The following is a 72089-nucleotide window of genomic DNA, read 5'->3' as shown; positions in this document are numbered from 1 at the left end:
GCGCGCGCGCGGCAAAATGACGTCATTGTGACAGCGCGCGCGCCTCCGCATCCGAAGATGCACGACTTTGAGCCGAATCTGCCCGAGCAGACGGATATTAGTACATCTCATCATCACACCGGCACCCAGTTTGCGCGTCTAAATCAGTTGTATGGTCTGGTGTTCAGTCTAAAACAAAACAGTTGCGTCAAGTATAAATGCCTCGTCTGTTTGGGGAGGTGCGCGCGCAGTCAGCGGAGGCTCGCGCTCCGGTGCCAGGCGAAAGTATAAACAAGGTTTAAGTCAGCGGTTGTTTTACAGACATTAATATAAGGCGCCAGATCCATATATAAGGCGCTCCGGATTATAAGGCGCACTGTCGTTTTTTGCAAAAATTAAAGGCTTTTAAGTGCGGCTTTTAAGTGCGCCTTATAGTGCGGAAAATACGGTAAATCTTGGTGTCCCCAGAATGTGTCTATGAAATTTCAGCTCAAAATACCCCCCAGATCATTTATTATAGCTTGTCAAAGTCGCCCCTTTTTGGTGGTGAGTAAAAACGCACTGTTTTGTGTGTCCCTTTAAATGCAAATGAGTTGCGGCTCCCCGTCCCCATTCAGAAGACGGCCGATCCTTTACACGAGCTTCGGATACAATATATATATATACTTTAACAACTGTGTCATGTGTCAATAGTTTAATAAAAATGGATGTTAATTAGGAAGAGAAGCTTCTTGAATGTGTCATAATGCAATTTTAAAGGTTCCTAATGTTGTTTTGAAGGTCTCCTACAACAGGTTTACATGCATCAAAGGTAAAAAAAACACTTCAATTTTCTCATAATATACATTACACATCCGCACATATTTTAATGATTCTCTAACGATTTGTCTGAAGATTCAGTCTCAGATACTCTGCTCTGATTGGCCAGACGGCCCAGTCTGTTGTGATTGGTCTACCGCTTACAGTGCGTGTCGGAATCTAAATGTCCATTACCATAACTTCATTTCAGCTCCAGAGGCTTCCTAAAGATCAGCGATTGTAAAGGCAGTAACAACTTTGCAGACCGTTTACATTCAGACAACTATATTACACACTGCATGAAAGGTAATACTCGAAAAAGCAGAATAGGAACACTCTAAGAGAGTTTGTCATTTGACCACCTTTTTGTTTTATTATTTTATTATTTAATTAACTCCCTCCCGCCAGCCCCTCTCTTTAGATGGGAAAACATAAAAGATAGACAATCAGCATAGAAGAACAGGCTATCGATCTTTTTCAGTGGCGAAAAATTATGGTAATATATCATTCATTTAAAATGGGATTATCCCGGTTTATGTAACATTTGGTTCTCAGGTCGGTGAAGATGTGCCAACATAGAGAATTTATCCAATTTAATGAATATCTGCTGCAAAAATGTATCAAAAATTCCAGTGCTGTGGCAAACAGTCAGTTAATTATAAATCAAAACCAGCAGATGCTGACAGAAGGTGTCGAAAAGCTCCCACTAGTGCAAGTCTGCCTCAGTTACCTTCAGTTGAAAATGTTGCTCAAACCACAGAACAACTCTCTCAACATTTACCCTGTACACTACAGACCCCAGAAAATGACTACTGCCATACTGACCAATGGGGAAAGATCTTCTCTTGTTGAGTCTAAAACTTGTAGTACAAATTAACACTAACAATGGAAGAAGTGAGAAATAAACCAGTTCATCTAAATACTCAGATACTCTTATCTTGACTCTATTATAAAAAGGGCCAAGGTCAATTCCAAATACAACGACGAAGGTGAATGCTACATTTCTTTTGCATTTGACTCCATAGATTCTCTACAATACAGTCTAGCTTTTGTAGAGAAATACGTGAATAAGCTGAAAAAGCAATGGTCATTGAAGTGCACAGCAACATTCTTCCTTACAAAAATAGAAATAAGTCCACATTCTGTCATTTTTTGGGGGGAAATACAATTTCTAATGAAGAGAAGTTTTATAGTTATTTTTAAAGAATAAATTTCATTTAAAGGGATAGTTCACTTTGAAATAAATTTTTGGTATGTTTTAGCTTACCTCAAGGGCATCCAAGATGTAGGTGTCTTTTTTTCCGCAGTAGTTTCAATTTTTATATTTTTAGGTCAAACCGTTCTTGTCTGTCAGTCATATAATGCAGGTCTATGGTCACTGTCTCAAAGAGCATGCACAGAGTCCAAATTAAAACAATTCCCCGTCGTCCAAATTAAACAATTCATGTCGAAGTGATCTGATCTGACGTGTATGCAGACTGGTGCATAGATATACACACTAGATGTCGCCTTGTCTACGGCAGTTCATTGGAACGAATGTCTTTAAGGCGACATCTAGTGTATATATCTATGCACCAGTCTGCGCACACGTCAGATCAGATCAGATCACTTGGACATGGCTGTGTATAAGTGGTAAAAACGATATAAATACTGTTCGTTTTCTCACACAAACCGCTCGTTTCGTGTCTTAGGCCATCAATGTGTACTTACGATGGGGAATTGTTTAATTTGGACGATGGGGAATTGTTTTAATTTGGACTCTGTGCATGCTCTTTGAGGCGGTGACCATCGACCTGCATTATATGACTGACAGACAAGAACGGTTTGACCTAAAAATATCAAAATTGAAACTACTGCGGAAAAAAAGACACCTACATCTTGGATGCCCTTGAGGTAAGCTAAAACATACCAAAAATTTATTTCAAAGTGAACTATCCCTTTAAGTTACTATTTTACGCACATTTAAAAATAAATAAATAATCATTTATGTATTATTTAATAATTATTTTCAAAATATTATTTTGAAGAATTCATCAAATTTGAGAAAATATAAAATCTCCAATATAGGTTAGTTAGTATAAAATCTAACAATGTACTATTAATATAATACAGAAAAAAAACACATAGTAAAATAATGGCATAGCCTACATACAGTAGCAAAATGTTAGTACTGATTGGTTTGTAATGTTTAACCTGTTTTTACTTATGCTACCAAGACTAAAAACCTCACATGTAAGCCAGTCAGATCATAGATCATGAACCCTGCCCTGCTCCTGAAGACCCACTAAGTTCACTTCCAACCTGCTTCAACACATCTGCCAGCAAGTTTTCGAGACATCTTTCTGAACACCTTGATTAGCTGGTTTGGGCCTGTTTGATTTTGGTGCTAAACCCAGGAGCAGATTGAAGACCTCGGAGTCAGATCATTTTATCTACTGACAAGATAAAACATTTTACAAGCAGAATTTACAACTAAAAGACAGGCATGAAATTGGCATGATCACGGCATGATCACAAATATGTAAGATATAGCCTAGCACTGGCTCAATACAGCAAGAGACCGTTCCATCAGCTGGCCCAAAACACTCTCACTAATGGTCTCCTGGGTATCCTCATTCACGCCCACTAAAATGTATTTAAAATAACTATCCATTTGCATTGCAGTTTTTCTTTATACCCTGTTATGGTTCTCTTGCTATTGCTTAAACAAAACCACAAAATTATCCTTTGTCCTTCTCTTTCACCTCTTCTACGGGAGACAAAAGGCGACATGGCTTGTGACTGAGGATGTTTGCCTCTTAATCACAGAGGAGAGAGGCCATTAGGGAGGCGCAGCAGTGAGCAGAATTCCACAATGGAAGTCATTTGGTCATTATCAGGGATGAGGTTAAATGAGAGAGTTGGGTTTACTAATGAGGTGGTCTTATTACAGGAGAGACACGAGGCATTAGCATCCCATGGATGGAACTAGGTTTGCCAATCTCCCTCTTTCTTTCTCATCCTCAATCTAAAATGGATCCTGCCAAGACAGCCCATGCAGCCCCAAAGCAATCTCAGAGGTGTGCTGTCATATTTGCTGTCTGATGGAAAAATCTGTTTAACGCCATAAAACATTACATTTATGATATTCACAACCTTGCACAGAAGGCAAACAATTATTGCATGCATGGTAACAGAATGGTAGATTCAGCTCCAGTGCTGTCTGTTTAGGTTATTTCACCGTAAGTGCCTCTGAGTGGCATAAATGAGAGATGACAGCAAATTGACTATCAAACGAGTTAATTATATACCTTAGTGATGAAAAATGAAGTGCGGGGATCAAACAAATTTGTGCAAAAAGTTTGTCAATGCTTCTGCAAATCTCAGGGCATTTGTCAGGATTCTCACATATATGCACGTCACGTGTTGTGAGCAGTACAACAAATTACTCAAAATGAGCAGGAGCAGAGTGCCATGTCTAATCTAGCAAAAGTGTGTACAATTAGTCAGAGCTGACTGATCACCTCACACAAATTAAACAATTGTTAACACATAGTTAACAAAATCCCCAGTCATTCTGTTTTTAAGCAGTGACATAATATGATCAAATCATTCAAGTCTTATGATGATGCATAAAAAGGGATATCCAAAAGACAAGATTATCTGGACTAGGATTATCAATGGTTCATGACCCGTCCACCCCCTTTCTCGTCTTTTACCACCGTTTTAATGGCCTTACTAACTTGCAATTCATGTCAGTGCAGTTTTGACTCTACATTTATCTGAGGTCCCAACTGTAACTGATTTTTCAAAGGTAGGCTACAGTCATTATGTTTTTGTTTATGATTAGTGGTTTTGGACGAATTATTGTTATTATTATATATATATATATATATATATATATATATATATATTTTTTTTTTATTTTTTTTTTACTTTTATGTTTGTATATAGCCTCGAAAGCACTGTACTAATCCAACCATATACCACCATATACAACCATACCACGACTGTATAATTTGTCAATTTAAAATTAAATACACACTGTGAACGTAGAACGTAAAAAATATAGCCTAAATGATTATGCTTACAAATTATAAATGGCAAGTGTTTACTTTGACGCCATTATAAAGAGTTATTTCTAACCCTAACCTTTAGGTCAGACAAAACATTGCATCTTTCACGAAAAACAGACATTATGCTAGGTAAACCGGAAAATATCGTAAAAATGTACCTTTACTAACATTTTGATCAATTTAAGTATCAACGTCACTAAATTTCTAATCAAAATAAAATAGGTAGCCTACCTTACTTTCTTTTAAGTGAAGGCGTCTTTTTCTGAACTTCAGGCTTCAGCATCATCCGATCCGCGCTCATTTTTGCACTGACGTAACGTAACCTTGCAGGTAGCGGAATAAGCTGATGTCAAACTAAAAGTCCCACCAAATGCTAAAAAACAAACTAAAAATATGAACAAGACAATTATGTACACTAAATCACATAATCAAAAAATAAAATATTAATTGAAGTAATTGTTTTCATGAGTTGTAGTTCATATCGGAACGCTTATAGCGACCAAACAAACTTGTAATGCGATCAGGGAAAACCCCTCGGATGGTACGTTTTCAGTAAGGTCTAAAAATAGGTCGAATGTCAGGTTTTTGTTTTTGTTTTGTTTAGTTTTTTTGTCAAAATTGGGTTTTCAATAAATTATTATTCTATAACATCTTGTCTATCTTCTCTGATTATATCTTTGCAAAATTCACTAGTTTAGAGCAGAAAATAGCGATTTATAGTGGCAAGCTGAAAAGACTGTAGGTGTTTCTCTGTCAAGGATACTTCATTGGCAGGACTGGTCCTTCCAAGTCACTTCCTTCAGAGGCTAGGCGAGGCTCCTCTTTAGCATTTGGAGAACACGTTTTTCAACGGCTCTGGAACAACAGGCTAGCAAGTGCACGTCATTATGTCAGTGAAAATAAAAAACAGAGCGTTGCTATGGACGCAGTTCTGTTCACTCAGGCAATATAATAGTTTTTAAATCAATAAACTCCTTTTTAATCATATTGATTCTTTGACTGTCAAGTGTGTTTAAACAGTGCGGGTCAATTTGACCCATAACATAATGGATGTAATTATTTTTTAAAACAAATGTTTTGTAACGTAAATATACTTATATTTGAAAGCATATTGCCCCGTTAACGCTCCGACTCCGTTAACGTCCGACATTTAGAATTTTTTGAAAAAGATAGCAAAGCTGCGCGCATAGGATTGTGGGTGATTTGAGAGCGTGAAGAGCGCGAAGGCTACACATATGCATCCTTCCTGTATATGGGATATTTTTCGAACGAAGGACTCAGTCCTTGGTTGAAATTCCGAGGATCCTCGACATTGGAACAGTCCTTCGACGGATGTCGATGACGTAGCATCCTCGAAATTCTGGCTTCCGAGGATCCTTCCTTGACATTAGCCGTTTCTCAAACGGCTTGTGTCTTTCTCTTTAAGAACACGCACGGCGGAAGTGTAAAAAAATAAATAATAATAATTCGCCCATAGGTAGCGTTCTTTCTCTTAACACTACAAAGACAGTTCACCTATCAAAATAAACCACATAACATCTAGAATAAAGGTAGCCTATATCAGAGCGCATTTCCCTCCAGTCCTGTGTAAACTACAACTACAAGTTTAAAAAACAAAAAAAAGTTTTTTATCCAACGTTATCGTGAGATGCGGACCGGAGCACAAGAGAATGGAGTCTGAAGTAGCTGCTCGCTTAAAATATATATATATATATATATATATATATATATATATATATATATATTCAAAACGGTTTTCGCAGGATGAATTTGGAGTTCGTAAGCTTTCGAATGATACCTAATCTATGATGATTACTAAAATATGTGATATGAAAAAATGCAGGCAAGGAAAAAAGACAGTTAAACCCGTTTTTCTCAAAATTCCGTTCCTGAAAATCATAGCGATCAGCCGCCTTCAGAAAACCATAACTTTTATTACCGACAAACGATCAAATAAATAAAAACAGATTTGGAAAGGGCTTGAAACCAGATTTAACATGGTATCAAACCCTGTAATAGGTAAAATTTCACCATGTGATGGGTTTTCCCAGATCGCATCACAATTAATAATTTAATGTAATAACTTAAGAATCTATTGGAGGGGAAAAACAAACATTTAGCCATGTAAACTGAATACTAACTCTGAATACAATTATCAAGACTTACCTTTACTGATTTCTTATCTAAAAACTGTAGGCCTATGTGGCATTAAAAATGTGCATTTTGATTTAGAAGTAATAATATTAATTTATAACAAGTAATATGGGGAATTCCAGTAAGAGGTTGCAGAAAGGAGAACTCTGTAGCTCTAACAAATTATAATAATGCTGCTCCTAAAAAAGCCCTCCACTGCCATCTAGTGCATCTGTAGTCTACATACGGGCCTTCTCTTCTTCTGGATTGTATGCATGACGTGCAAAAACTGAAAAGAGGTTCACTGATATAAGTAAAAATGAAACCAGAAACAGGAAGAAAAGGTTTTGCTCTAACTCTTATGAATTTCTATCGTTTTCAATCGTTTTGGGGATGCTTATGAAGATCTGTTGTTCTTTTGATCTATCCATTAAAAAGGTGCAAATTCAAAACTGACTCACAGAGACGTGTTTATTTCTGCAGATTTCTGGCATCCATAAAGAAAAACACTCCTTAATTCTGATGCTCGTCCCTGAATGCTTGGCCTGTCAATTAGTTTCATGCTGTGAGGTGAACACTTCTACAGTGTCGATATGGAAAAATCTGGCAGAGGAGTGCTCCAGAAACACAAGACAAGACAGATATCACAGAGTTGATGAATCACACATCACACCAGCAAGCTCTCTCACTCTCATTTGCCATTTTTTAAACCAATTACACATTGAGAAAAATGTCAAGCTGATCATTTAAACATGCAGGTGCAACTTTTACTGGGCCAATTTAAACAACAGTTTCTTCTCAAAGGCTGTTGGATTACAGTATCTGCCTAATCTGAAGTCAACATATTTATTTTCAGAATCAACCCCAGAGCATCTTTGTTCTCAACTCTAACAGAGATCTTTATTAACAAATTAACTCAACACTAGGTGGTAAAGTTTATAATACTTCATAAACATTCACCTACAGAGAGAACAGTGGGCATAAACCATATTTTATTGCACAGAGCAACTGGTCTCATACATGAGATGCTCAACATGATTAAATGAACAAAATTAGCATTGTGCTCATCCAATTCAGCAAAATGATCCAAGGAGCACATTGTGAACTTGTGTAATTTTTTAGTCAAGTTAACCCGAAAGTTATAGAACACCATAAACGTGAAGCTGAAAATAAAAAATAAAAAATCAGTTAGGTAGTTGAAGAACACAACTTCAGCAAACACTTCAATAATATCAAGTCAGATTGTCAAATATTTACACCTTTAGCAGCAAGAAAGAAAAAAAAAAATACATGTGTGAACTGAATCATGGTCAAAAACAACGTGCAAAACCGCAACAATTCAATTGTGAGAAATCCATTTTAAATTGGCCACAAAGTTTTCCCGAGCAGAGATCACATTCAATTGTCAGTATAAAAATATATATGTATAAAAGAAGAAATAAAGAACACTCCAATGTTAGAATTAAAATAATATACATTTTTGTTTAAGAAAATCCTCAACTGGAACTTTTTCAACTGGAAGATTATAGAATAAAACAAGTATAAAACAAAATAATAAAAATGAAAAAGACCCAAAAACAATTAAAAAGAAATAGACAAGAAAATAAAATGAACCTAATCAGACCTTAGAACTAATTTAAATTGTAAATATTTGGGGGTGGGGGTCAGAAGAGAGCCTGATAGTGTCTTTGAACTGCCTTTTGCCTGGGGGCCATCAGCACTTACCGTAGGTGGACACAAAGACTGTCTGATTTCACACACACGCAAATGTCCTTGAGCTAGAACCAAGTGGTCAAATAAAGGAAAAGGGCAAATAATTAAGATGCATGAACTGCAATTATGCGGGTGACTAAAAAAACAAACAGTCAGTCTCAAAGAAACATTGCATTGTGAACAAAAAAATTTAAAATAGCAGTGTCAGTTTTGGATGTAATTACTGGACTTTACAGTGGTGAAGAAAACAACAGCATTCAGCCATGAATTAATGGCACCCCGTGATGCAGAGCCCTTTTCCACATGTAGTAGGTGGAACGAGGAGTAAGAGGAAAGTAGGACCGGAACTCTTTGAATGTGGGAAAGGACTTCTCTTCAAAGCGTTGTTGCAAAAACAGCTTTGCTTGGGCCTTGAAATTAGCCAGTGCCACGACATCCATTACAAACATATGTTCATTATTGGACTGGTTAGGCAAAGTGTATTCAGGCAGTGTGAATTCAGAGGGACGAACTGTCTGTCCATTCAGGCAATCGATGTTCCCATCAAAAGTAAACATTCCTGGAGTTTTTATCTTTTCGAAGACCTCTGGTGAGATAGCCAAGCTCTGGGATTCCTCCGTCTCAGACATCATGACGGGCTTCTTTGTTTTCCCTTTCAAAGGATCTCTCCAGAGCCAGTAGAAAGAGGAGGAAACTGAAGGGAACTTGAGTTTGAATTTAATGAAGGACATCTTTGACCTCCAGATGTGCATTTTGGCTTCTTCCCTTAACATTTTCCTCTGGTGGTATGCCAGCCACAGGTTCCTTTGTTTGCGTCTGGAGATCTTCACTCTTGGTGACAGTTTTTGTCTGTCAAACTTAGCAATGGACACTTGACTTCTGGGACTCTGGGTTTTATCAGCATCTGAGCTTTCCTCGCTGCTACCTGAGAGCTCTTTGAAAGGTGTGAACAGCATTGCTTCCCTCCTCCAGTTGTAGTATGTGGATCTGGAGATGCCTGGAAACCTTCTTTTGAAAATTCTGTAGGGGAAGGAGGCGTTCGCAATGATACAGTTCTGCAAGCTCTTCTTCGCCTCCTGCATCAAGGCCACATTTTGGGCCCGTTCTCCTTCCAGTTTCTCGCACTTCAACGCCAACATGCTAGCAAAGCTCCCTTGGTTGGGCTTCTTCTTGACTTCTGGTGAGGACCAGTAGTCCTGTTCAGTGCTGTCTCCAGGACTCAGCTCCCCTGTAGAGCCGCCCGAGATGCTGCAAGTAGACACAAGCTCTTGCTTCCACGCGTAATACGTGGATCTTGGAATTTCTGGGAAAAGCCCTTTAAAGTGGCTGAGGGGAATCAGCTTCCCTTGCTTGTAGGATGTCAGGAAAAAGTGTTTGGCCTCATACCTGGCCACCGATTTCTTGTGGTACTCGATGCTTTGCCTCTTCCAGCGGTAAAAGGTGCTCTTGGTGATATTGAACTTGTCTTTGAGGTTGGAGTACGACAGCTGGGCATCCTGATTCAGAAGCTCCAGGGACTTTACCGAGGGCATTCGCTGCTCGCTGTTGGGACTCCCGATTTTGAGGTCGCCAGCATGAATCAAAGCTACAAAGTTGAGGGGTTTGAAAACAGAGCCTGCCTCCAGGTCGCCCGACCACATGATGTGAAGGGTCAAGGGCTCAGAGTCTTTCAACCATGTCCTTGGGCGAATGAGTCGATTAAAATAGGGCCGAATCTTTAAATTGAACATGGGATAAACCGAATAAATGTTGCACTGCAGGACAGACGCCAGCGCATACACGTGCCACATGTTTGCAAACGAGCCAGGGAAGCAGGAGGCCTTGACATCTGCGTCGAAGATGGCCTCCAGCACCTGAATCGGCAGATTGAGCATGTCCTGAGACTCCTCGGTGCAGAGGGAAAACCTTACAGCCTGCAGCATCACCTTAGAGTCGATCATACCACACAGGTAGTATCTCTTCCAGAGAAGCATCTCCACCACTGTCCTGACCTGCAGCTCCAGACTCAGGCACGTAGAGCCCACTAGAAGCATGCTAGCTGCCTCAAACAGCATGTTTCCTTCTCCTTTGCAGACCAGAGGGAGCAAACCCGCCGGGGCGTCTGCCGGATACAGTCTGTGAGCTAGTGCGTCGATGCCAAGCCATGAGGAGATCTCAGAGCAGAGTGCTGAAGGAAGACAGAAAGAGGCCAGGGCCTGTTCCACCTCCACAGCAACTTTAGTGAGGGCATCAAGACCCACGCACTCTGTGGCCTCCTGCAGCTCCCCTAAGACTGAGAGCACCACCTCCATCCTCTGAATCATGCCTACGCAGAAAACACATGAAGAAATAACAACAAGATTAACATTAGCAGATCTATATTTTGAGGGGTTGCAAAATGTGCATATATTTTTTTAATAGACAGATGTAAAATATCTATGAAGAGAGATATCTACTTCAGCACTGTGATGAGAAAAAAATCTAAAACATTTATGAAATGAAATTAGTTTTTTGCATAATGCAAATAGTAGTGATAATAACAGGAGGACCTATGAATCATAATAATATACGATTCAATTTGATCAAGTTACTAGTCATTGCATTGTCATTTTAAAATATGATAATGCTGCAGTAATATGTAAAATGACGATGCGATGACTTGCAATTTGACAAAATTTAATCGTTAACTAATTTCTGTGACCAAAATTTACTTTTCGGTTTGAACTGTCTAAAATAATTGATAATAATGATCATTTCACACAGCACTGACAACTAATACTGTCTAGATTTCATGTGCACATTTTACATCATTGTTTAGTTCCAGTTTTCCCCTCTTAAAATTGCTGAAGCTCAAGAAAAAGTAGAAGCCTATTGCATATAACACTTATAAGGTGTATCTGTCTCTCTCTATATATATTAATAATAATAATAATAATATATTATTATATTAACATTATATATTAATAATGATTACATGTACTCATGTCAGTAGTCACAGAGCCCCGTTTTGATTAAGAAACTGATTGATTCACATCATAAAATGGCATATTTATGTCTTATGTTAATTGAAAAAGTAAATATGCATTTATTCTCGGTTTATCAATCCATTTTTCCACAGCTGTGTGGAATTTTTATATATATATATATATATATATATATATATACACACACATACATATATATAGGCCATCAAAAGAGTAGGCTAGGTGAATATGTATTAAATGGAAACAAGAAACGGCAAGCCATTACACAGAGATCAGTAACAGATACACTTAACTAATAATACAGTGACGCCTAAACGCAACTGAGACGAGCCTACGTTGACAAGGCGAAAAAACACAGTTCAGACGAAAACTTAGCACTTTCGTTACTTTTTAGCATGCACGGTTACGCATTAACAGTTTGTCAATTTTCTTTGAAAACGACAATTAAGTTGGCCTAACTCAATTAAGTAAATGAGAAAATAAGATAAAATAGGCCTACACTTGAGAAAACAAAAGTGGATTAACTGAATTATTCCGAACAATTACAAACAATTTCATTCAGAGTAAACTATTCAAACGGACAAAATTATCGCGCAAATAGCCTACCTTACCTAGCTTTTTACTGTTTCCTCCCTTGAGGTTTAAATCCGTTCGTAAAGCAGTCAGGAATTGCAAAACTGCGACCGTCTCACAACTCCAAGTTTAATCCATTGTGTGAGGTGGACAACGTGCTCATCATAGGTGACAACGAGCGCAATCTGAACCCACGCAGTGGAAATTTCACATGATAAGGGAGGGACCTCCCTCCAGGAAATTGTCAATCACTGAGTTGCGTTGTATACACACACACACACACACACACACACACACACACACACACACACATATAATATAATGAGGACTTCTCTCTGACACAATGGTTTTTATACAAATTTTTATTATAGGCTACCCTATAAACTTCACAAAACGGTTAATAGTAGCAGATTTAAAGTGAAACACAATTTGACTCATTTAGTGGCCTTACAAATAGTGAATTCCACACATTTCGACATACTTCGCTATATCTGTGAGGATGTTTTCCAAATCATTTTGAACTTACTGATATAGACAAACCTGTCCACACACACAGGCCCTTGGAAGATCATTTTCAATGTGAAGTGTAAACAAAAGCCAACTTTTTTATATCAGTTCCACCAAATATATGCAAATGATGTAAAAGTGCTGCATTTTAAATTAGATAATTTATTGAGTTTAATGATATATATATATATATATATATATATATATATATATATATATATATATATATATATATATATATAAAAGTATGGATAATTTATGGTAAAGCTGCATTGTTTGCAAATGCTGTCACGTTTGAACTGTATTCATTGTTACTTTAATCTGTTAAGTAATGTTACTTTAGAAAAGGCCTATACTAAAAATGAACAGTCTCTCTACACAAAGTTTGAATGAGAAGTTTGTTGCAAAGTTCAGCCTTATATGTTTGCATTTTTATATTAGCAATAACACTTCAAAAATGAAAAGATTTTAAATGGACAACCAAGTTTGAATAGGGTATATTGCTTCCTTAGTAATTAAAGTTAAGCTTCACTGCGCTTTTGGAGTTAGCCAATTATCATTGAGGAATGCTGGAAATTTCCATTTCCATAGCTCAAAGTGAACTCCCTCAGACAATGGCTTTGAAGTGTTTTCTTTCCATGCCAAAAGCCTGGGGTTCAGTTTCAATCAGATAGATTTTTCTGTATACCCGGGGATGTGTTTAGTTTAGTGTTCTCTTTTAATGGATTAGAAAGACCTTGTTTTCCATTTGAACCCCCTGAACACATTCTCAGGATTCCATAAATTCAGCAGGTATGCAATTTTCTAAAACCATTTCCCTTTTAGTCATAGTGCTGCTCATGCTCCAGTTATCTCACTAAAAGACAAGTCAGACCAGCAGGACACACAAGGTCAAGCTCACAAATTTGTTGATTGGAGTTATAGAGCAGACAGTATGTGCAAATGGCAGAGAGAGAGGGAGATCTGGGAAGGTGTATATCTGCCTCATGTTTCTTCAGGGTATCACTTTTAACACTTCTGCCTGTCCACCTTTTGCACCCTTTCACAGAACCTTTTGTTTCTACTCCTTCAGCCACACCCCCCCTCCACATCAGCCTGACCTCATCTACCCCTACATCTCTCCCGCTGAATTGATCCTCTCCACTCCAGTTTTTTTAGGGGAGAGAGCTTGGTGCCAGGCTTAAAACAATGTGGAAGATCCCTCTAGCGTGTATTTATTTATTCTTATGCCAATTATTGGTTCAGTTGTCTTAAACGGCCAGTCCGAAAGTTGCAAGTCAAACAAACTTGAACTCTGAGTCAATGCTGTTATGGTATATATGGGTGAATCGTGCCTGTGAGGAGCTGTAATGTAAAAACTCACTGAAATGCTGAAATGTTGATGAGCCGTTGTGTGCTACAACACCTCAAGTGTTCTCTTTCCATCCTGTGCTTAAAATGCAAATGGAGCAACATTGGGTCGGCTCCGGTAGTCTGCCACATGCTGAGGTTGTATGTATGTGCTGGGGTATGGGCCGTGCTTGTGTATGTTGGGGGGTCGAGGGGGGTCGTCAAAGATCTGTGGGACACAGACAAGGAGAGTCTTGCAACCCTTTGTTCTTGAGCTTGGCCGTGTGGACTCAGGCACAGTCAAGAGCAGGCCCTTGACACCTATTGGGGCATCTCAACATGGGTTCTGCTTTCGTTAAAGCATATGCAGTCAGTTTGCTTCTAAACAGCGTTTCACCTCATTAACTGACAAATACAAACTAAAGGTGCGTAGAGATAAGGACACACATTTTTTGATGCCATTGTTCCTTATTTTCTAAAATTCTGGTTAAGAACTTAAGTTCACACTGGCAATATTAAAATGTATTTATTTAGTTATTTGTATTTCAATGTGATTTTTTTTCAAGGAAATAAACTATTAAGAATTTTTTTCTTTTATGAAAATAAATCTGCACTTTCTTTATTTAAAAAAAACGGCAAATAAAGGGATAGTTCACCCAAAAATGAAAATTCTTTCATCATTGACTCACCCTCAAGTTATTCCAAACCTGTATGAGGTTCTTTCTTCTATTGAACACAAAAGAAGATATTTTGAAGAATAATGGTAACCAAACAGATGATGGACCCCATTGGAAGAAAAAATACTATGGAAATAAATGATGACAGAATTTTCATTTTTGGGTGAACTATCCCTTTAAGTGACTTAATATCAATTAAGTTATTTGATAAAATAAGAGAAAACACACTAAAGAAAATAAATGTACCCTTGTGCTAATAATGAATATAGTGCAAAGTAAACTATTCAAACAAACAAACAAACAAGCTTAATTAAAATATCAACTGTTTTAAATTAATTTGCCGTTACTGTTTTATTTGTTGTCATCAAATTTACTCTTACTATGTATAGGATGTTGGTCTAATGTCTTTAACCCACACACAATGTCTTCACTGAGGTCATTATTTCCTGTAATGGGGGTTTGTTTTCACGCATATAGAGTACAAACAAAATAAAAACGTGTTTTAAGCCATAGAAATGAAGAACACCTTTTTGTGGAATTAAACCGTTTGGGAATGTTTTTAAGATTTTTTTTGCATGTGGTATCACAACTTCACCCTGACCAAGACAGAAAGGCACACTTGCTAAATAAGGAATACAACTCACCAAGGTGAGTTCATGCTCGAGGAATTGTAACTGCTTTAGTCCTTATTTAGCAACTTGCTAACAACTTACATTTAAAAAATAACAGCTTCAAAATCCCACCAAAAATTAGGAAGGAACCCAAATTTTTGCTCTTTTGGGTTAGCCTGCAATTTGACATCATGACTGAATGGCTCTAATGGGAAGTATGACACACTGCTGTTGTGAAAAGTTTAATGGTTGTGGTTACAAGGGTGTAGCTTCTAGCAAACTGAAAAATGGGTAATGTGACATATTTCTCCATCTTCAGATTTGATCCCACACATAGTGGCTTGCTACTAAGCATTTACATTTACTCAGCCGAGTCCACGTTACGGAGATTAAAGTCCTGAATACTTGTATAACACTAACTCCCCCCCAAAAAAGGCTGTTATTGTCCTGCATTGCTAAAAGTCAAGCCATCTAGTGGCAACACTTGTCCTCTGTGTTTTCTCTATTGTCTGGTTACTGGAGAAAAAAAAGAAAAGGAGAAAGAAAACCAGCTGTGTGAAAAACATGTTGAGAGGTGTCAAACGGACAGTAAGTAAAAATGACAAGCTTGCTTTGGGAGTACACAGAATGAGACATCAAATCTATCTTCTCTCCAAACCTCTTCAAATATCTCTCTTCAGACAATCAGATATATTGTATCATCACAATAACCAACAGCAATTATAGTGTACCTTGTTTGACCAATAAATTAAATATTGACTTGTAATATGCTAATAAAATAATAATAAAAAATCAGTAATAGTGCAGTGTAGCTGTTTGCCCAGCTGGTGGCATCAGTTCATTGATGAAAATCCATGAATAATGTGCCAAAACAAAGGCACTCAGCACAACAAAAGCAATATTTGACAAAAGTCATAAACCATTCTATATCTGAAATAGCCAAAAAGTGTATGTCCTTTAGACAGATCCGGTAAAACCTTTGACTAGTTTCTAGTTTCTAAAAACTACCCTCCAAATTAAACTATTCAATACATAATATATTTAATAACCTATATTTTTAAATATAGCCAATATGAAAACAACTGTCCTGCGCCAGGGTTTCTAAAACAGGATAGAAAACTATTAATCGAATCAATACCGGTGACAACTGCAATTTGTAAAAATGGCTATTTTGTACAGTTGTTTAATATATAGCCTATAAAGTTGCTAGAAATGTGTGGTTGACGTTAAGTTTCAAGCAGAGACAGTGTCCTGCAAAAAACAGAATTGCCCTACCTATTTTATAATTATTTATAAGCGAATTGATAAATGCAATACTGTTCAAATGTATTTGTGGTTAAATATGATACAGTTTCCCTTTAAATGTAACCATGTCCTATGTTATTTGTCAGCTACCCAAACACAGTCAGGGGGATTCTGACAGGATGACGTTTGCTGTGGGCAGCGACTTGTTAGTGCGCACTAGTAAGACCCACCTCCATTCATTTTAGCTGTAGCACAAGGTCCCTTCACTGCACAAACACAGAGGCTGTCTTGATGTCAGTTCTCATGTCATTTAGCAGATGAATCCCATCTCTGCTCTGTTTTAGACAGAGTTAGATTGGTTTAGCTTACCGGTCATCTCTGCATGGAATAACGACCACACGCTACTGTCATGCTGGAAACATCTCGCTATTGGATCGATATTGGATCGGATTTGCAAGATTGGAGGAATGATGAATGAATAAAAAACAGCGACGTGGATAATCGACAAGCGCTGTGTTTTAAACCGTCAGCAGTTCTCTTGAATTAGTCGTCAATAACAAGCGTTCAAGACGGACGGCGTACTGGAGCACAGAGGGAGAATCCGCACGAACATGAGGGAACGGGACTTTATGCCCAACATGGAACGGGGCAAACCGGCTACATACACGGGAGATAAAAAAGCTAAAATGGCTGCTAAAACCAATAAAAAGTGGGTGAGACTGGCTACTGTAATTGCATATGTTTTGTCAGTCTCTTTAGCTGCTATAATACTGGCAATTTATTACAGTTTGATATGGAAACCGACGTCTGCCTCTGTGTCTGGACGGTCAGATGTGTTGGTGACGGCCGCAATGATGCCCATAAACACAAGTAATATCACAACAAGTGATGTACCAACAATTACCAAGATGAATAATACACCACCGATGAGCTTGAGATCAACACAGACTCCCACCTCCACTTCTCCACAGGGACAACTGCACTTGGTTGACAACAAAGGTCATGAAGGCCTTCCGAATATCCCCACAACAAAAACTGAGAAAACTGACCAAATAGGAACATTTGACCCAATACACATTCACGAAAAACCATTTAGTTTCAGTACAGCAGAAGTTAGCGATGAGTCGAAAACTAGTATTCTAGTAGCAGGTGCACCAATTGAACCTCCTTCGGCGCATGGAGCCACATCTTCGACTAAACAAAACGTCTATGGTAGTTCTAGGTTCGGCACCCCTGAGAATCAGCCAAATATTTGGGATTCAGCCTCTCCCACAACTGACCAAACATCTTGGACAAGCTACAGTGACTCGTCTTTGACAGAACATGGTCTAGAATTAATGGAGGGTTCGTCACCGTTGCAAGAGGAGTTGGTTACCAAGGACACAGAGAATGCAGCTATTGGAGTGTGACACCAGATTATTTCTGTGGCATCACTGGCGTGTAATTATATGACATTATCGGCGATGACTGTGCAGTGAGAGAAATAACAACTGTGAATGTCATACAGTTTCTATTCATTTTGTTTCTTTTTCAAGGACAGAAACTGTGTTGACCTACCTGTTCTATAACCCGGAAAGCTCTTTTATAGAGTGCAACAGTCAGGTTCCAGAAGTAAAAATCGTATTTATTTTCTCCAAAGGGGAATTCATTTTGAATTGAAACTAATAAACACAGACTGACTGTGAGCTACGAGGTTGTTCATTAATGGTATGTGTTTTTATTTAAGCTACCAGCCCGCATTATTTCTGATCACACATTATATATATTTTTAAATAATAGTGTTTAACAGCGTTTTCATGTGTGTTTCATGAGATCGTATAGTTCTAAAAGCCATTAAGTACACAGTCATGTACCTTGATCTTTTTTTCCCAAGATTTTCACATCATATAGCTTCAAATCAAAGTTTGTAATGTGATTATCTCATACCTGGTTTGGTTCATGGCTTACAACTCTTTAATGGAGTATATATATTTTTCAGAACCATTCAGGCCGTTGAAAAAGTGGCCGGGCACTGCTGCACTCTATAATTCGTTTGTAATCACAGCCATGCTGATATTCAGAACAACAGAAGGATTATATTGCTTATATTGCTTTTATACAACAGTTCTATACACATGGAAATGAATATCCAGTAACTTACATGTTAGACAAAAATTTACCAGTTAGTTTGTATATTTCTTTCCAATGAAAATAGTTCCAAGAGAAGTCAAAGCATCAAATCTTTAGATGTGCAACAGACGTAGGCCAGTAAGAGTTGTGTGTGTAAACCTCACTCCTCTTGCCACAAGAGGCATGCCAGTGACTGCAGTTTTAGCGTCCTTGTTAGTGCACCCGCCTCCTACGCCGGAGACCCCGGTTCGAATCCCGCTCAGAGCGGGTTGAGTAAGACCGGTTACATTTGGTGCCGTGACCCGTATGGAAGTGAGGTTTAGGGGGATGAGTGTAATGGACGTAGGCCAGTAAGAGTTGTGCATGTAAACCTCAAGAGATTGCGGTCTTTAGCGTCCTTGTTAGCACGGCTCCCAAGCCTGAGACTCCGGTTCGGATTCCACTTGCAGCGGGTCGAGTACGACCGGTAACACATGTCATGAAGCAGCACAGAATAAACGCCGGTCTGGAGCAGCTTATGTGAGTGAACAACATGATGATGTCCTTTAGACAGGATGATGTCCGTTAGAACAACATGATGATGTCCTTTGGAACAACAGGAAAATTAGCCATTCACATCACCAACATCGGACACACATCCTTCAGTAGCATCTATTTCATTGTGTAGTAATTGTGAGCAACACTGTTTAAAGCAAGTTAAAACACTTTGCCAATAGAGTTCAGGAATGCAATATCTATCTGAATGCAAAATACCTGGCTAGTAGGAAGAATACACTGTGCAAACTCACCCATGTTGAAAGGGGTGTTTTATAAATCAGCGTGGGTTGAACAAGATATATAAGATGCAAAATATGATGTATGAATAAACAAATATTTTCCTTCAGTCCAGTGTTATTCAACTTGATTATAATGTATCCACCTTATGAATTAAGTGATGAATTATCTTATAAACAAAATGGTCCTGCTTAAACACCAGATAACATTTATATATCAGTTACACTGTTTAAATATAAAGCAGTTTTTTTTTTTTTTTTTTTTTTGAGGCCCTTGTTTTAAACTGGCACATATTTGGGAATTAAGCTTTTCCTGTAATTTTATTATTTTTTATTTAATAACATGATTAAATAAATAAAAAATGTGCAGTCATCCTTATTGAATAAAAAACATTAAACTTAAATCTAGTTATAGTACTAGTATTAAATGACTTTTTGGTCCATATTTTATACCAATATTTTTATATTTATATTTTATTTCAACAATAAGACCAACTTGTCAGGTTTTATTTCTCTTAATTAGACTCTTAGCGTAGAATTATTTTATAATTATTTAGTTTATATGTATTTAATAATTTTGGCTAGATTTAACCCAGATAACTCTAACTTTGAAATATGTCAGACTCATCAAAAAAAGTCAGATTTATGTTTCAAACCATTCTGTTTAAAGCACTTGAAGATAGCAGCAGGACACTCACAGTGACAGTAACCAGATGTCTGCACAAGTGTCCAATGCTCACAACTGAAGCTTATTGCCATCTCTGAATCATCAATCTCTCTGAGAATGCATGAAATGTAAACCAAACCCCACAGAGGAGTCTCAGATAATTATATATGCTTAGTCTGTATAAATACAAATAAGTTCATAGTAAGATGTCATATTGTATATGGGGAATTCAGTTAGTTTGTTACTGGAAATGAATGGATCAAGGGATAGTGCATTAGGGACACGACGCATTTAATCAGTGCAGTTCTGTCAAAAGGGAATTGTTTGCCTAATTAACACAGACTTTAACGTCATACTCTTTCAACTATTTGGCATCAAACCAAAGTAGTCCAATAAACAAAAATCTAGAAACAGTTCTAGAAACAAATTCTTGAACTCCTGTTAGACAAGCCATTTGTTGTTGCTGGTTTTAAAGTGACCTGAAGTATCTCTCGCCTCCAGCCATCAGTTCTCCATGGGGACTTCTTCATCACATTAAGCCTCCAGTCGACCAAACTGCCTCTGAGCAGATTCCCATTAGCTTTAGATGAGCAAAGAGTGTTTACGCCATAGCAATATCAACTTAAAATGGGACCTCACAATTTTTTTTCACCTTTTGGCCCATTTAAAACACAAGGAACTGGATATTCCCTGCATTTATAAAGATCCTGTGGGTAACACTTAATAAATGGAAACATACACTGAAACCATTAAAGGGATAGTTCACTTTGAAATTAATTTTTGGTATGTTTTAGCTTACCTCAAGGGCATCCAAGATGTAGGTGTCTTTTTTTCCGCAGTAGTTTCAATTTTTATATTTTTAGGTCAAACCATTCTTGTCTGTCAGTCATATAATGCAGGTCTATGGTCACTGTCTCAAAGAGCATGCACAGAGTCCAAATTAAAACAATTCCCCGTCGTCCAAATTAAACAATTCCCCATCGTAAGTACACATTGATGGCCTAAGACACGAAACGAGCGGTTTGTGTGAGAAAACGAACAGTATTTATATCGTTTTTACCTCTTATACACAGCCATGTCCAAGTGATCTGATCTGACGTGTACGCAGACTGGTGCATAGATATATACACACTAGATGTCGCCTTGTCTACGGCAGTTCATTAGAACGAATGTCTTTAAGGCGACATCTAGTGTATATATCTATGCACCAGTCTGCGTACACGTCAGATCAGATCACTTCGACATGGCTGTGTATAAGAGGTAAAAACGATATAAATACTGTTCGTTTTCTCACACAAACCGCTCGTTTCGTGTCTTAGGCCATCAATGTGTACTTACGATGGGGAATTGTTTAATTTGGACGACGGGGAATTGTTTTAATTTGGACTCTGTGCATGCTCTTTGAGACAGTGACCATAGACCTGCATTATATGACTGACAGACAAGAACGGTTTGACCTAAAAATATAAAAATTGAAACTACTGCGGAAAAAAAGACACCTACATCTTGGATGCCCTTGAGGTAAGCTAAAACATACCAAAAATGTATTTCAAAGTGAACTATCCCTTTAATGGAACACTTAAGAGAAAATGATTTCAAAAGATTTTGACAGTCTTTATCAAAAATATAAGTGGAGGAAATCTACCACTTTTAAAAAAGCTAAATAGCAAATGGTCTTTTAAAATAGATTTAACAACTGAACAAAGATCATCTAACTAACTGGCAGTGGTTAAAACTGACGCAGAAGTATAAATTGGGCTTCAGGCAGTTCCATAGACCACAATGCAACATGATTGTGATGTCACAGCAGATGGTGCTTAATTTACCCAGACCCCACACAATCTAGTGTATTATATTAGAGTTATTTTGACATTTAACCACATAATACTTGTAGCTACCGTAAGCTGACTGTTAAAGGCCTAGTCTATTGCAGGCCTATTTTTAACATTTTCGTTTGTGTAATTTTTTTTATTTTGTCCAACAGCCCAAGCATACATAGGCATAAAAAATAAATAAATATATATATATATATAAATAATAAATCAACTTCATTGCGGATTTCAAGTCATCAAGGGTTTGGGGCGTTCCATTTAAAAACATTGTAAGGGATCCGCTTGTAGTGGGCACTCGTGCAACGTAAGCAATGACGCACATCCAAGTAAGCGAGATGAAGGGAAGTTAGTCAGGGAAGGGCATAAAAAATTGGACTTAAACAAGGCCACTGATGAGCCAAAACATTCTGACCAGTCTAAGGGGAAGTGAATATCGTTGATAATCTCCTAACAAGGCCACATAAGGTCTGGGTATTTTAGATGCTAATCAAACAATCAGTTCTTGTAATCAAAGTGTTGAGTGCAGGAGAAATGGGCAGGAATAAAGATCTGATTGACTTTAACAAGGGCCAGATTGTTATGGCAAGGCACTGGTCCAAGCCAACAGAAGGTCACACACAATTTTAATGATGGTTATGGGAGGAATGTGTCACAACACAGTGCATTGCACTTTGTATGGGGCTGTGTAGCCGCAGACCAATCAGAGTGTCTATGATGACCCCTGTCCACTGCTGAAAGTGTCGGAAGAAGTGGAAGAAGTTCGCCTGGTCTGATGAGTCCAGTTTTCTTTTACATCACATGGACGGCTGTGTATGTGTACCCTGCTTACCTGCGGAAGTGATGGTACCAGGATGCACTGTGGGACGAAGGCAACCTGGTGGTAATGTGTGATGTTCTGGGCAATGATCTGCTGGAAAACCCTGGGTCCGGCAATTCATGTGGATGAAACGTTTTCCAAGTGCAACCTACCTAAACATTGTTGCAGACCAAGTACACCCCTTGATGACAATGGTGTGGAAGTGGCCTCTTTCAGCAGGATAATGCACACTGCACACATTGTTCAGGAATGATTTGAGGAAAATGATAAAGAGTTCAAGGTGTTGATCTGGCCTCCAAATTCCCCAGATCTTAATCCAATTGAGCATCTGTGGGATGTCCTGGACCTATACAAGTTCGATCCATGGCGGCTCATCCTCACACCCTACAGAACTTTAAGGATCTGCTGCTAACGTCTTGGTGCCAGATACCACAGGACACCTTCAGGGGTCTTGTAGAGTCATTGCCTCAGATGTGTCGCACGTAGCGGACCAACAACATATTAGGCAGGTGGTCATAATGTTTTGGCTCATCAGTGTATATTTAAAAGTGTAAAGTGTAACCACAAGGGGCAATAAACATGATACTGTACTTTAGATTACAATCTACACTGAAACATCAGTCTTAATAGGCAATCAGATTGTTTTTGCAAAGAAAAAATAACATGCCACACAATGTACAGAAGATGCACATTGTTGACCATTCAAATGTTTGGGGTCTGTAAAAAAAATTTTTTTTTTAAAGAAGTTTAAAAAGGATGCATTAAATTGATCAAACGTGACAGTAAAGACATTTATAATGCTACAAAAGATTTCTATTTCAAATAAATGCTATTCTTTTATTAAACTTTCTGGAGGATCACGTGATACTGAAGACTGGAGTAATGATGCTGAAAACTCAGCTTTGTCATTACAGGAATAAATTACATTTTAAAATATATAAAAATAGAAACTGTTATTTTAAATGGAAATAATATACATTTTACCGTTTTACTGGATTTACAATCAAATAAACGAAGCCTTGTGAGCATACGAGACTTATTTCAAAAACATTACAAAATAATACCAACTCCAAACTTTTGAACTGTCATGAAATTGAGGGTCCAATTTAATTTATACTCCTATAAGGCATGTATAGTGTATCAGGGTGACTTTGGATGGGGTGACATTGTATGAAATCTCTGTGGCATCAATCATGTTGATCAATGTCACTGTGAACAGTGTAATTTCACCTGCAGCAACATTCTGTCCATCCTCTTCAAAGATTAAAGTCTTTTTAATCTCAAAGATTAAAATGATTTGTTCTTTGAGTCATAATTCTATTATGGTATATGTTCCAAGAGTTTGTACAGTGAAAGTATTAGTTCACCTTGATGGCCTCTTTTACCTTTTGTGGATTAACTGAAGTTCCTGAGGATTCACTGTCTCTGATTTCTATCTGACATTTCACAGGGGTCCTCACAGGACAAACCACACAAACACCGTGGGATTTAGAAACAATAGGGGAGCAAGACAGGTGCCTTCAGACGAAAGCATTTGGGCCCAATAGGGCTAGAATAACTGACATATGTCACCTCAACATAATTAATATTAATTATTATTATTTGAATAACAGAAAAGGAAATGAGGGCGAAAGGTAGCAGAGAACCCATTTTGTGTTTGGCTTCATCTCTACATGTATATCTTTCAAAAAACAAATACATCCACCTTACCATTCAAAGGTTTTGTAACACTTGGAAACTAGTGTCCCAATCTGACCTTAAATCATACAGAGATTGAGAAATATAGAGACAGAACTGTGCACGTCACATAACCAGGATTTGCAGGATCCAACCTGCATTTGGTGATCAAAAGTAATTGTGTTAACAATTTTTAGTCAAGGTTATTCACAAAGGGGAGGAATTGATTTGGTGACGCACACATTTAATCTTATCAAATACCATCAAGAGCCAACCTTGATTAATATCTACACTCGTCAAGCAGGCCAAAATACAGTTTTAACACGTTTTCCTCTGCCAAAAACTGATACAGTGGATGACTGTGAAGATGTCATTAAATAAATACACAGCCAACATGTGCTGTCTCTTTCCCTACATCATTACGGAATAAATTTATAGCCCACGTTTTTTTCATCATGTATATTGTTTCCTCAGCAGCTGAGGTTCCTGGCAAATAATGTCAGCCACATTTTTAACCAGCATGCAGATTTAAGGGACTAAGACAGATGGGTCAGTTGTCAATTTGAAATATTTCAAGAATTGTTCATGTCCTTTTACGGCATGAGGCTCTAAAAGCTGTATCTCACATATACAGAAGCACAGAAGCTATCTGTAAACATTCACACCCAAAAAGTGGGTCAAAAAAAAAAAAAAAAGACAAGTTAACTCGACATACAGTAGGCTATATTTTTATTTTATTTTATCTAAAGGCCATTGAGTACATGACTCAGCTACATGAGTCCAGTCACAGCTTTTCACTCTAAGTATTTTCAACTGCCTCTTGTGTGAAAGGACAGACGGTGGGAGTAACAGATAAGGAGAAAGTGGAAAAAGCCAAATAAAAAGTGAACCTATTTGGGGGTTTTCTAGCATCACATGCAATTGGTGTAAATAAATAAATAAAAAGTTGTGTTTTCTTTAGGCATTTGACATGATGACCTGGGTGCCTGTCTTAAATATATCCACACATGACACATTAGAGCGTGGGTGGACTGGAATAAGGAATCAGCAAGAAAAGATTTTACAAGGTCAGCCCAGATCGAACGAACAAACCATAGTCGATGAACTCATCAAAGTTCAATCTGGACAGAGGCATCTGTTGAATGCCTAACAAATTGGCTAACTAGAAGTGTCCTGTGGTTTATCTGAGCCTATAATACTCATGAAAGATTAATTCGGTAAAGAGGAGTGACAGCTGATGTCTGTGCTAAATGACAAGTAATGAAGCAACTACAAAAGGACCAGGTGGCTGTGAAGTGCTGTGAAGTGCACCTTCAAGAGGACCATGCCTGTAAACATATGACTGGAGTGGGTGGATGATGTGTTATGGAAACTCTCCATTACTGAAGTCGGCGTGACCAGCTCCCATGAGGACCAGACACCCACAGTCGTGACAAACAGACCTGCCTTAAAAGGACATCATGAAAACCAGACTAAATCAGAGGGGCACGAAATGAGACGGGCTCTCTGGGTCCGTGATCCAAGGCAGAACTCTGCTGTTTTGGAACATATAATTAGGGATAATGGAGAAGAAATTCAATTAGCTGGGTGTAACGGAAACAGACTGCAGCGTCAAAGATAAGGCCATTTTTTGAGAAAAATCATTATGTGGTTTAAGTCATTTCTGGTTTTAAGAAAGTTCTAAAGAAAGTTTTCTGAAGAAAGTCTTCATGTTATAAGGGTTGAAATATACTTTACGCAAGAATAAAAAACAGTAATCATTTATTTGTCATTCTGTCATTAATCTGAATGTATTTTCTTAGTTAAGTTGCAATAAACATACTGTTCCTACTAACTTTCTCAGCAAGGTTCTCTTCAACCTGTTGCTCTGCCATGTTTACCTGATACTAGAGAAACTCAGAGGCGGCATCCGAAATCACATACTTCCCTATAAAATAGACGGAAACTTGACAAAAGAAGTATGTCCGAATTCACAGTACTCATAAAAAAGTAGGCAAAAAACTACCCGGATGACCTACTTCTTCCGGCGAGATTCTGAAGTGTGCATACGAAGGACACTTTACTATCCCATGAGGCCACGGGAGGGGATTTATTAATGGCAGTGAAGTAACGCAACTGACGCTGGGAGGCAGGGTTGGGGGTTACTCATTACAAGTAACTTGAGTTACGTAATCAGATTACTTTTTCAAGTAACTAAAGTAACGCATTACTTTTTCAATATACAAAAAAATATCTAAATTACTTTTTCAAATAAGTAATGCTAGTAACTTTTACACATTTATTGACTGACAGCTCTCCCGTCCCCATGTTGAGAGAAATAAAGTGAGGTGTTGTGTGCGCTGTGTAAACATGATGGTTATTTTAGTTCTAGACTAAATGTGAACATTCATTTACTCATCTCACTTGCACGAAAACATTCAGTATTCCTCAAAATGAATAAAAACAGTAACATGCAATCTCAGAATTGTACGCAAAACTTTTATAATTAACTATATTAAAGCTGCATTCCGTAACTTTTTTGGGTTAAACATTATCGCAAATAAATTTTTGAGCAAGTACTTAACCAGCTAGTGTTCAAAACGATCTGCTTGCCTTAGCTTAATTCAAAACGGTAAACTTGTAATAATGTTTTTAATTCCAGTGGTACTGGTGGATTTCCGTGGGAAATTCGAGCATGTCTTTGCGTCATTACGTCACATCTGTACACATAAGAAGGTGTCCCGGCTAGGCTATATTGTGTGTGAGGATGTTGGAGGTGGAGGTGGACATAGCCTTTTCTCACAGCATTTGATATAATTAAACTTATCAATTTGATGGCGGATCCAGAAAGGTTCAAACGACAATCACCAGTGACAACTGGAGATTCACCCGTTGTAAAATGCAAAAGACTTCGTTCAGACTTCGGAGTGGCTACAGAAAAAAAGAGATTGCAACCGGGCCCATGCGAAAACAAGGATAATATCGGCATTAGGGCATATAAGGGCATTAAATTTAGTCACGCAATGCTAATGTTGTTAACATTAACAGTTTGAGAACAAGTATAATTTGCACGGTTTGACGTGATATGATAAGCGATCGTTAGATTTAATCAGTGCGATTTACTGCAATGCTATTTTTTCCCTAAGTTGGTCAGAACAAAAGTGGATGTTACTTACTTGTTCAGATTACATTTTCCGGTGAAAATTCTTATGTTGGTCATACTTCCAAAAAGTAGAATCTGTGATTCCGAAAGACAGTATCCACACCGGCGCAGTGACTGACAGCCGCACATTCTCCTTAAAACATTGGATTCATCTGCGCTGTGCCGTGCCGAGGCACAACCGACATAAAGTTGATTATACCGCGAATAACTGTAATTGCAGATTTCGAACAGAGATGGCGACAAAGAGGAAAAACTACAGATTGCAGCTTTAAAGCAGCACTCAGTAGCTTCGGGACTTCTTCGCTGTATTCTCGCTTTTTGCTCGCAGGTTTCTCTCTAGAGCTCCCCCCACAGCTTCGGAATAGATATTTGACAACACTGTTGTAAAAACTCGTTGTTGATTCTCAGACACCAGAGGCTATAGATCAACGACATCAAAGCAGATGGGACGTTCTTTAAAACGTCTTCTTCATTCGGGTTCGGACAGCGTGAGGGAGCGCAATAATGACAGCATTTTAGCAGATTTCTTTTGGCCGTAAAGCAATTGTTTACATCGCGAGACCTGATATCACGCGAGACTTCCTGACGCAGCGGCCGGCGGTCCGCCGGCTCAAAGTTGCAAGTGCGTATTTTCCGCTCACGGGCACCAGGGGGGTGCGAAACGACCACCATTCAACCCGAAATAAGTAATATAACCATTCCAATGACTCCGAAGCTGTTCAGTTAAGGTAAAAAAAGTTACTTAGTTCACCTTTAAATTACACAAATATACTTTATGTATTTAATCTCACTTTATTAACCAATGTCTTTGCTGCTGACCTTCAATTATCTAATTCAACCATAGTAATAACCAAAAATTACTTTAGATTAGATTTAGAAACAAGAGTGTTGACCTTCCTTCTGTATCCTATTGTTCTTTAATCCAGAATGGCAGCACAGCTGAAATGTTTGTTTGAGTTGCGCCCTCTACTGTTCAGGCATAAATATGCATTTCCTTCAGCCTGAGGCTTATTCATTTCACTTTTGGTTGCAGCGGCACTCCGAAATAATAACGGGTTTCTTTGACAGAAAACAAAAATTACATTGAACGAGGTGAATCCATGTAGGAAACAAACATGTTTTGTCAACGATGAAGCAGCTCTTCATTGCGCATGCAGCTTGTGAACGACTCTGAATTGCAGCAGGTCTATGACAGTATAAAAAAAGAATGTCAAATATTGAAAAACTTTCTTTTTTTTTTTTTTGATGGAGGGCTTGTGCCCTTGACTGTAGCCTACTGTTGAAGGGCTAGAAATGGAGGCTTTAGGCTAGAGGCTTTAACTCACTCACAATATATAATATAATCTGAGAACACATAGCCAAGACTTGTAATATATTACTTATTTAGTAGACTGAATTTTGTCAGCCAAGCAGACACAATAAGCTTCTTAAAGGCACTTATTGGGCATGAGTACATAACCTGTTCATAATGTGGTATAAATGTTACAAACGCATGGATAAGAATAAACAGTGCCACCAAGTGGATAATAAAAGAATAACATGAAAACACATAAACAAAAGCAGACAGCGTGTGCTTTGTGCTTCCACTAAACAAACATACTGAGGAAATACAAGCTAAGCTACATGATGACAGGGACAAAAGACATTAGGTTCACTTGCCACTTGCCAAACATGTCTCTTAATTAAGAATTTCAAGGTAAGCCTATAATACAAAGAGTAGAGTTAATAGAAAAGTAGCACATTACATTAATTTACATTAAATACGAAAGGCAATATACTTTGAATCCTTCACATTTGTTTGGTCTGAAATATAGAAGAATCCACATCTCTAATCAAGGGTCTTTTTATTAAACACATTCTGCCATCTTAGGTATTTCCCCAAAGAGAACCAAAAGTTCCTTTCCATGCTCAACTAATTTGGTTGGACAAATACAGAGTTTGTATGCGTCACAGTGAGCACCGCAAGGCATCTAGAGATGGTTTCCAAAACCACAAGCTCATTGGCTGTAAAGGCAGTCAAGCTGTTGAGGGAACATGTAGGCATTAAAAGGCTTTTAACCAGACAAACTCATTTGAAAGCCTGAGATAGGGCCTGTTTTTATGCAGATAATTATAGCAAAATACAGGCTATGTATGCAAGGGATGGTTTTGTGCTGATATCTAGAATTTGGGATAGAAGTGGCGTAATAACATTTAGGGATACAATCCAAAAGGAGATGTCTAAGATGATTTTAAAAGATTTTTAAAAAACATTTTAATGCCTACATGTTGTAACAGCCTTTGCGGCCAATGAGCTTGTGGTTTTGGAAACCATCTAGACTGCCAAAAAAGATTGTAATTCAGCTGTATAAAATCCCTAAGATCATCTCCCCTAAGCCTAACCTGTAGATTGTCGTAGGCTATAACTTCAGGCCGAATATTATGACAGAAATGTCACCATCTAGAGGTTAGTGATGGCACCCTGGAAACAAACAAACACTGTAAATGCTCGTTCAATTTGACCCGTGTGTTTGATGAGTTCAATATGTTTTTACTTTACATGCCTACACAGATCACTCCTTGTTCCAACTTTGCACCTTAATTTCAAAATAAGAGTCGTGGCTTACTACTTTTCTTTTGGACACACTTTTAGATGACACATGTAGGATTACTGGTATCAATGCTAATGCACATGAGCTAATGGTGCGTTCAAGTCATCTCGTATCGTATTTCTCTATCGTAAAGCCCCGATCTTTACGAGTTGTGGGCGTGTCACTGAGAAACATGGCACATGCAACATGTAACTATAAAGTTGGCAATGGCTTCATAAATTAATTGAAAACATTTTTTTAAAAAGTAGGCCTACACCTGATGCACATTTATTTGTTCTTCATTTTCTAGAACAGGGGCCTGTTTCAGAAAGGAGATTCAACCAACTCTGAGTTAAAACTTGAACTCTGAGTTGACTTACCCTGAGATGGGAAACTCTGAGTTTTCGGTTACAGAACAGCTGAAATTAGTTAGTTCAATCAACTCTGAGTTGACCTACTCTGAGTTAAGCGCGTGCACCACAACTATAAAAAGCCATTATCAATGGAGCGCAGATATTATGAGTCACCATGGCAACAGCGCCAGACAAAAAGAGGTCGAACATTATTACTGTAATTTTACAGTATTAGAACATTAATACTGTAATTTAAGTAAAGGGATTACTCTTAATTCTTCTGTAATTTAAAGTAAAATCTGATGTAATTGCATTAGACTATAGAACAATTCTGTATATTTAACATACATTTTTAAAAGGTATATTTTTAATGTAACCTTCTCCCTCTACACACTTTGGTCAATTCAAGAATAATTCATGCAATTGTATATTGTTTATTTGAAAGCATTAAAAGTGCAGTTTCTTGTCTCTCCTTGTATTGTTCAAGTGGTTGAGGTTGATATGGGATTTAGTAATAAGTAGACCAATACTTTCTAAAGATTGTCATTATTGCATTAATCTAATTACACTATTGAAGATGACATTTGTAGTTAGTAATACAAGTAACTTACCCAACTGTTATCATATCAGAGGTGAAAGAACAGTATGTTATTCAACCTAATTATAATGTTCATGTAGGTACAATCCTGCAGGCATTAAAAGAACATGGCAGCAGCTGAAAATGAAATATACAAACATAATTCAATCAAGTAAGGCTTGAGCATATCATGGGTGTAGGCTACACGACTTTACATTTGACATAAATAACTAAATAGCATACAGTGTCTAGCAGTGTAGCAGCATTTTTGGCTGAGGGAATTCCTGGAGGGACTTCAGAGCCAGTCACTCCCGAAGATCCAAGGGACTTCATAAAATGTAAGAGGTTTATATGCCATTTTTTATTTAGGCTATTTTTGATATTTCCATTTATTTTACTTTGGGTTGGGTTTTTTGTTGGTCCCAACATATTCTGATGGTAATATCTGTCTTTTGGAGCCTCCTGTCCCAACAGAACCCCAGGCAGTTGTAAGTAGCCTACTCAATACACCAGAAATGATGATAAATAGTGTTATAAAGTGCACTCAACACAATCCTTCACATGACAATGAGGATAAAGAGTTTCTGCTGCCACAGAGAGGTAATGTTAATATTATGTGTCTACACATCACACAATCTACACATTCAGATTTTTTCACATATTTATGTGGAGTAGCCTATAGAATATAAGTTTATACCCCCCCTCCCCCCCTTCCCCCCCACTTCTGTTGCACACATGAACACAGTTCAGTGATTTCCAGTAAATGCCACAGTCTAATTCTGTAGAATTTGTTTAGAACTACATTATGTAACTCTAATCTACTATTGTATTTTCATTTGCCAGTTAAGGAGTTATATAGACTTCATCTTATAAAAAAATAAATAAAAAACAGCAGTAAAAATAGCAATATTTTATTTATTATTTTTATTAATAAAAATTTACTGAAAGAATGAATGAGGTGTTTAAACACTGCTTCCTCTTTAAAAGAGGGGAGGAGACCGATAGAAAATCTGGGTTTACCGAAGAAAACCTGCTCCCGACCAGGTTAGGTTCACAGAGTAAGTTACCATGGTAACTGACTCTGAGTATAAGTTACCTCTCTTTCAGAAACGGGCTTGACTTACTCTGCTTTCTCAGGTTTAACATACCTCCCATTCTGAAACAGAAAACCCAGAGTTTCCCTCATTTCAGGGTTAACCTACTCAGAGTTTTCACTTAACCTCCTTTCTGAAACAGCCCCCAGGAGGACTTGAACGCACACGACTTATAATAATATATTCCATTGTCACTGCAGACAATGTAGCCAAAAGAAATCAGCAAAGCAAGCCATTGACATAGGCCTACACAATCCAGAAAAGTGATATGTAATCTAAAATGCATGTTGTTGGTCTTGTAGGCCTGTTAAATTTGACAAATGATGCTTGCAGTTGTAAACAAAGCTATACATCTCACAGCAAATAATGCACCAAATTATAATTCGAACCCTTTTAAAACAATTTAGTGGATTTATCTTTGCAAGTTATTGTGTTTGATATGGTTGGTTAAATAAAGGGATAAAATATCCCAGATGGGTTTGGAGTGATCATTTGCATGGCAAATATTACACTGCCATTGTCCAACAGTCAGACGGCTATAATAATTCAGCAGTCAGCCTGTATCTGACTACAGAAAATACTTAATATGATAAATGAATCATTGTCAAATAAAACAGTAAATACATCCTATGTTTTGCATTCCTGTTTGCTATAATTTCATGTCAATTACATCAAACAAATCACCAATTTTTAAACTTTTATTTAAATCCATCCTTTTTAAATCCAAGAAAGTATGAAACACTGAAGGAAATTTTTAAAATATGAGCAAAAACCAGTATTTGCATATATTCCTTTTCATTTTTCCACCACATTTTCTCACTATAGGCTTAGATCACAACACAACTCAAATACACAGCTGAAAAGCATGTGCAAATGTTTGAGCTGTTTGTCTGTACATGTATATTTACTTTGGTCCTTATACTCCATTTGTTTGATAACCCTTCACAAATTTGACTACTGATGAAGAATAGATGTGATCTGCATAAACCCCACTGTAACACAGTCTTGATATACTTTTACAAAATCGATACATCACGTCATTAATTTAACTTTGCCTGAATAGGCCAGTTGACTTGAATGTGGCAACTTATTTCAAACAGAAGCGTGGAGCACCAACTGTCCAAAGTTTAGCCAGACTGCCTGCTCTTAATCCAATCATTTACTGCACCTAGATTAATCTGTATAATCTCATGGCCTCGTTGATGGTTCTCATTGATCGCAGCTCCAAAAATCTGCACTGTGGCCTGTAAGAACGCCACGTAATTCAACTTTTAAAAACACAAAAACAAACCAACCTGGTTATTTCATAGGACATTTCAGACAAGATAACAATTGCAGAAGTGCTTGTTTATTAATACAAACATGTAATAATTTACCCTACACCCTTGTGCAAGCATTATATTGCATTTTCACATACTTCACATCAAGCCACAATAACTCTACAAGGTGTGAAATATTTGAAATATTAAGACCTCTTATAAGATGATTTAAGCTTTATCTGGACCCTATATAAACAAAACCACATAGCTCAATTGCTCTGAACAATAGTCACATAGTCCTTATTAGAAACAGATACTGTAGTTTGCGTAAAAACTGTGAGACTTTATAAATCTGTTTATATGAATATTACATGAATATCTTTGGGATACTGAAATAACTACACACAAATAAATGTTGATTTAATCCATTAAACTCTGTTCACATCAACTCTGTGAATGCACAATAAATTAGGGTTGAACTTACAACAGTTTGCATAGATTCCTGGGTTTTGTATGAGTGACGATTAAGCATGGACAGCTAGCTGAAAGGCATCAACAAGAGTGTTTTTCTTTGCTTTTTACAGTATTTTTAGTGTTCTGGTGCAAGGAAGGAAAAGTGCCCGCATACTATTAGCAATCTATTCTCCTTATTAAATCTGTGCTTTAAAGGGATAGTTAGCCAAAAATTTAAATTCTGTGATCATTTACTCACCCTTGTGTTGTTCAAAACCTGTGTGACTTTTTCTCTTTTGCAGAACACAGAAGATATTCTTAACAATGTTTTCATTCACACAATGAAAGTCAATGGGGTCCAAAACAAGATTAGACCCTGTTGACAAAAGCCGTCTGTAAAAAGCAGACATTTTTCAAGCTAAACTATCTTTTTAAGGGCAATTGTATATGGAGCATTATGACAGGTAATGGCACCAGAGCTATTTGAAATAATGATGAAATGGTAGCAGTATGTGCTTGAATCTATGCATTCACAAAAAAATAAAGAGCACCACCAATAACATAAAAAAACAAATGACCCCTCTGACAAAAGTTATCTTAAATACTAAAGTTAAAATGTTGGTAAACTTTAAACTTTAACAAGCCAATATGCACCATCATTAAAGATTTATGAACAGATATTATTAATTGGATGAAAAACTAATAGCCAAGGGTTTCCTAAGTACAAACCTATATAGCATTTTCAACTGAAACACCACTCATAGTGTGATTTAGTCGATATCTAGACTTAACTAGTGTCTGGATATCCATCCTTAAGAATAAGAAAATGAAAACAAAAGCTTGAGGCACTATATCCCACCAAAAACATTGAGCAAGACATCCAGAATTTGCATACACATAGAAAGTGCAGTTGTAAAGGTTAAAATTGGTGTCTAAGTGCATAGATTTGTTCTCACATTTACAGTATGGCTTATTTCAAAGATTCAATGGTTGCAGAGAGAGGCCTCTCATTGTCTCTTGGTGTGCTTGGAGTTGTAGTGGCTCCGCATGTCTTTCCGGAGGCGGAACTTCTCTCCGCAAACGCCACAGATGTACAGATGCACATCCATGTGCTTCTCCAGATGCTCGGCGCTGGGGAAAATCTGGAAACACACCTGGCAGATAGTCTCTCCGGCAGATAGGTGAGAGATCATGTGTCGCACATGATCATGTTTAAGGAACGTACCTTGATCGCACACAGGGCAGACGTACCGCGCCATTCCTTTGTGCATGTCAGTGTGCAACCGAAGCTGTCGTTCGCGCAGAAACTGTTTCCCGCAGGTCTGACAGGTGAACTGCTTTTCCTTGGTGTGCACGGTGTAGTGCTCTCGTAGGTGACACCTTTGGTAAAAGCCTTTGCCACAAATTGCACAGAAATGCTTGCGCCGATGGTCTGGCTCGCCACTGTCTTCCAACAGAACGGGCCGGAAGGGCTCCTGTTCCGGACAAGACAACGTATGCTCCACTGCAAGACTTTCACTTTCAAATATCAACCCACAGAGCGGACACCGAAAGCCCAGGTCGGCTCCTTCCAGCAAGCTCTCATCCATAGCCTCGGCATCTTCAAGTAGAAGCGAATCCTCACCTGGGGAGTCCGTCTCAGCTCCTTGGGGTTCACCACAGCGCTCTGCGTGCTCCTGCAGCTGCCTGCCTTTAATGAGCACTTGGCCGCACCTTCCACAGGCGCAGATATGTCCCATGTGGCTGGAGATGTAATGAGCAGACTGATTCTCCTCCGTCAACAGGGTTCCGCACAACTCACATGGAATGGACGCACCATCTTGCTTTTCCTCTTTGATCCGCTGCACCTTTGGATCCGTCTCTAATCCTGTGCTTTGGCCCTCCAAAGCATCCATGGCGGATACTCCAGCCTCTTCCTCGCTGTCAAACTTTATCTGGTCTGCAAGATTGTCTTTGTATGCCCTGGTACGAAATTTGCAGCTCCCTACGTTATGGTTCCCTACCTTCACGACTTTTATAGTTTCCAAATCGCTCTCGGAGTCATTGTCTCGTTCCACTTTAATGGTTATATTCCTGGAGAAGGCAGCTTCGCTGTCCATGCCAGTGGCGACAGACCTGATCACGGTCTCTGCATCCAGCTTGTGGTCTGTCCAGTCCTCTTCGCCCTTGCAAACTGCTCTGAGTTCATCTGTACCCTCTGAGTTCGAACTCTCGGCTTTGCCAGCATCACCGTTACCCTCTTTGCCGACTTTGGGTGTCTGGAAAGCTTTGCGATTGGTGCATGTGAGGATGTGTTCGATAAGCAGCTTTTCACAGCTGAACACAAAGCCGCAATCATCGCATGTGTATGTGCGTCCAAACCGAGGACGTTCTTTCATGGCAGAGCTTCGGCCTGAAGTTCTCTTCCTCAAGTCACACGGCTGGTCTACAACAGTCTCTGAGTGTGGCTGAGGGTGTGGAATTACCACATCTTCAGAAGGCCTGACAGTTGAGATGTTAATGGTTTGACGAGCAGTTGTGGTTAAGGCTTTTGCTGTGCGTTCATTCTCAGAAGGGCTTGGTCGCTGCTGCTCAAACATTCGAACGCCAAACATCATCTTGCCTCCAACCACACTGGATGAGGACGAGGAACTGGACGACGAAGAGGATGACGCAGATGACGAGGGAGTCAAATTGGACGTTCGGATGTCTCGGAGGTCCTCGAGAGAGTCTGGGATGTAGTACATTTGTAGGTAGGTCATTGATGATTTCAGCTCCTCAAACTCATAGTGATCCACAACGATTCGGCCAAGGTACATGAGCTGCAGGATGAGATCGAAGCACTCTGCGCTGATATGCATGTTGCTGAGATCAAACCGCGCAGTCCCCTGCTGATCCCGGATGAACATCATTCTGAAGTAAGAGCTGCAGGCTGCCAGCACGGCCTTGTGGGCCCTGAAATAAATGTCCCCTATGGCAATGCAGCAGTCACAGAGAAAACCCCATTCCCTTTGGTTGTTGAGCTGCTGCAGGACATGCTCACTGTGGCTTGGCCTTGCCATTACCCTGTGAACAATCATAAAGAAACACATAGTAATTAGTAAGACCCAATTTTGAGGAATCTTCTTTTTCACAGGTGCCCTTTGGCCATGACCATCATGATAATGTATTGATTTGCAAACTAATTGTGGATGTTCAAAACATAACTTTGAAAAGGAATGAAACATGCAGTTCAGGTGTCTCTATATACGTTTTAGAAAAGTTACTCTAGAAAAGTTTAACTATTTTTAACTTGAAATGTCATGCTGTCAAAAAATTATAACACTCATCATGACAAGACACCCAAAAACAGACAAAGACAAGTGAATGCGAATGCCTGCTTAAAAACAGGAAGAAAAATAGAAAACAAATTCTATGAGAGGGTTTTATTATGCAAATTTTCAGCTGAAGAACAGCACACTAATTCAAGCACCGACACTAAAAAAGCTTTTTAATGGTTTGGAAATTGATTTGATCAAAAACAGAGTAAAACATTTAAAATTGTGAATAATTATTGCAATTTAAGATAACTGTTTTGATTTTAATATATTTTAAAATGTAATTTATTATTTCTGTGATGGCAAAGCTGAATTATCAGCATCATTACTCATTAGTGTCACATGATCCTTTAGAAATTATTCTAATATGCTGATTTGGTACTGACCCCTAACTTTTGAACAGTAGTGTATATAATAAAAATATAGATAAAATAGTCAAACTCACTAATCAACTAGATACATAGTCAGTATTGAACACCTAGTCGACATTAGTCACTCACACCTAGATGTAAAACTAAAGTAATGGCCATTTGGCAACATTAAACAAATATTTGCACTATATTGTAACCAAATGGGCAACTCAACAGGTAAAAATTCCCTAAAAGGAGCAAACTTGGTCAATAAACTCAATTGACCTGGCTATAATAATAAATGGAATCTACAGTATAATTAATTAGCTTCAAATTTAGCTCGTTTCCGTCGTTCAGCTCCACCATAAAGCCAACAGAGAGGTTTACATCCCGCCCCCGCGTTCTCATTGGCCCATTTTAGAGACAGAATCATGCGGGCGTTGTGGCTGTCAATCATACACCGCACTTAAAAGTAAAATCAAACTACTTGGACAACACACAAAAGATCTGACCATACGATTGCTCATAGTGTCAACATTAAGTTTTAAAAGGATCTGTTACTCAAGAGACAGCAGAACAGAATATATCTGACCGTTGTCGTAGGGAGATCTCTCACGCAAGCATGCAGTGCCACCCCCGCGCAGCTTCCCGCACATACGCTATGAGCTTCACATTACTGCAGCTCGTGTTTACACGCAAAACACACGGAAAATACTCACCGACGGTAATGGGCGCTAACTTGTAGCGAACGACAGAATTCAAGTTAAAACACAGAGCGAAGAAGTTCCACCTCTTTTGCCTTCGTCCAAGCGAAAACTTGGGACGAGAATAGCTAATCTCGAGGGCGAAGCCCCTTCTGTGCAGCGCGGATGAAAGAACTTCCGCACAGCCGCTCTGCGAGCTCTATCACCGCACTGAGATCCGGCCCCGCTCACGCAAATCCAGCCCGCCCCAGCACGCGCAGCACAGTGAAAATGCAACCAAACCATGTATGAAAATATGCTCTTCAGGACGAATGCGGTAACACTTGTGTTGAAAACGAAAACGAAATAATGATGTAATTTATCTTACATTTTGCAATTTTTTCAGCAAGAACTAGCCTACTTATTTGGTAGTAGTTTTATATAATGCAATTTTTATATAAACAATAAAAATCGCTACCACCATGCCAAGCATTTTGGGGAACTAGGCTACATTTCTTCAAAATAAGTTTTTATTTGATTCTAATTGAAATAAGAAATATAACTATTTTTGTAAGCTTACATTAATTTAACATCACATAGCTTTTTAGTTTATTTATAAACATGTTGTTTAAATTTTTACATTTGATATAATTAAAATACTCAAAAATGAAAAAATATAGGCTAATAAAATATTTGTATTCATTTAGTCAATTGACTGCTAGCTATTGTGTTGTTAAGTCTGTGTGCTACTTTTTTACACAGATGAGTTTAAAGATGTAGGCTATGATTTTTCAAGTAGGCTATTTAAGTTGTAGAAGTGTCCCTATGTATGTGTGTTAAACTAAAACAATGTCACGAGCGTCTTATGAGCGCTGTCAGACTTTTTTTGCTAACCTGGATTTGCTCTCTCGTCCATGCAGGGTTTCAAATGTTTATTTTTTACGCTTTTTCTTTTAGCGAGTTTACCACACTAGACTAGCATTGTCTATTTATACCTGGCCTGAGTGATCTTTCGACATAAAATAACCAAAAATGTAACGAACGAGCATTTAAACACAAGCATATAGCGTTTGCTTTATGTTTTCACTATGCGAGCGTCTGGATCAGTTAATGTACAGTACGGTCACGTGACGGATAACAAGCTAAGCCGTCAATCGCATGAAGAACCGCGAGACCATAAGATAATTTTCCTGCTGCAACAAACACGAAATTATTATCCGTTTCTCTCATATAGTTGGTAAGATTGCATTTTTTGACCGCGTGAATGCATTTTGTCTGTGCTTTGGTTAATGCATGTTTTGTTGGCCAAGGTGCATGAAAACGGACACCTTTTCTTCGACAACACTTGATCGGTGTAGACTAGACGTGTAAAAAAACGTGATTCTATCGCGGGCAGATCTACTGGGAGTCAGACCATGCATGTTACAGAAGCATGAACTAAATAGCTCCTTCACGATATTTTGTGTTATATCCATTCGTTGACATTTTCCTATGCGACGTTTGCTGTTTGTAAACGTCCTTTTGTGTAATGAAATAGGCTATAAGAACCACTGTCAGGTATTGTCTGGTCAGGTCTGCATGCAAAGATTTTAAAATGTTGCACTAGTCTGTAACCGTTAAATACAATCCAGTCGTTGCTGCTTATCCGTAGGTATTACGTAGGCTATAATTGATACAATGATTCAAGATGTCATTCTTCGATTAAGTTATAGTGTATATTAAGAAGAACGTGCCGCTTCAGAAGAACATTCTTCCTATAACCCCCCCAAATCGTAGCCTAGCTATAAATAATATAAGAATGTAATTTACACATATGCGTTTCAATGTAAAATACAAAAAAAGCCAATCCTCTCCAGATGTAAACATCTGGTATGTCTCAAAATTTGTTAAAATAATATGGCCATTTTGATCGATAGAGGTCGCCAGTTACTCAGTAAACTCAGGCTCTTCTAAGAGACTCTTCATTGATTGGTCCTGGCACTGGTCTATCATGTATATCTATGCATCTGCGTGACAAGGAAAAAATTGTATGTCCGAGAGGATAAAAAAAGAAATATAGTTTAAAAGTATGTGCTAAGTCCTTTCACATGTAATCTTTGTATTTCTGTTGGAGTCATGCATTTTGAAAACATTTTTGGCATCTTTTACATGACAATTCAAAATAAGTGGATTTAAAAAATAAAAAATCATTATGACTTATATATTTCTAAAGACATGAGACAGAAAAGAGATGTAAAATATGTTTATCATTTAAGAGGATGGTTTTTAAATAACTCAGTAAATACAAAAGGTACAACATTTATGTTGCTAGAAATGTTGACTAAATACACTATACTGTATTAATATAGGTAAAAGCCATTAATACTGATACCATCTTAACAGTAGGATATTCAAGTTATGCATAGGGATTTATTTGGTTGAAATCTGTCTTCTACCTATGTATGTTCTATGTAACAGGTTGAGATGGACGTGTCTGGTCACAGTCTGTTCCTCCTGCAGCAGCTGAACGTCCAAAGGGAGTTTGGCTTTCTGTGTGATTGCACTGTTGCCATTGGCAATGTATACTTCAAGGCTCATCGTGCAGTCCTCGCTGCCTTCTCAAACTACTTCAAAATGATCTTTATCCACCAGTCCAGGTTAACTAAAGCTCTAAAACTACCACTTTTTGAGACTACCACCTGTTGACTTTATCTTGAACTGTACCAGCATAACAGTACTGAATTGAAGGGTCACCCATCATGCTTAATAGTCTGATAATCAAATAAGAATGTGGAGGAAGCGAAGATAACTTGATTGATAAACAATAAAAGTTGTTGCATGTTAATAATAATATTAAATATAGACCAAATGACAATTATTAAACACAATTAGTAGAACATTAATACATTGCTTATTGTGTTTTTAATTGACTGTCTTGCTTTTTTCAGTGAGTGCATCAAGATCCAGCCCACAGATATTCAACCAGATGTCTTCAGCTACCTGTTACACATCATGTACACAGGCATGGGTCCAAAACAACCTGTAGACCAGGTCAGACTTCAGGAAGGCATCAAATTCCTCCATGCATACCAGCTCTGCCGTAAAACAGGCGAGGGTGGCCCCGATGCATCCTCTGACCCCATCCGTATGTCCAATCTGTATGGCATCCAAATCTCATCGCAGCTAGCCAGTAAAGAGAACTCAGGCCTGAAGGCTGGTGGTTCACGGGACCCTGAGGACAGCTGCTCCAGCACTAGGGCTGATCGCACACATGGCCGTTTAGCTCTCGCTGTAGGGCTGGAGGGCATCGCATCTGAGCGACAGCCTCAAAGCTTCCGTGCCGCGTCCTCGGTGGCCTCGGGGGATGAATCTGACATTTCGGCACGGATCAAACAGGAACGGGTAGAGGAGGAAGAACAACAGGACGGCGACAAGGAGCTTTGCTCTCTCTCTCCAGCCCAGGTGAGCCCCTGTCAAGCCAGTCTGTTCAAAGATGGCCCTCTAGCGCTTTTGTGCCCCCGGTGTGGTGAACGATGTCTGTCGCCCGAAGGCCTACAAGAGCACCTTTTTACCCATACAGCCTGTGCCCTCGAGACTAGCGGTCTGATGGAAGGCCCTTCAGAGGACAAAACTGGGGAGCACACGTCCCTGGAGGAGAGGCGGCTTCATAAGGAGCGCATAGACTCTGGCAGTCTGGAGGAGGCCCTACGGCAGAGCCAGGCCCTGGCAGATGAGCTGGCTGTGGAACTCAGGCGAGGCAGCGGGACCGGACGGAGCGGTAGCCCATTGGCAGCCTTCACGCGAAAGCGCAAGATGGCCTGTGCCGTCTGCAATCTTCGTTTTTCGCAAAAGAGCCAGCTGCAGGAGCACATGTTCTCCCATGTGGGCAAGCCACTGCGATACCATCGCTACAGCCGCTTCTGCGGGCAGCTGCTCCATGGCTGCGAGGGCCAGCCTGATATTACCGCAGCCACGGGAGAGGACGCAGCCAAAGACACTCAGGATAATGGCAGCTCCTGCTACTCACTGGACTCTGAGGTCTCTCAGGAGAGCGTGGACGCAGTGACTGTGGAATGACGTCGTGACATATATTCATGTGAACACAAAATGTAAGGTAAAGGAACATTCTGGGTTCAGGACGTTAAGCTCAATCGACAGCATTTGTGTTATAATTTTGATGACCACCAAAAATACATTTCCACCTGTCTCTCCTTTACTCCAAAAAAAAAAAAAAAGAGCAAAAATCTGGGTTAGAGTGAGACACTTTGGAAGTGAATGGGGTAAAACGCTAAAATGTTTAAATAAGCAGTTTCAATAGTACAGCCACAAGACGTACAATTTTTAGTTTGAAAATAAAATCACTTACTATCCTTTTCTGTGTAAAGTTATACGATATCCAGGCCATTTGTTTTAAAGTCGACAACAACAGGCGCACATGTTGACGAGCGCTTGTGTGGGGTTAAGAAATACCTGCTACCCAAATCATTTTTTTTTACCGGTCATAACTTCTGGAAAGAAATAGCGCAGACACTGGAGGGATAACATTTTCTAGTATCCTTAGAAAGGCTGTGTTCAGCTGTATATATACTCTTGTGAAAAAAAAAACAATACCAAAATGTATTTAAAATACATTTATTTCACACTTAGTAATAACCATATTTACTGACATATCACTTGATACTTGATAAATATTATAATTAAACTTTATTTGGAGTACTTCTTTATCGCACAATGCACATTTCTTAATACTAAGCCTAGAAAATGTGTTTTAATATCACTATTAGTAATGATAGTATGATCTCTGTATAATATCAGTCTTTAAATGCAAGATATTTAAAGTGTACTTAAAGTATATTTGCAATGGTTCCACTTTAGTACAATCAAATATACTTAAGAATATCTAAAGTTGGACCTGTTTCCAGATAACTGAAGTGTATTAAGTACAAAATTAGTTGTTTCAATTTAGCAGACCATAAGTATATCAATTTAGCATACCATAAGTATATCAATTTAGTAGACCAACAGTACAATTGCAGGGTATTTATATAAATATGTAAATGTATTTGTAGTATACTTAGCAAAAATACAGTTTGGTATATTTACTTTTCACTAGGCTATACTCTGTGATTAATGCTGTAAACCCTAAAACTTTCAAACAACTTTTAAGTTTAATTCCAAGTGCCTTACCATAATGTAGATTTTTGCTTTTTTAAACATGGACAAGTCGAAATTATGTCTTGTGCAAAATGCCATAAATGCTGTCGATTGAGTTTAACTTGTATTGAACACAGAATATTCTCAGACTCAGCACTTCTGTCCTGTCCCAAAAGTCTCTGTCAGTGTTAAAACATAAAATAATTTTGTTTAAAACTTAGTGTTGATGATTGTAGTGTTGATATATAATGATGTTGCTGACTCTTGGATGACTGAACACTGTTGGATCAATTATATAGTCAAAGAAAGTATTAAATCGACAAGCACATGCGCAGGAAACTCAAATAGCATTATAAAGTGGCACATTTGACAAATGACCGCAATCGTAATATCTGTTTTTAGAGGCCAGTTTAAGCTAATATAATATGTTATTATTTCTTGTTTATTTTGGGGTTGTGGCCTAATGAGTGAAACTGACTGTGCAAAGAGTCTAAATGATTTCTTCCCTAAATCGAATTTCCTACAAAACGGGTTCAGTGCCTTAGAATATATTTTGCCAAACATCTCTGTAAAGAAAAGCACTTAAACTATTGCTCAGCCTGTTGAACCAAATCCAGTTGTTTTTCATTTTCAAGTTAACAGTGAACAGTGCCTATTTGTGCAAAGTTGTCCAAGACTTCTACACAATCAGAATAATCTATCAAGTGAATGTGAGCAACTGGTGCTTTTCTAAAAGCTTTTTGATGCTGAAGGACTTTCATGATTATATTGTGTATGAAACAGAGTATAATCCAAGTTTGCTAACAATCTTATTACATAAACTGGGGCAGTGCATAACTAAGATGGGACAATGCCACTGTAAATGTCTAATATGACAATTCTGGACAAAAACAGCAATGGCACATAGTTTCCAGTTATGTTTCAAACACAGAGACATGACAAAATCTTTTATTTAGAATGATTGATCAACTTTAAGACATCACTGATGGTAGACATGGTTTCTTTGTGCTGTATTTGAACTGTCAAATCACCACTTTTTGCAGTTATATTAATTGAATACTCAAATTGAGGCTGGTGTACTGTGATGAGTATTTTAAATCAGCAAAACTTGCGTTTGTGTTATTTGTGTGACTTGTGTAGTGCATTTAAACAGGCCATTTAGTTTTATTCATCATCAGCACTCAGTGCCATTGTGTGATAATGTGTTTGGTTATTTATTTATTTATTTTTTTAAATAAATGGCACATTGAATAAACTGTGATTTATAATGCATCTGCTTTGTCATTGGTTTTAATGATTCACCTCTAAAATGAAGATTCTATCATCACTTACTCATCCTCAAACCCTATTATAATAAACCTCCTGCATGACTTTATTCTATTACTTTTAACACAAAAGCCGCGTTTCCAATTAAATTACCCGGAACAATTCGTCCCAGGAACTTTTCCCCCCAGACCTGTTGCCGTCTGTGTGTCAGTGCCGTTAAGATTAGGCAAATTAGTCCGGTGACGTAGTAGGACTACAGGCGACTTTCCAGTTCCTGCTGGATTCAGCGCCCAAGTCCCACCCCCGAAAGTTCCTGAAATTTGAAAAAGTAGGCTACTACCTTTCGAGCAGGGACTTTCTGAGGGGGACATTTTTACCCAGAACTTCGTTTAGACCCTGGTCCCTGCGGTCGAAACACACCTGGAAATGCGGCTAAAACATTCTATACAACGAAAGTCAGTTTGGACCCCATTGACTTTCATTGCATGGACAAAACAGTTGAAACATTGTTCAAAATATTTTCTTTTTTGTTTCGCAGATGAAAGAAAGTCATACAGGTGTGCAACAACATGAGCGTGAGTAAATGATGACCTCATTTAAATTTTCGGGTGAACTATCCTGAAACTGACCATCTTGTAGTAGCATCTTAGTGCCACAAGAGAGTAGCATGTAGTCACAAAAGCAAACATCTTCCCTGATGCCAACTCTGTCATCCTTATCTTACTCCCAAGCTCGTCATGTATACAGTCACTTATAACATCTAACAACTTCAGTGTAGGCTTCAGTCAGGGCTTCATTTAAATATGAATTGAGCAACCGATACACACACACCTGGGCTCTTAGACCAATTATTATCATAAAAACGTTGCCTTTACTTTTACACAACATAAGAATGTGGCTCAGTGCCTTCTTGGAATCATGTGTGAGATCTTCATTGCTATAGAAACTAGACTGCAGTAACATCGGAAATAATATTGCGGTATAAAAAATATGAACAATAAAAGGTAACATTAAATACAAAGTGTAAATAATCATAAAAAGAGGTTAATCATGCAAACAAAATTACAGCATTTAAATCACACAGTGAATACAAACTTTTCCACAATCTGATATCAATCACATTTCCAATGTGTTTATACATGCGTCATCTTACATTTAATGAAATTCCTCTCCTCTTTTATGCAGCTTATTTATACCATCTCAGAGAAATATTCACTCGCTAAATGTGAATATGTGTGGTTACACATGGTCCAAACTTATCTGATTGTGCTGCTGCTCGACTGTGAGCTGTTCCACAGCGCCACGGATGGCTGCTCGCACCATTGAAATTGCCGTCTGAATCAGTAAGGTCTCATTACATGGGCCATGGTCATGTTCAGTAGACACATTTAGGTCAGAAGGATGTAGTGTGTTAGTTATTTGTAAATGTTGCCAGGACCCATTCATTGTAAGACCATCAAACTGTGGTGCCTCATACATGTTCTCTTCCTCTGATAAGTATGCATGCTCTATAGTAATCACTGGCCTGCATTTTGTATCATTCTCTATTGTCTCCTTATTTAAGATTAGCAGATCACTACCTGATGTTGTGGCCTGAAACTCAGAGTCGAAACTACAGCCACTGCAACATGACAGAGGAACCGCAGAATCCAAAACACCACTAGTTTGTAACACCTGATCTTCTTCATTCATACTCACATCTCGGTCAGGACACATTTCCTGCTCTTTATCCGTGTCAGACTCCGTATTTATGTTAATGCTCACATCTGCACTGAATGTAAATGTCTCTGGAATGCTTTCTGCTTGTATTTCTTGTTCTTCCTTTTGGTTCTCTTCTTTCTTGATACCGGGAGTGTCCATAACAGCTGCAGGGGATTGATTCAGTTGATCAGCTAGGCCTACTTCTTTTTGTGTTGGATTGTGAGCACTACACTCAAACTGATCAATAGGAGGTGCTTTCTTCCTTCTTGGAAAGATGCGATAGATCTTTTTAAATGTCAAATCTTTTGGTTTCGTTATCTCCTGAAAAACCATGCCACCGCCTTGCTCTTTACATCCCCTTCCTAGACTGACATTGGATGTGGCTGATCTCTTAGAAATGGGCCACACTGTGAAGAAAACTCTCTTTTTACTTTTTCCATTAGGAAGTTCCTTATTGTTTGCATTACTCAATGTATTCTCACACACAGAGTTGCACATGTTGTGTTGAGAATTGCTTTTGTTTTCTGTTCTGTCTGATTCCTTCCTCTTGCCACACCTGAGGAGTGAGGAAAATGTCCTCTTAATGGATGTTTTTGAAGTGCTTCTGGTCATGTCCATTTTACTTTCCATATTTTCATCTTTGCTTTCACTCTCCTCCAGTGTTACAAGAATTCCTGAGGTATCTCCTGGAGCATCTGGCTGGGGTACCCTCTCCTCTGAGGCTTTTTGAGGGCTGTGGTGGGTAATAGGTGAGGATTCATGGTCTTTGCCATCACTGTTCTCTTGATCATTATTCTCCACTGTGCCATCACAACATTTTGCTTGTCTTTGCCTCCTCTGTGATTTACCTTCCAATCTCTCCTTTGATTTTGACTTCCCCAGCAAAAGCCTGGGTGGACCCGTGAGTTTTCTCTTTAAGCCCCCCTTCTCCTGACAGTCTGGTAATTCAGTCTCTTGTGTGGACATGGTTAATCAAACAGTACTACAGTCAATAATAGTTCTCACTGGCAATATTGGATCAATTACATGAGCGGGTGTTTTCTCCACTTAAATATTTGTCTGCTTAAAGATGTGGAAATGCTGCAAACCAACACAAAAACATTGTATTACTGAAGTTAAAGGCTGTATTTCGCTTGTTGGTTGAATCATATTCAGTGACTCATTTGTCTATTTATATATCACGCATTTAAAATGTGTATCTTTAAGTATATATATACACACTTTTTTTTTTTTTTTCAGAGACTACACGGTGCAATGTTTACAGCACAAACAACAAACTCGCATACTGGGTGTGACACCAATGCGAAGTCTCTTTATATGAAAACATCTTAAATAATTCAGGCTAGGCGTTTTGCTAACCGGTTCTAACAGTAAAAGTTAACTATAAAAATATCATTAATGGCAAATAACAACTTTATTTATTCATGTCGCATATAATTTAAAGAGATAAATATATCTCAGTATAATGTCACAACTCGACGACTAACGTTACTGTTTGTGACAAATGTAAACAGTCATTACTTTTGCATCTTAATCTTTATGATGACAGATATAACTCATGCGAAGAAAAACATGGGCTAACTTAGATTTAAAAAGTGGTACAACAACGTACTAATTATTAATGTTAAATTAAAACACCTACCTCAGGCTACCTGCAAAGTGAAGAGCACGACTTAAACTTGTCACTGTTGTGGCGTTTAGAAATCCACTCGCAGAGTCTGCTGATCTGCCGCGCGCAGAGACTTGCGCTGACACTCAGCACAGCAGGTTACACGCCTATCGGTTTCCATAACGACCAGCTGATTGACGCTTTATGTGCGCGTGCCCCTCATCCATCCAATCAACACGGCGGAGGCTCGGCTAATGTGAAGATTGATATCCATCATTCCGACCACATACACAATTTCCTGAAACAATTACTATTTTGCCATTTTTGTCCACACTTAAACGTCGAAAATACACTCAACTGTTAATTTTTTCAACTACTTTTGTCCCTCGAAACACTTTTCACACTCATAACAATGTCAATGATAGTTGACATTATTTTAACACTTTTTGAATATCTGATAAAATGACAGCTTCATTGGAAACGATTAATTAAATATTTTATTCATGTGATAAATTGCTAAGTTGTTTTTCACACATCCAGTGTCTTTATTTCATCTGATCAATTTTGTCTCCTTGGTAACCAAGTACCAAGATTTGATTACTTATTTTATGGGCAAAAGTGTTGGTCTTGATTAGATGAGATGATTGTAAAACTGAGCGACAGTTTTAATCTCTCTCTCTCTCTCTCTCTCTCTCTCTCTCTCTCTCTCTCTCTCTCTCTCTCTCTCTCTCTCTCTCTCTCTCTCTCTCTCTCATGCTTTTTTTGTTTAAATTCTATTTGTAGGTTAATAATGACATTGGCTCACCTTGGACTATATACTGTTAAAAATAGGCAATATTCACTTTATCAGTTCAGTGACCCTCAAATGATCACAAACAAAAATCTTTAATCTGGCATTTAAATGAAACGTCCATGATGAGCAGATGGCACACAGAAATTAATTCTCATTTGGAAGCTCGCCTGATGTTTGCAAAAGACATATGTGCAAATATGACCGGTTATCTCATTTTCCCAGGGTCTTCTTTATAATTATGTCTGTAGCAGACATTTCCATTTTTATTTTTTATTTTTTATTCAAGCATGTTTTAAACTTTGTTCAGAAGAGGGATTGCCTCTTTTATTCAGGATATATGACACAAATCTTGATATCTCATTCATGAAATGTTATTTCAGACTCAAAGCCACCAATGCTAATACACAGTGACTTGAGGTCCCAGAGGTCTGAGGAAAATATGCCCTTGGAAGACTGTGTATGCATGTCGGTTTTCCATGAAACCTATAACATTTTAAAACATGAAAACAAGAAGGCAACAATTTGTTAAAATAAATCCATAAAACTTTGGGTTTATCTTTAGATTAGCTCATTTATTCAACAGTTTCAACAAAACAATTAATGGAATTTTTTTTGGCTGTTAATGGGCAGATACAATGCATGGAATGTATATAAATATGTACTGTGTACACACACACCAGCATACACACACAGTGCTGGTTAGTAACTGATTACATAGTCTGGATTAAGTAATCAGATCTCTTTGTATTTTAATATTGATATTGTCCAATAATTCAATTAAATGTGTTAAACCAGTTAGGTCAAAAATAATCAAAAAGTAGTCAGATTATATTACCTAAAAATGTGTAATGTAATGGATTACATTACTAACTACAATTTTTGTCATGTAATTTGGAATCAGTAACAAACTATTTGTAAGTAATCTACCCAGCACACTACCGTTCAAATGTTTGGGGTCAGTACGATCTTTTTGGACAGAAATTAATACTTATTTTCAGAAAGGATGACTTAAATTAATCAAAAGTGACAGTAAAGCCATTGATAAAGTTACAAAAGCTTTCTATTTCAAATAAATGCTTTTCTTTTGAACGTTTTATTTTTCAAAGAATCAAAATGTATCACAGTTTCCACAAAAATATTAAGCAGCAGAACGGTTCTCAACATTGATAATTTCTTGATAATAATAAACTAAATAATAATAGTTTCTTGAGCCCCAAATCAGCATACTGGAATGATTTCTGAAGGATCATGTGACACTGAAGACTGGACTAATGAGCTTTACCATCTCAGGAATACATTACATTATAAAATAGATTAAAATTGATAGATATTTCACAATATTACAGTTTTTACTGTATTGTTTATCAAATAAATGCAGCCTTGGTGAGAATAAGAGACTTAAAAAAAAATTTTTTTTTAAAGGATCATACCGACCTCAAACTTTTGAACGGTATACAGTATGGTATGGTTTCATCTAATAAAAACTGAATGCTTTATAACTTTGTAACATGTATAACTGGACTAACAATATAGTTTACAATCAGGCTGTCAGCTTAGTATATACAGCAACTGGAAACTTCATTAAGTCATATAAGATAACAATGTGTAGACATGGAAGCTATCTCATAAAATCAATGCGTCAACTATAAAATCAAATGGGACTTTCAATAATACTGGCAAACTGCAGCGTAAACGTGCTAAGAACAATACTGACAGACAATTGGTTCTGTGCTGCTAAAGCTCAGTCATGGCTAAAAATATCTTATGGTTCAAGGAGCCAAGCGTAAAATCTGTGAAAATCTGGAGTGAATTAAAATACAGTACACAGCAACATCATTTGTCAGTTTACAAATAATATAGTGAAAAAGATATTCTCGAATTTGATGCAATGATTTGACTGTCTTTGTAGGTTTTAAAAATAATTTAGCCATGTTAAAAAGAAAAGTGTCTCTTTCTTTCCAGTTATTAAAAGTTTGATTAAACCAATTTCAGCTTTCCCACCTTAGCAAGTAACCACTGAGCTACTTGCTGTCATGGTAAAGGTGGTTGCCATGGAAACAGGGCCACATGGGATCATCCATTTCTGTATTTGTCTGTTGGAGAGTTTGAAGAAATTAGTCAATCTGGAAGGATACTATCTTAATAACACACCCCATTATGTTTTGATTTCAAGAGAGAGAGAGAGAGAGAGAGAGAGAAAAAAAAAGCTAGCTCAAACAATGAACAGAAAAAAACCATCCTGAGCCAAGTTAACCAACAATGGATATGGATATGGCAGCTACCCTGAAGAGCAATTCAACAAATTGACTTGCATTTGTAATCTGTAATGAACATAAACGTTGGATAAGGTCACTTGGACCACCAGTGGATTTTGTCGAACAGCTCATGTTCAGCACAGCATGCAGCCTAGCAACGTGTCTGGATAAAAATATCCACAAGTGTGACCAAATATTCTCTCTTTCTTTTCTGCAATGTAGACTCACCCGATGAGCGACTGACTAAAGGGGACAGAAATGAGTCAATGACATCATCTGACTAGAGGTTAACCACCCTAGTGTTCATGTTATCTCATCATTTAATCACCATTAGTATGTTCAGCCAGTTATCATAAACACGGTTGATGACAACAATCACTTTACTGTTGTGTTTTTTCTTCTTCAGGCATGGGAAGATAGTTTAATGTGACTGGGCTCATTTGATGTAATGTTTTAATGTACACCACCAAGGTGTGAGAAATATAGCTTTTACATACATTACCATTCAAAAGTTGGGGATTGTTATGATTTTTTACTCCAGTCTTCAGTGCAACGTGATCCTTCGGAAATCATTCTAATATGCTGATTTGGTGCTCAAGAAACATTTCTTAATATCAATGTTGAAAACATTTGTCCTACTTAATTACTACTACTTAAATTTTAGGTTTCTGATATATTTTTTAAGGAATCTTTGATGAATAGAAAGTTCAAAAATATATATTTTTTGTAACATTATAATGTATACATGTCTTTACTGTCACTTTTGAGCAATGTAATGTGTCCTTGCTGAATAAAAGTATTAATTTCTTAAAAAAAAAAAAAAAAATACTTGCTGACCCAAACCTTTTGAATGGTAGTGTGTGTATATATATATATAATATTGCTGCAGATAGATCAAGTACTATAAAGCTCACCGAGTTAGTCAGACAAGCGAGGAAACCTGCTCCAGCATTGGCCTTGATATCGATTATGGGCAGCATGAAGTTGGTGGGTTCTTCCTTCATCATGGGGTCATTACTCAAGGACAGGTGTGTTTTGGCTATGCAAACAGGCAAATTCCCAAAGCCCTTTAAGAGAGATAAAGAGATAAGTTGAATAAGAGAGAATGTTACACTCCCTCAGGCAGACAGGGATACATACATTAAATACAGTAGTGCAAGTTTAGAACTTCTAGAAGCAGAATGAGTATGTGTTAAAGAACACATTGAAATTTCCCAGAAGTCCAATAATTCCCCAAAATAACAAGAACCCCCCTTCTTTTTATACACACAAAATACAACACACACAAATTCACAACAGTCCAACCAATCTCTTCAACAATCTGGTACACAACATTTTCCACTTAAAGTATCCACAATATGTCATACCATATGTTTTTAAACTTCTCATTAACTTTCAACAGCTGCTTCCACTTATTATAACCAACCCACATTAATTAACCAACAGTATTAGTATTTGTGTCATAGTACACATTGCATTTGATGGAGAACTTCTCATTAATCCAGTTCGTTCTATAACTAAGCAAATATCTTAGAAATGTATGTGAATCACTGCATGTATGTAATTAAACACCCTTTTTTGCTCTGAAAAATGTGAGATCTTAGGCAATGAAATTGGGGAAAACACGCAAGGTCTCGAAACAAGTTTATTTAAAGTTGAACTGATTTTTACATGAGCGCCGCGTTTTTAGAACGCTATGTCATGCGTGAGACGCTGCAAAAGATGCAAGACGCGAAGTGCAATGGTTATTCACGTCCGTCTAGCACGTTTACATAGAAAAACAATGGAAAAGTAGCGCATTGGAATAGAAAAAGACGTTCTGTGTGAACGTGAGCTTCCTATTGTGTAAAGGAAGCTCACCTGTTTTGTATAAAGTTCAAGCTTTTCCTTTGCTTTTGGAGAGAGCTCGATATCTTTCGCTCTGTACATCTTCTGTGCCACAGTCCTTAACTTATCAACAGCTGGAATCTGGAGGAAAAAACAACAACATTTATTTGTGTTTAATAATGCATTAGTTTGAGAAATGGATTTTGGCTTCATTCCATCAGTGGAATCTTTCTGTACTTAATACACACAGGCATCTTTCTAGCCTTAATTGCTGTAATGTGTGATGAACAGTTTTTATACTGGTTATATTTAGACCTCGTCAATTAAAAAGATGTCATGCATGATAAAGTAATTGGCTGGTAATGAAACAGCTCTATATATAAAGTGTTAATTGATCTCAGAATATGTGTGGGAAAGAACTTCACAAGGACCTTGGGTGGTAAAAAAAAAAAAAATCCTGAGTACTGTATACTTGTATAAGGCATTTAAAGGGATAGTTAAATTTTGGTATGTTTTAGCTTACCTCAAGGGCATCCAAGATGTAGGTGTCTTTTTTTCCGCAGTAGTTTCAATTTTGATATTTTTAGGTCAAACCGTTCTTGTCTGTCAGTCATATAATGCAGGTCGATGGTCATTATCTCAAAACACAAGCACAGAGTCCAAATTAAAACAATTCCCCATCGTTCAAATTAAACAATTCCCCATCGTAAGTACACATTGATGGCCTAAGACACGAAACGAGCGGTTTGTGTGAGAAAACGAACAGTATATATATCGTTTTTACCTCTTGTACACAGCCACGTCCAAGTGATCTGAGAGCGCGGGCGGGTATAGATATATACACTAGATGTCGCCTCGGTTTGACCTAAAAATATCAAAATTGAAACTACTGCGGAAAAAAAGACACCTACATCTTGGATGCCCTTGAGGTAAGCTAAAACATACCAAAATTGAATTTCAAAGTGAACTATCCCTTTAATGATGCCGCTAACAGATATCATTTCAGTGGTAAAATTAGTGGATGTTCCCTTGTGGGATTTAAACCTTGGTTACCTTATTTGTACTTTATGTTCTTCTTTTGTAAGTCGCTTTGGATAAAAGCGCCCGCTAAATGCATAAATGTAAATGTATCAGAGCAAATTTTACCCACTCTGCCACTTCTTACCTGCGAGTCGTACAGGAACCTAAACCGTCCAGGTACTTTTGCTGCTCTCTGAACAGCTTCGGCCAGAGCCAACGCTCCAGCGCCCCCCTTAGACCAGTTAGTGCACTTCACTGCATCAAAGGCACCAGCCTGCCTCGCCTGGCCACACACCAGCTCCAGCTCGGCGTCAGTATCAGAGCTGTGCCAAATACAATCAGAGGCCATATTCACACACATTCACTCAGAGTGGGAGGGCTGTGTGTGGTTCAGATTGGCTCGTGAGCATACGATTAGTGTACAATGGATAAAAACCTAAGAGACTATTTGAAAATAATTAGTGATATTAGCAATAAAATGGTACATATTCATAATACATGAATAGTTGCAAATAGCTTGATGAGAAGAGGCACAGACAACACTTTTTTGTTGGCTGCTTGATGTCGTACCTGAATTTGTTGACAGCTACGATCACTGGCAAACCAAAAGCTTGTGCACTTTCCACCTGTCTCCTCAAGTGACAACAGCCTCTCTCCAGCAGCTTGAGGTTCTGCATTGGAGAAAACACCATGTGTCATGTGGTATATAAACTCATCTAATAATAGGCATGCATGTAATTACCTGACTGGTAATTTGACTTACGATCATCAAAATTTAGAACTGAATATTAAATGGTTGTCAGTAAATTATAGGTTATAAACATATTTAAAATATTAAGAGATTAAAAATATGCCACAAAGTGGCAGCTGAAAGATTGCACTACCTCCTGTGAATACTCTTTTGGAAGGGGCAAACCTGCTTGGATCTATAACCAAGAAAGAATAGAAGCATAAAGACAATGTGAGCCATTGCCTCTGTCACCAGCACAAGATTGATCATTTAATAAACAGTTGATGTGTTATTGGTTCAATTGAACCCATAATGGAAATCTATCTATAGATTTGTGGATATGACTCACAGGGGGGGCGCCGCCATGCATCTTCAAGGTACGGACAGTGGCCACCATCACTACCACATCTGGCTGCAGGCCAGAGTAGCGGCATTTAATGTTGAAGAACTTCTCCAAGCCAATGTTAGCCCCATGACCAGACTCAGTAACTGAAAAGACAGGAAAGTAGCTTCAGATTAGTTTGAATATTGTGACAGTTTTATTTGTGTTTGCCATTTATTTTCCAGAAACCTAGACCATGTGAATTATTGTACATTAACGTTGAAAGACGTCTCACGATAGGCTGCATTTATAGGATGATAAATTCAGTAAAAACAGTGATATTGTGAAATATTATTACAATTTAAAATAACTCTTTTCTAATTTACAAAATATATTAAATTATATTTTAAAATGTAATTTATTCTGGTGATGGCAAAGCTGAATTCCAGTCTTCAGTGTCACATGATCCTTCAGAATTCAGTCTTATATGAGGACTTGGTGCTCAAGAAACATTTATTATTGTTATCAATTTTGTTGTGCTCCTTAGGATTTTTGTGGAAAACAAACGTGATGTTTTCTTTTTTTTTCAGGATTCTTTGTTGAATAGAAAATTGAACAGCATTTAAATAGAAATCCTTTGAACATTATAAATGTCTTTTTTGATAAATTTAATGTGTCCTTATTGGAAAAAAAAAAGTATTAATTTCTTTAAAAAACGTATACTAACCCAAACTTTTGATTGGTAGTGTATTTGTGCAGTATTTTTTATACAAAAAATATAAAGTGTATTTCTTCTTCACCTACAAATCCTTTGGATCCGACCATTTTTAAAGCCATTTTGTCTGCCAGAATGGAAGGACTGCCTTGGGCAATGTCAACTAATGGGCTGGTGTGAAGAAACACTGGTGTACCCTAGAGAGAAAGATGTGCTAAGACAGAATCTGACAGAACTGAAATAAATAAGAATGATTCTGTGTGCAGTGATTCTAAAATATTTATTCTGAAAAATGACAATGACATTTTTAGTGGTCATGCAACATTTTTCACTATTAAATCTTACCTCTACAGTTTGCATCAAGACAGGTTTAAGGGCATCTTTCAATAGCATGGTCAATGGACCACTGACATTCTGTGATGACAAAGTTGTGTGCATTAGATCACACGCATAATACAGACACACACAAACACATGAACACATACTGACTAAATCCTCTGTGGTGACAGGATCTCCAGATTTGTTTGTAGCCACTACTATCTTGGCCAGTCTCTGCTGCATCTCCTCTTCACTGCTGCTGAGTGACAGTATAGCCATGATCTCATTTTCCAAAGAGTCAGAATCCTGAACAGCACAGATACTTAAAGTAAACAAATCACCCTCAAAAACTTTTTTATGTGTACAAAAAAACACTGTGTATATATATACACACAACATAATACAATGTGAATTATTATTACAATGTGAAGAAAGGCACTAGGTCAAATGTAGTGACAAAATGACATTGTGATACTGATGATACATACTGCTGTAGTTTCTGGGTCAATGTCCAATCGGACAAAACGTCTTATCTCGGTCCCTGTGAAGGTCAAGGGGTCAGATTTCTCAATGCCCAGTTTCTACAGGTCATAAAGGACAAAGTGACCATGTCATCATACTTCTGCAGTGGTTTTGAAATTAATATTTGACTCTAGACTGTGTTTTCAATGACTTACCTTCAGCCGGCTAAGCTGGGCTGGGGAGACAGATCTTTGACCCTCTTTGAGAGGAACCAATAAGTCAAACAAAGCCTGTAAGATACAAGCATATAAGATCATACCAAATACAAGCCATTCAAACACATGAGTATAACCACACACATATCAAACACAAACCTGACCTTCTCAGAAAGCTTGGTCTCATAGTGAGCATGTGCTTTAATAGTGTCCATCACAACTCTACTGGCAGCAGAGATGAGCTCATTCTGGCCTGAAGGCTGAAGGCTGACCTGGGATCAATGTGTTAGAAGATATTCACGTTCCATTTGATGAAATATGCTATTGAATCTGCGCTTCAAGAGGAACTCAAACATACCTCCTCCAATGGGATAATCTGAGAGTATCCACCTCCAACAGCAACCCCTGTAAACAAGAAGCAACCAACAAATCTTTTGAGCCACTTAAGCTTAAAAAAGCCTGTTTTTTTGTCTCAGAGTCTAAATTAAAATGGGTAATTGTGAGTTCCGTAAATTAAAATAAGACGTAAGCCACACTGTGACACATTAAGTTGCATGGCAAGAAATTGTGAAAAATATAACCTTACAAATGTTTGTAATCAATTTGCAATTGTGAGATATTAAGGGATATTGGTGACTTTTAATGTCATAATTATAACTTTTAGTTTTATTTTGTCAATTTCGACTTGAGTCATAGTTGACTTTATATTTCATAATTTCAACTTTGTATGACTTATTAGCTTTTGTCATAATTCTAACGTTTTATCTCAATTTCATTTATGACATAAGTCAAAATGAATAGATAAGTCATAATTAATTATGTAATTATCATAATTATAAATGTATTTAATAATTTAATCTTTTTGTTATTATTCACTTTATTCACGTCATTCACAACTTAATTTTTTTATCTCATAATTATGATTTACCAAAGCATGATTTTTTTTCTTATGTTGTGGAAATGAGCTTCTACAGTAGTTATCTTGGAAACTTGAGAGAAAACAAATGTTTGTCCCTCACCCCTAGCACCAAAACAGGATCCTGGGGAAGGCTCTTGCACACAAGCAAAAGCGTTGATATTCAGGAGGGCTCCGAAAGCCTGAGCCAGTCCAAGAGCGGTGGTGCGCTTTCCTTCGCCCAATGGAGTAGAAGAAATTCTGGTCACAGTAACACAGAATGGATTGACTTTGAAAGCAATGCATTTAGTTTGTTTGGCGAATTGCTCAGAGACTAAGCTGGATGTGAATGCATTGTGTGACCCAGGCTTAATGGAGTGTTGCAAGATCCCATTTGGTGCTTGTGGAAAGTTACTACCCTATAAGATTATGCTAATGTTCATAATTATATTTCAAGATGCATCTTACCCAGTGACAACCACATATTTCCCATCAGGCTGTTTCTTCATGCGTTTCAGAACATCCAGTCGTATCTTAGCCCTACTTCTGCTATATGGCTCCACTTCCTCAGAAAACAGGCCCACCTCTCTTGCAAGCTGACCGACTGGTTTGCTTTGACATGAACGTGAGATTACAGCATCACTAGGAAATGCAATAGGCATCACATGGGTCAGCAAGAGTCATGATGGACTTCACAGAATATGCTTAAATTAAACAATCTTTATAATAGCAGGCAAGCCATGACAGTACCTCGGCTGAGGCTCTTGGGGTTTCTTCTTTGTGAACACTATGTTCCACTTCCCTGGAGTGTATGTCTGCAGAAACCGCTTTGCACTGTCAACTGTATTCTGATCCAAATCCAAATGAGAATAACAAACATTTGCAAAAGCAAATAAAATCAGTTATCGGCCGATATTACATTTAAAAAAATTAATATTTCCATTAGTCAATATTTAACTCAGCAAGCTCACTTCCCCATATTTTTACATTTACATTTACATTTACATATTTAGCTGACGCTTTTATACAAAGCGACTTACAATTGCTATATATGTCAGAGGTCGCACGCCTCTGGAGCAACTAGGGGTTAAGTGTCTTGCTCAGGGACACATTGGTGTCTCACAGTGGATTCGAACCCGGGTCTCTCACACCAAAGGCATGTGTCTTATCCATTGCGCCACCACCACAATGGTTTAGTTTAGTTCATGTTTAGATGACATTTTGTCATCAAATGTTTACTTAAAGCTCCACTTGAAAATGTAATCTTTAGCAAATCTCAAAATGTACATCCATTTTCATACTTTACTGTTCAAAAGTTTGGGGTCATTAAGATTTCATGTTTTTGGAAGAAGCCTCTCAAGCAGTCATTACTCCTGTCTTCAGTGTCACATGACCCACAGAAATCATTCTAAAATGCTGATTTGGTGCTCAAAAACATTTCTAATTATCATCGATGTTTAAAACAGATGTACTACTTGATTATTATTTTTTTTAACGGAAACACATTTTTTATTTTCAGGATTCTTTGATGAATAGAATGTTCAAAATAACAGCATTTATTTGAAATAGAAATCTTTTGCAACATCATAAATGTCTATACTGACACTTTTGATTATTTAATGCTGCTAACATTTTGAACAGTAGTGTATTTTATAATGTTGTGATTCCCTTGGTTTTAATTTTTAGTCAATGGTTTTATTTTATTTTTTATTTAGAAGAATTTCAATATCAGCCATAAAATAAAAAATTATTATAAGCTTATTTCTACTGGCCAGAATTTTAATAATGAACCATCTCTAATACAGTATCTACGGAGCCCCAAAAGGGACATGGTGAAAATATTATTTGCGTTCTCTCGCAAATTGCCTGCTTTCCCTGAGAAACTTTGCATTCGCTCGCAAAGAACAAAAAAAGTTTTGCGAGTGAATGCAAAAGTTTTTGCGAGGGAATATATAGGTTTTGCAAGCTAACGCAAAGTTTCTGGGGGAACGCAATACATTTCCGAGAGAACACAAAAGCAGTGACTTGTTATTTTTCTTTCCATCTCAGATTTTTTTCCACCACCATGTCCCCTTAGGGGCTCCGGAAACATCAACTATCACCGATATAAACTTTTAATTTGTGACAAATAATATTGTTCAGTACTTTATGGAAAGCTTGTTCAAGGAAAGCAGGTCCAACTTTCCATTAATTTTAACAAGTGAGCATGAAATAAACAAGACTCAAAGTGACAATCTTTTTCAGTTACATGACTCAGCAGATTGCAGTAAATACTCTCTCCAAAAATCTCTCTAGTCTTTGCATTTGTTTGGGAAAATGCAGAGTAGGCCTACATCTTACTGCATTTATTTGTCTGTACTAGTAATTGTTGTTGGCACAATTGCTGTTCACTTTACAAACAAGTCAAACAGAGCCATTTGCTCCTGAAATGATACCTTCATCAGCATAGCTACAGTCATGGGTCCGACTCCACCAGGCACTGTGGTGATGTATCCAGCTCGCTCTTTAGCTGAGGAGTAGTGTACATCCCCCACCACTCGTTTCCCACTGGCTTTACTGCGGTCTGTGTGTGAGTTAAATGTAAACACGTGAGCTAAAACCAGTAGCTATTTAATATTCCGTAACTGCTTTAGACAAGTAGATACAGTCAAGCAGAGAGACCTGGTATATGATTGATACCGCAGTCTATGACCACCGCCCCCTCCTTCACCCACTCTCCTTTCACCATCTCAGCTCTGCCAGCACCCACAACCAAAATATCTGCTCTGCCCACCTAAAGAAAACAAGACACTGAAAGTTACTCCAGCATTCACTCCAGCACTCCATTCATTACACCAAACTGCACAGCAAGTAAAAGTCTGTACTCAACAATGATAAAGCAAACGATAAATACATCTCACTATTTTGTAAAACCGAGAACCGAGTCATGAGCTCTTCTTTGTTGTAGAATCTAGATGAAGAAAGTTTCAGATTACGCATGTAACCATGGTTCCCTGAGGAGGGGAAGAATACACTGCATCCTCTAGAGGACACTTCAGGGAATGCCTCCGGCATGACTGGTCTCTGAAGCATGTGTTTAAACGGGACAATGTCATTGGCCGGCGACAGTCCGTGATGTCACAACTGGTGTGACAGTGAGTATACAGTATAAGGGCACCTGTTATACACATCATCAACCTCTTTGTCTTAAGGAGACGTAGACATGCAGGCCCGACGTATGGCAGAGAGACGCAGTGTCTCATTCCCTTTCTCAGGGAACCATGGTTACATGCGTAAACTGAGACGTTCCCTTTCGAATTGGAACTCGTCCTCTAGAGGACGCAGTGCGAGTTCCCATTCGAAAAGGAATTGGTCATATTCAAAACTGTAATTGGAAAAGGGATATAAAATAGAGCGTGAGAGAAGCAAATGAAACCAACATGTTCAGCAAGGTCGAGGGTCTTTGAATGACAGGTGGTCACTGTGGCGTGGTTCCATAAGAGCAGATCGTGCATTGGAGCTCCAACGATCTTACTGCGGCCGATCACGACAGCATTCTTTCCCATCACACTCACACCTGCACACATGAATCACACTTGCAGAGAGGCAGCATTTTCTGGAAAGCTCTTATCTTAATTGTCCTGCCTTGTTTGAGTCAAATTATAAAGCAGCAACACATGTATCCTTTGTGGAGAAGGCAGAATGCACTGCAATATGTTCAGCTTTAAAAAAAGACAAGATGGCCGACAAGGTTATAGAAATATTTGTTGCACATAAAAGTGTACACTACCGGGCAAACGTTTGAGGTCAGTTTTTTTTTCCAGCAATTAAGTGACAGTAAAGACATTTATTATGCTACAAAATTTAATTTTAAATTTAAAAAAAGTTAATTTTCACTTATTTCACATTTTCACATGTTCACTTTCTATTTATCAAAAAATTCTGAAAAAATGTATCATGGTTTCCACAAAAATATAAAACTGCACATCTGTTTTCAACATGGATATTAAATAAGAAATGTTTCTTAAGCAGCAAAGCAGCATATTACAGTGATTTCTGAAGGATCATGTGACACTGAAGACTGGGATAATGGCTGCTGAAAATTCCTTGCCATCACAGGAATAAATTACATTTCAAAATATATTAAAAAAGTGTAATAACATTTCAGGACATTACTGTTTTTACTGTATATTTGATCAAGTAAATGCAGCCTCGTTGAGGATTAGACTCTCTTTTAAAAATATTACAACATTTTACCGACCCTAAACTTTTGAACGGTGGTGTATATTTTATTAAAGACTGCAAAACACCAATCGATCTGTATAATTAAAATTGAATATTTTACTAAATATTTTTGGTGTATTTTTAAGCTTATCATTGGAGATCCTGTCCATGTAGACAGTAGATAATAAGGAAGCTCACTAGGTTTTGGATCAGAGCTCCTTTCTGACTCATCTAGATGTGATGCAAAAAAAAGATTGTTCTGGATCCTTCGTTCCTTTCCTTAGGGTGACAGCTCATTTCACCACCCAGTCATCAGACGGCATTGCTCTCTGTGTGTGTATATATAGATCTCACACCTATCCAGTGACACTGCACACTGATTGTGCTGTAGAATGAAGGCCCCTTAGACAATCATGCTATGATTCTGACTGATGAGAGCTACAGCTCATGGGTAAAGGTTCACAAGATTTCCACCCACCGGTCTGACTGATTAGCTCCATGCAGCCATTAGGAGTGCAAGGGATGAAACAGTCGCCCAGGTCTCCACGAGACAGCTTCCCCGCATTTATACTGGTCAAGCTGGAGGGGAAGACAAATCATATAAAATACAGTTACAATGTTCTGTAAAGGGTTTGTTTTTTAAATATACCATGCATTAAGGAAGTTTTCCTGAAAATGTATATCGAGCAGGCATGAATATTTGTTGCTCAATGCATAAAAAATACAGTGTGATTTGAGTTTAAAAAAAAGCTACATTTATGATACCATTGTTGTGAGCTTGTATTATTGATTTGAACTATATTTTTTAAACATAATCTTGACAAACGGTTTTGAAGATTTAATTTAATTAGTCTTACTACATCCCCTTTTCTCTCTCACCAAGGTATTAAAATGATTAGCGGCAGTTTTCAGCCCAAAAAGCTCAATATAGCTCAGTTCTCCTGTCAGTAATCACAGTAAACACTGTGAGGAACACATTTTAAATCACATACGGTAACACAACTGATCTATGCTTGAGGCTGATAAAACTATCATGAGGATGAGTAAAGATCCTGCAGGTGGATATTGCTTATTTGTGCAGAATTTAGACTTTACTCAGAGATAACTCATCTGAAATCAGTAAAAAAAGGCCAATATTCACAGACATCTACAAAGAGGACATTCGCTCTCTGACTTTGGGTGGAAAAAAACAGATAAGAGAGCAAAGTGACTAGACCTGGAAACTAGAACTAGCAGTGGCTTAATAAATCAACTCTGCAGTCTGCCCTACCTGTCTATTCCAGTTAGTTTAATAATAATAAAATCCACTATTTCCCCCATACACTACTCTACATACTGTACTCCTCAAACAAACATTTCAAGCATGTCAGTTTGACAGCTGCACCGTATCTTTCTTAAAAAATAATAAAAAAGACTTCACCTACCCATCAACATCTTTCTCTGGGGCCACAGCATTGGTCACTTTCTCTGTGTTTATTGGGTTGATGGAGTCAAGAGGTAGTTGTACGATGAGACCATGAACCGCAGGGTTCTCATTCACTGCAACTATGCTTTGTAGGACCTTAAGAAAATCAGTGGGATCAGCCTTCAAACTACTTCTCACAAAACAAAGTTTAATTTGCTGTGTGCCACATTTTATAAACAGTTTAGAATGCTGTTGATCTATGACCAAAACAAGATGAGATTGAACTGCATGGCTCAAAGTTGATATGAACAGAAGATTTCCCACGGCTCTAATTTTCTTTATAATGAATTGTGAGCAATGGCGCATGTATATATGAAAGGAGAAAGGATAGAAAATGAGATGAGGTGAATCACACATTTGTTATTGTTTGAGGCCTGTTTCTCTTACTTCATCTTCTGTGGCTGTTTTGGGAAGCCTAATGTGGTTTGCATTGATTCCAATCTATGTAAGGGAGAGAGACAGTGTCAGCCAGAGGTTTATGTTAAAAATGATTTCTGTTTATTAAATCAGCTCACTGAACCTCAGCCGCTGCCTTGAGCTTCATGGTAATGTAGAGGTTTGAGTCATCTCTGTCCCCGACCTAGAACAAACCATAGGCTACATGAGAGTGCGCAGAGGATAGTAATATATATATTTTTTTTTTTTTTGCATGTTTACATCCTGAAAAACATAATCAGCAAACTCACTGATCTGAGTATGTCTAATATGTCTAATATATCTATGATCTCACACAATACAGGTAAAAATGTTGCTGAATTATGCTGTATTATCTGAATATTTTAATATTTCTGAGAAAAATCTTTTTATTTTTGCTTAATATTCTTTACTAGTTTATAATATGAATATATAAATATAATGAAAAAATATTCAAATATATTAAAGTATAACTATTTTGCATGTTATTTTCATTTATTACATTGAATATTTGTGAAATTACTGTATATGAATATTTAAACAAAGATATTTATAATATATACATCTTGATACTGAAATTTAAATGTATTTTATTTATTTATTGTTTTAAATATAGCTATTTGCATGTAATGGTCAAATGCATTTATCAAAACAGACCGTAAATATTTAAAAGAACAACAAAACAACACATAGCAACCAGTGAAGTTATTATGAATCAAGATATGAGTCACACACCATATCAATGTTATCTTATCCCAAAGACTTTAAACTAACACACCTTTCTTTCACATTGCACACTTTTGCATTTATCAACGCATGACCATGAAGCCATAGAGAGATTATCTATTTTAACAAAACACCCACAACCGTGAGAGAGAAGAAAATGGCACATTACCAAATGACCATCTGGAGTAGAGTGAGAGAAAAAGAAGAAAGATGAGTCAGAATATCAAGAGAGATGAAATTATAAAGCTAGCTATCACCACAAGGTGTATTATATGGACCAAAATAATGAGCAAGAGGTTCAGAATGACCTGCAGCACAACCAGGCCGGGCCTGAAGCCTGGGAACTGAGTCTTCATCTCTGCTACCTCCTTCTTCAGTCGCTCCTTCACCTGTCTGGACATACAGAGAAGAATGGCATTTGATCTACCTCCAGGGTCTTAAAAAGGGGGATTTTTTCATATATTGTTCGATCAAATTATTGTTCAAATTATATCATTTTCTCATGATCCTTCAGAAATCATTCTAATATGCTGATTTGATGCTCAAGAAACATTTCTTATTATTATCAATGTTGTGATGCTTAATAATGTTGTATAAACTGTGATAGGCCTACATTTTTTTCAGGATTCTTTGGTGAATTTAAATTTCAAAAGAACAACATTTATTTGAAATATAATTTGTGTGTAATAATGTTTTATCACATTTAAAAAATTTAATGCATCCATGCATTAAATCTTGCAAATAAATCTTACTGACCCAAATTTTTTTCGAACGATTGTGTATATCTATAAATAACAATAAATGAATATATTAATTATTATATTACTTACTATTAATACCTGCATGTAGTAATTCAATTATTATATTATGAGCGTATGGCCAGGCTTAAAATGCAATATGTGTATACATCTATAAATAACAATAAATAAATATATGAATTATTATATTACTTCATATTAATATCGTTATGTAATAATTAAAATGTTATATTATGAGCGTATGACCTGGCTTAAAATGCAATAATTGTGTATATCTAAATAACAATAAATAAATACATTAATTATTATATTACTTAATATTAATATATCTATGTAATAATTCAATTATTATATTATGAACATATGGCTACCCTTACGAAAAAGAAGTATACTTCAAGTTCATTTTATGAAGTATACTTAAGTAATGTTCAAGTATATTTTTAAGTATACTTTGTGTAGTAAGTATAATAATATCAATGTGTACTTGTAGTAAACTTGTAATTGTACTATTTCAATACTGCTTGGAACTAAATTGGCCCACGTTTAGTATATAAAAGTATACGATTAAGTGTACTATAAGTGTAAAGAGTAGTAAACTACTTAGTTTACTATTTTAATACAAGTAGTACATTTTTTAGTTTATGAAAGTACACAATGAAGTGTACTCTCAGTAAACTACTAGTTTAGTAGTTTATACTGCAAGTATACTTGCAAGTTTTCTTTAAGTGAACATAACATTATACTTATAGTTTACTATTTATATATTATTTTTGCACTTGCAGTATACTACTATGTTCAAATGTAGATATTACTTTTTATACTTATAAAATACCTTTAACTGTACTTTAATTTTTAAAAACATTTTATTAGCTTCATGCATCCTTTTTTAATCAACACTTGAATGTTCGAAGTCTTTGAGCCTGAAAATGATTTTAAAAAAGGGGGGTCTTTGGCCTGAAAATGATTAAGACCCCTGATCTACCTGAAGGGCCCCTTAAACACACTCAAACTTACTGCGAGGTCTTGTTTCCGGACACAATGGTTGCCATGGTGCATTGGCTGTCCCGGTACCTCAAAGCTCCTCGCCGGAGCACAGAGGCAGTGAGGGCAAACATATCCAGCTGCAACTGAGCAAAACACAGAGGCAAAGTTAGTAGGAAAACACTATAGAGAGAAAAAAAACACCTAAAAATCAAGCTGCTTCGGTATTCTACAGATATCAACACCTGTCCTGTGTGCAAACGGAGCCTGCACACCCACTTCTGCACGCTTCTCCTCTCCTCTGCTGTCACGGGACACTGTGCAGTGCGCAGCTCCCAAACCAGAGCGTTATCACTGGGTCCAGCTGCGGCATTCCACACTATTCCAGTATGAGTGGGGAAGTAAGCTGATAAAGGAGCCCTGTCAAGGCTGCAAAGCTTAGACAAGCTCAAACAAACAAATAATCACATGGTGTGCGGAAAAAGCTTGCACAGGGCCAAAGAGGTTAAAATACAACTGCTGGGCTGTAAAGGAAGTGGGATGTTTCACAGCAAATAGCCAGGCAGCCAATCGGGGATCCTTTGAGCTGGGAGAGGAGCATTCTTGGGACTCTGAGCACTGTTCCCCTCCTCTTCTTTCTTGCCTTCCCTGCGAAAGAACTACAGCATGTGATCTCCAAATCAGAGTCCCCCCTCCTCACGTCTCTGTAAGCTTCAAAACAGCTGTCAATCATACGGTTTCTGGGAGGAGTCAAGTGCAGAGAAGTCTAACACTTGTTTTTTTGTGTTCACAGTTTGTGCTGCCTGCAAACTCGTAGAAGTATTTGTTTGTTTTAAGGCATTTCTGCCACGATGCTGAAAATGATATAGATGAGGTGCGTCTTAAACTTTCACTTAGTAAGTTTGAAGTGCTACAGATTTCAAGGGTAGGCTAGTCTTTAAAAAATGCATTTATGGCACAACCAAAAAATAAAAAAAATTTGATTTGAAACATATGCATATGATATCACATGTGTCACATACGTTGTTCGATTAAAGAAAATTTGAAAACTTGAGAACATCATGACACGTGTCTTGGTTAACTTTAGCACCCACTGGTGAGAAACTGTTGCATAACAACTTTGAGACGCTTGCTCTGTAGACTCAATCATTTATTTTTTTAATTTTAGATTTTAGACTCAACCATTTACATTTAGTCTAAGCATATGGTATTCATTATTTGGGTGTTTATTCAAGGCATTTTTGGCAGATAATTCTCTTTTTGTTAGGAGGTATATATATATATATATATATATATATATATATATATATATATATATATATATATATATATATATATACTATATATATAGACTATATATATACTATATATATAGACTCTATATATATATAGTCTATATATGGGGGTCACTCTTTAAAAAAAAAAAAAAAAAAACATACTTCAAACGTACAAATACATAATTTTATTTAAAAAAAATGACAGTTTTAAACTATTTGAAATTTAAACTATGTATTTGACATAAATGTGGAAAATAAAGGTTAAAAAAAATCCCCTGAAAATTATGATTTTGAACTGCTACTCAGAGAATCATGAAAAAATGTATCACCACGTAATCATGTAAACAGCACAACTGTTTATAACACTGATAATAAGAAAGGTGTATTGATCACCAAATCAGCATAGAATGAGTTCTGAAGGACTATGTGACACTGAAGACACAATAATGAAAATTCAGCAAAAATATATATATTTTTTTATAAAATAACAGATATTTTAAACTGTAATGTCACAATGTGTTTTAAAATAGTTTGAAAATAAATAGACAAGTTTGTAAATAAATAAAAAAATCTACCAAAACATTAGGTGTTTTTATAAAAATAATAAAGGCCCCTGTCCCTGCCCCTGCCACCACTAAAGCTAAAATGTATATGACCACTAGGGGGCAATATTGTGTTAGCTTTCAATGTAGCCTAAGTGACCTCACAAACAAGTCAGGTGGTTATCAGCTCTAGAGTCAGTGCAAGTTGCTTTCAGTTTAGACAGCTCAAACATTTTAGTCTAGGACTATGCTTAAGCCTTGTCTGTGAAACTGGGCAATAGTGATGAAATATAAATAAAACAAAACAGTCATATAACAGTCAGTTTTAGTAAAACCGTCAGCAATGAAACACTGACAAACAAAACACTGCAGTCTACACAGAAAAACAGTCTGATGAATGTTAAACTTTTAAACCACAACTATGCTTTTCTCATGTACACAGTCCAATCTCTAGTGAATCCCGACAAATGAACAGTCTGGATATTCACCATGCAGATCCACCAGGCTCTCTCCAGAACACCATTAGTGTCCTATAAGCATTAAAATCATTTGGATTATTTCCTGCTTAAGGGACATTAGAGTGTAATTGCTCTGGTCTGACTGAGCTTGTTAGCTAAATAATATAAGCCCGACTTCCTTCTGGTGCCGGGGGAGAAAATGTTTGAAGAGTGATTTTACATTTACACACATTGCCAGAAGTAGGTCCATTACATCATGCCACATGAGTCACTGAGACGCCACTGACCCAGAACTCCTGGCTGATGATCAAACCAGAGGTGGATACTGGGCATTCAAATATTATTAATATACAGTTAAATACAAACACACAGTTAATGATGCTGAACATTTTTTGATCAAATAAATGTAGTCTTAGTGAGCATGAGACTCTTAAAACATTAAAGGGTTAGTTCACCCAAAAATGAAAATTCTGTCAGTAATTACTCACCCTCATGTTGTTCCAACCGCGTAAGACCTTCGTTCATCTTCGGAACACAAATTAAGATATTTTTGATGAAATCTGAGAGCTGATCACTTCTCCGTAGGCTGCTAGGTGGCCCAAACTTGCTGGCCCAGAAAAGTTATTAATGGAGATCGTTAATATAGTCCAAGTGACTACAGTGGCTCAATCTTAAGTATATCAAGCGACGAGAATACTTTTTGTGCGCAAAAACAAACAAAAATAACGACTTTATTCCACTATTCATTTCCTTCTCTCTGGGCCTCGTAGTGTTTTTGCGCAGCGCGTCTGTGTTACACGTCACCACGTAGGCTCACTATTGGCCGACGCTGGTCATGTGTGTGACGCGCAGCGCAAAAACACTACGTGAACCAACTTGAGGCCCAGAGAGAAGGAAATGAATAGTGGAATAAAGTCGTTATTTTTGTTTGTTTTTGCGCACAAAAAGTATTCTCGTCGCTTGATATACTTAAGATTGAGCCACTGTAGTCACTTGGACTATATTAACGATCTCCATTAATAACTTTTCTGGGCCAGCAAGTTTGGGCCACCTAGCAGCCTACGGAGAAGTGATCAGCTCTCAGATTTCATCAAAAATATCTTAATTTGTGTTCCGAAGATGAACGAAGGTCTTACGCGGTTGGAACAACATGAGGGTGAGTAATTACTGACAGAATTTTCATTTTTGGGTGAACTAACCCTTTAAAGATTTACCGACCCCTGTATGTGATCTTGATGCATAAATCATTATGCATTAATAGCATAATTGAGCATTCAAATGAGACTGCATTACTGTCGGTCACAGAAGCCTTACGGATCGCAAAAGCTGCTTCCAAATCTTCAGTTCTCATTCTCCTGGATCTGTCTGCTGCCTTTGACACTGTGAATCATCAGATCCTTTTGTCCACCCTCTCATCACTGGGCATCACAGGAACTTCCCTCCACTGGTCTGAATCCTATCTCACAGGTAGGTCCTTCAGGGTCGCATGGAGAGGCGAGGTATCCAGAGCACATCAACTGACCACAGGGGTTCCTCAGGGTTCAGTTCTTGGACCCCTCCTCTTCTCCATCTACACCACATCACTGGGACACATCATACAGGCACATGGTTCAACCTCTCATTTCAACCAGATGATCCCACAGTAGCTGCACGGATCTCAAGCTGTCTGGCGGACATCTCGGCATGGATGAAGGAACATCACCTGCAGCTCAACCTGGCAAAGACTGAGCTTCTCTGCCTCCCTGCCAATCTGTCTCAGCACGACTTCACTATCCAGCTAGATTCAGCATCAATCACCCCATCAAGGTCGGTCAGAAATCTTGGAGTGATATTTGATGACCAGCTGAACTTCACAGACCATATTTCAAAGACAGCTCGATCATGCAGGTTTACACTGCACAACATCAGGAAGATCAGGCCTTTCCTAACTGAGCATGCAACACAACATCTCGTCCAGGCCCTGGTCATATAGGCTTGATTACTGCAGTGCTCTTCTGGCTGGACTTCCATCATGTGCAACTAAACCTCTACAAATGATTCAGAATGCTGCAGCTCGTCTTGTCTTCAACGAGCCAAAAAGGGCCCACGTCACCCCTCTGTTCATCTCTCTGCACTGGTTATACCACTCGCTGCTCACATCAAGTTCAAGGCATTGACGCTTGCTTACAGATCTATCACAGGGTCAGCTCCATCCTATTTTCACTCACTCCTACGAGTCTACATCCCTACCAGAAGCCTTCGATCGGTCAACGAGCGACGGCTCGTGGTTCCATCACAGAAAGCCACAAAATCAGTTTCCAGAATATTCTCATTCACGGTTCGCTGCTGGTGTAATGCTCTCCCCACCCTCATCCGGAATGCATTCCTGACAACATTCAAAAGACAACTGAAAACTCATCTCTTCCGTGAGCACTTAACCTCATAAAAAAAATACAATTAAAAAAATCTTTCCTTGTCCTTTAATCCTCCCTTATCGGGCTTATGCTACTCTGAACAATGCCTGAACTTCGTATTTTGAGCACTTCTTGCGTTGTTTGTGCCTCTTCACGATGACTCACTTAATTTAGTCCTAAATTGTAAGTCGCTTTGGACAAAAGCGTCTGCTAAATGACTAAATGCAAATGTAAATGTAAATTAATAGTAAATATTTATAATTATTTGTAACTTTTTATTGTATATATCTAGTCTAGTGTGTTATAATAATGTGTGTCTTCAAATGAACCTTGAGTCTGACAATTAAAGTTGATCTGAACAGATTTCTCACAAAGTTCTTGAAATTCTTTTCTCAGTATAATTATACATCAAATGTTGACGTGGCTGACTGAGAAAAGCCCTGTCTTCCTGATGCACAACATGAAATGTGAGGGCACATCATGTGATCTTGATTTACAAAGGGACTTCCTTTGCCCATGTTTGTCATAGTTTTGTGACACTCCTCCTCCTCCACCACCTCTTCCTCTAGAGCCTTAACATTCCTTCTTCTTTGCTGACAAGCTCAAACTTGCATGACATTACACTAATAGTACTAAGAACTGTGTGGGAGTATATGTGGGTGTCTTGCTTGTTAAACAGATTGGCCCGTATGAAAATGATGTCCTTATCAGGGTTGATGCATTCCCTGGAGAAACATGAGCTAGCCAAAACAAACAGAGAGAAAGTAAAAGGGATTGGTACATGTTTTGCATATATATAGCAGTTAATTTGATTCTAATACTTGGAGACACATTCACATACTCATTGCAATATGCAAAGATGGTCCAATTATTGAGTTATTTTGACCTTTCGTCACTTTTTTTCCCCTTTTCCTTTCTTCTAGTCTAAAGTAATGGACTGGAAATCACAGAGTGCTCTATTTGCACTCTGCTTTTACATTTTAATTCACTAAGGACAGAGAATTTTGGGACTCAGATTGCTAATAGGGGCGTGAAAGCAAATTTGCTTTGTGCTTGTTTCTGGGGAAGTGAAAATCACATGAATTCCTGAGTATGGACGGTCACCTCTGTCCCACTTATGTCCTCATAAAACAGAGTAAGCAAGACAGCGCGATAAATCAGCTATGGTGATCACCAGTGTAAAAATGAAGAGATGAGACATGGTGATTTAGGGGCAGCGCTGTGCTTTTTTTTTCTCCCTGGATGCCAGCCTGGACTCACTTGTGTCAAAACGCGCATGTAAAGGTAGGATGCACATCCCTAAATGGGTCATTGAACTGGGACAGTGTGGGATATTTGCATTCCAGATCAACCTAAATGCAGATTCACGTAAATTA

At 37.7% G+C, this 72089-nt stretch overlaps 5 protein-coding genes across 10 annotated transcripts; 2 read left to right on the top strand and 3 right to left on the bottom strand.

Moving 5' to 3' along the window:
* Positions 1 to 7940: 7940 nt before the first annotated feature.
* Positions 7941 to 12409, bottom strand: vrtn (vertebrae development associated). 2 transcript variants are annotated; one of them, XM_082148381.1, is made up of 2 exons: positions 12253 to 12409; positions 7941 to 10983 (listed from the first exon to the last, which is right to left on the bottom strand). In XM_082148381.1, the coding sequence occupies exon 2, from the start codon at positions 10979 to 10981 to the stop codon at positions 8936 to 8938; it is 2046 nt and encodes a 681-aa protein (XP_082004507.1). In that variant the 5' UTR covers positions 10982 to 10983; positions 12253 to 12409; the 3' UTR covers positions 7941 to 8935. The 2 variants fall into 2 exon arrangements, with proteins under 2 accessions (XP_082004507.1, XP_082004508.1); XM_082148382.1 differs by having other exon boundaries at positions 12248 to 12398.
* Positions 12410 to 16825: 4416 nt separating this feature from the next.
* On the top strand, positions 16826 to 18254 carry LOC309482305 (uncharacterized protein). The gene has a single exon (XM_082147647.1). It carries the CDS (start codon positions 17195 to 17197, stop codon positions 17990 to 17992), a length of 798 nt encoding a protein of 265 aa, XP_082003773.1. The 5' UTR covers positions 16826 to 17194; the 3' UTR covers positions 17993 to 18254.
* A 14624-nt stretch (positions 18255 to 32878) lies between these two features.
* Positions 32879 to 38494, bottom strand: zbtb1 (zinc finger and BTB domain containing 1). Its single transcript, XM_082146574.1, has 2 exons — positions 38272 to 38494; positions 32879 to 36951 (listed from the first exon to the last, which is right to left on the bottom strand). Exon 2 carries the CDS (start codon positions 36945 to 36947, stop codon positions 34914 to 34916), a length of 2034 nt encoding a protein of 677 aa, XP_082002700.1. The 5' UTR covers positions 36948 to 36951; positions 38272 to 38494; the 3' UTR covers positions 32879 to 34913.
* A 78-nt stretch (positions 38495 to 38572) lies between these two features.
* zbtb25 (zinc finger and BTB domain containing 25) lies at positions 38573 to 42299 on the top strand. 2 transcript variants are annotated; one of them, XM_082146576.1, is made up of 3 exons: positions 38573 to 38609; positions 40693 to 40871; positions 41163 to 42299. In XM_082146576.1, the coding sequence occupies exons 2-3, from the start codon at positions 40699 to 40701 to the stop codon at positions 42289 to 42291; spliced, it is 1302 nt and encodes a 433-aa protein (XP_082002702.1). In that variant the 5' UTR covers positions 38573 to 38609; positions 40693 to 40698; the 3' UTR covers positions 42292 to 42299. The 2 variants fall into 2 exon arrangements, with proteins under 2 accessions (XP_082002702.1, XP_082002701.1); XM_082146575.1 differs by lacking the exon at positions 38573 to 38609 and adding an exon at positions 38974 to 39472.
* A 6438-nt stretch (positions 42300 to 48737) lies between these two features.
* Positions 48738 to 66669, bottom strand: mthfd1a (methylenetetrahydrofolate dehydrogenase (NADP+ dependent) 1a, methenyltetrahydrofolate cyclohydrolase, formyltetrahydrofolate synthetase). Of its 4 annotated transcripts, XM_082146572.1 has the most exons (27): positions 66289 to 66663; positions 66077 to 66189; positions 64613 to 64697; positions 63685 to 63744; positions 63552 to 63605; positions 63124 to 63260; positions 62178 to 62278; positions 60916 to 61052; positions 60158 to 60269; positions 59932 to 60059; positions 58247 to 58344; positions 57965 to 58138; positions 57621 to 57757; positions 56960 to 57006; positions 56766 to 56873; positions 56602 to 56676; positions 56413 to 56505; positions 56096 to 56230; positions 55952 to 56020; positions 55692 to 55803; positions 54919 to 55058; positions 54724 to 54765; positions 54410 to 54510; positions 53985 to 54162; positions 52853 to 52960; positions 51907 to 52059; positions 48738 to 49220 (listed from the first exon to the last, which is right to left on the bottom strand). In XM_082146572.1, the coding sequence occupies exons 2-27, from the start codon at positions 66175 to 66177 to the stop codon at positions 49095 to 49097; spliced, it is 2811 nt and encodes a 936-aa protein (XP_082002698.1). In that variant the 5' UTR covers positions 66178 to 66189; positions 66289 to 66663; the 3' UTR covers positions 48738 to 49094. The 4 variants fall into 4 exon arrangements, with proteins under 4 accessions (XP_082002698.1, XP_082002696.1, XP_082002697.1 ...); XM_082146570.1 differs by having other exon boundaries at positions 55952 to 56230; positions 66289 to 66666; XM_082146571.1 differs by lacking the exon at positions 48738 to 49220 and adding an exon at positions 49289 to 50830 and having other exon boundaries at positions 55952 to 56230; positions 66289 to 66660.
* Between the last annotated feature and the right edge of the window lie 5420 nt (positions 66670 to 72089).

This window comes from Leuciscus leuciscus, assembly GCF_965113295.1.
Source record: "Leuciscus leuciscus genome assembly, chromosome: 19".
In the NCBI taxonomy this organism is placed as follows: Eukaryota; Metazoa; Chordata; class Actinopteri; order Cypriniformes; family Leuciscidae; genus Leuciscus; species Leuciscus leuciscus.
The sequence above is the reverse complement of the archived record's forward strand: the minus strand, read 5'-3'. Positions and strand labels throughout refer to the sequence as shown.

Bases quoted from the DNA above. Each gene is read 5' to 3' on its own strand.
- zbtb1 (XM_082146574.1), bottom strand. From the start codon at position 36,947: ATGGCAAGGCCAAGCCACAGTGAGCATGTCCTGCAGCAGCTCAACAAC.
- mthfd1a (XM_082146570.1), bottom strand. From the start codon at position 66,177: ATGTTTGCCCTCACTGCCTCTGTGCTCCGGCGAGGAGCTTTGAGGTAC. The intron at 57,007-57,620 runs GTGAGGGACAAA...TCTTGTTTACAG, and splicing joins ATCCTGTTTTGGTGCTAGGG to GGGTTGCTGTTGGAGGTGGA. The intron at 56,506-56,601 runs GTAAGTCATTGA...TATGACCTGTAG, and splicing joins CCCAGCTTAGCCGGCTGAAG to AAACTGGGCATTGAGAAATC.
- LOC309482305 (XM_082147647.1), top strand. From the start codon at position 17,195: ATGAGGGAACGGGACTTTATGCCCAACATGGAACGGGGCAAACCGGCT.
- vrtn (XM_082148381.1), bottom strand. From the start codon at position 10,981: ATGATTCAGAGGATGGAGGTGGTGCTCTCAGTCTTAGGGGAGCTGCAG.
- zbtb25 (XM_082146576.1), top strand. From the start codon at position 40,699: ATGGACGTGTCTGGTCACAGTCTGTTCCTCCTGCAGCAGCTGAACGTC. The intron at 40,872-41,162 runs GTTAACTAAAGC...TGCTTTTTTCAG, and splicing joins ATCTTTATCCACCAGTCCAG to TGAGTGCATCAAGATCCAGC.